The sequence below is a fragment of the Lethenteron reissneri genome, unplaced genomic scaffold, assembly GCF_015708825.2.
Source record: "Lethenteron reissneri isolate LAM-NWPU_2019-01 unplaced genomic scaffold, ASM1570882v1 scaffold_1845, whole genome shotgun sequence".
NCBI lineage: Eukaryota > Metazoa > Chordata > Hyperoartia > Petromyzontiformes > Petromyzontidae > Lethenteron > Lethenteron reissneri.
This window is the reverse complement of record NW_026891603.1, coordinates 39,028-111,116: the sequence shown is the minus strand read 5'-3', so window position 1 is coordinate 111,116 and position 72,089 is coordinate 39,028. Positions and strand designations below refer to the sequence as shown.

At 49.5% G+C, this 72,089-nt stretch overlaps 1 protein-coding gene across 2 annotated transcripts; it reads left to right on the top strand.

The window, feature by feature from the left end:
• The first annotated feature begins 20,885 nt into the window (after positions 1 to 20,885).
• On the top strand, positions 20,886 to 58,983 carry LOC133339334 (uncharacterized PE-PGRS family protein PE_PGRS54-like). 2 transcript variants are annotated; one of them, XM_061547454.1, is made up of 8 exons: positions 20,886 to 20,945; positions 21,588 to 21,622; positions 51,607 to 51,666; positions 52,356 to 52,419; positions 52,593 to 52,660; positions 52,785 to 53,006; positions 53,717 to 54,081; positions 55,987 to 58,983. In XM_061547454.1, exons 2-8 carry the CDS (start codon positions 21,602 to 21,604, stop codon positions 57,599 to 57,601), a joined length of 2,415 nt encoding a protein of 804 aa, XP_061403438.1. In that variant the 5' UTR covers positions 20,886 to 20,945; positions 21,588 to 21,601; the 3' UTR covers positions 57,602 to 58,983. The 2 variants fall into 2 exon arrangements, with proteins under 2 accessions (XP_061403438.1, XP_061403437.1); XM_061547453.1 differs by lacking the exon at positions 20,886 to 20,945 and having other exon boundaries at positions 20,981 to 21,622.
• The last annotated feature ends 13,106 nt before the right edge of the window (positions 58,984 to 72,089 follow it).

The following is a 72,089-nucleotide window of genomic DNA, read 5'->3' as shown; positions in this document are numbered from 1 at the left end:
GCCAACGGTGCCGATCCTCGCTCCCCCCGTGTTCGTGGCGATCTCGCCACACCCCGCTTCGCCCTTCGTGGCCTTCCTCTGTTCCTGGTTCCCCGTCACTCCCCTTGCTCTTCCGGTTCCCCTCCTTCTATACTCAACCCCTCTGCCCCCCACGTGACCTAACTCCTCCCCCCCTGACGGCGCCTCAGAAGGGCCGTTTACAACCGCATTACACATGTTATATATGTTGATCTGGTGATTGCTGCTCATTCTTAAAAGTTGTATGCGCTGCTCTTGAATCTGTGTTATGCTACTAAGAGGTCGGCGGGGCCTTACCATCAGCCTCACCAAAACTAAGCACCTGCCTGGATATTTTGTGCCATCAAATACTCCACAGACTCAACTCCCCATTGGTGATGGGGCAGTTTTGGAGAGAGTAGAGAAGTGTCTGTAAGTAGACAGCTTGATTATGACCAGCTGCGGTTTGGCAGCCAAGCTCAAGCGGCATTATCTTTTCGTCCTTCATCAGCTGTGTAACGTGTGGAAGCTACCTGGCCTGTCGCTCCATACAAAGCTCGGGGTCTTCTCGGCCACTATTATGCCCTCCCTTATCAATGCTTGCAGAAAGTGGAGCCCTCTAACTGAACATCTGCACCAGGCTAGCCTGCCTATGACATTTCCTGGGTTTAACGAGACTGGAAATTACGAGGGGTTCAGAGATCATTGAAAGATCTGGACACAGTCTCATTAGGGGCACCATAATTTGCAAGATGTTGACTACTGTGGCCTAAACCCCCTTCGCTCAAAAGATGGACAAAAGCTCCTGAAGGGTGATGAACAAATCAAATTCTGGTGGAAAGAACACTTGGAATAACTCAATTGAAGTACATCTCTTTGAGATGGAGTTTATAAACCAAATCCTTCAGTGACCCATAAACGAAGATGTGGAAGAACCACCCAGCATGCAGGAGGTACAAGATGTCAACTACCTTGTTTGGTATACAGAAGGTCGTGGGTTCAGTCCCGACCCCGATACCTCTATATTTGGCGTTTGCATGTGTCTCTCCCCGTGGTCGTGTGGATTTTTCTCCGGGTCCTCCAGTGTTCCCCTCCACATTTATAATTTTGCATTTAGAGTATTTGCCTGATATAAATGTCCACATGATGAGCCACTTCAGTGGACTATCATTTGTGGCTGAGTCACTTCTCAAAAAGAGCTATATAGTAGCTCAGTGGAGTCTTTCCTGGTAAAATATAAAATAGTAAACAAAAATCGGTGATCTACTCATTGCAAGCAAGTTTGCCTTGGCTGGGTCATGTAGCCCACATGCCCACCTACTGCATGTCCAAGCAGCTTCTGTTCGGCTGAGTGTACTGGTATTGGTAGGATGCAGATGGTTTAGATTTATTTGTATGTGCTTGGGTGATTTTGTTTACCTTGTACTTTTCACGACTACCATGTTTTTGTATTATTTATTGTTGTAACGTTCTTACGCGTCCCTACTGGACATCTGTGAAACATATATTTATAGCTCACCAGAATCCTCCATTCTAACTGAGGTTCCTGAGTGTATAATGCCTGTATATTGTCTGTAATGTGTATATATATCTGCTGGGTGTAAGTGTGTATATATTTATTGTGTGTAATGTGTACGCATATGTTCTGAGTGTACTGCGTGTGAATGTCTAATATGTATGTGTAATGTTTAGGTGTGTGTAATGTGTATGTATATTGTCTATTGTGTGCAGTGTGTATATGTATTTGCTGAGTATACTGTGTGTAAATGTATAACGTGTGTGTATAGTGTGTGTATTATGTGTATTGTGTAATGTGTGTGTATATTGTATGTATATTGTGTCACGTGACCAGTGTGTGTGTAATGTGTATGTATAGTGTATATTGTGTGTAGCGTGTGTAATGTGTGTATATTGTGTAATGTGTGTTGTGTGTAATGTGTGTATATTGTGTGTGATGTGTGTAATGGGTAGTTTGTGATGTGTGTAATGTGTGTATCTTGTGTGTAATGCATGTGTAGTGAGTCCATCCGAGTCACAGACGTTAACTTGGGAGCAACAATATTTATTGTACATCAACCCGTAACATTACACGGACTCCACTCGGGTCTCAAATGCTCATCTAACCACACTACGGCAGAACTAGACACGGTTCACTATCCCGGTCCGGACCACAAGCTGGGTCCCGGATCGCGTGACGTGGATCTTCCAACACCAACACGTGAGGAACCCCAAGCTCCTCACGAAGCCCTCGGTATATGCTCCCGGGCTGAGGCTGACTCTGCCCTTCACCCCGCCCACCTTTCAGACCTCTCGAGCTCCTTGAAGGTTCCCGAGAGTTCATTTGGACCTCGTGACCGCCCCATGGCCCCCATCCACCGGTGGCCCCCCTCAAGTATTGTCCAGTCACGTGACAGCAGGTCAACTAGAGTATCATGCCCCAGGGTAACCCTGGCTGGCTGGTGTCTCTTAACCTTCACCGGCGAATGTACACCGGTGAGAAACCCTTCAAGTGTGCCGTGTGCAGGAAGGTGTTCCCATGGTTGGACACCCGAATGAGGCACGAAAAAAATCGACGTGGTGGTGGAGATGACGGTGGAGGTGGTGGTTGAATCCAGAAGCAAAAGTCAAAGCATCACGCTGAGCCTGTCTCATGTGCAACGAGAACCAGAATATGACCCCAGCTTAGCGACGTGACCAGCAGTGGAGGTGGAATGTGAAGAAGTGAAGGTGGAATATGAAGAGGCGCAGGTGGAATATGAAGGACAGAAGGTGGAATGTGAAGAAGTGAAGATAAAGAATCAACTCCAGGACCTAACCTCCAGGTGGATGGAGGCAATGTGAAGCAGGAGGAGCATTGGGGCTCTGAGAGAGAGCAAGGCAACCCATAGTAGGAGTCTGTGCATGTGTAGGTGTGGGTGGATTTTTTTGGGGAGCGGTAGTAGTGTAGTAGCGGTTAACGCTACGCTGAGCTGCGCTATGAACCTGACAGAGACCCAAGTTCGATTCCCGGCTCATGGCCACCAACACCAGTGATAGCGATTATACAGTGAGGGAAAAAATTATTTGATCCCCTGCTGATTTTGTACGTTTGCCCACTGACAAAGAAATGATCAGTCTATAATTTTAATGGTAGGTTTCTTTGAACAATGAGAGACAGAATAACAATAACAAAATCCAGAAAAACGCATGTCAAAAATGTTATAAATTGATTAGCATTTTAATGAGGGAAGTAAGTATTTGACCCCTCTGCAAAACATGACATAGTACTTGGTGGCAAAACTCTTGTTGGCAATCACAGAGGTCAGACGTTTCTTGTAGTTGGCCACCAGATTTGCACACATCTCAGGAGTGATTTCGTCCCACTCCTCTTTGCAGATCTTCTCCAAGTCATTAAGGTTTCGAGGCTGACGGTTTGAACCTTCAGCTCCCTCCACATATTTTCTATGGGATTAAGGTCTGGAGACTGGCTAGGCCATTCCAGGACCTTAATGTGCTTCTTCTTGAGCTACTCCTTTGTTGCCTTGGCCATGTATTTTGGGTCATTGTAATGCTGCTGGAATACCCATCCACGACCCAGTTTCAATGCCCTGACTGAGGGAAGGAGGTTCTCGCCCAAGATTTGACGGTACATGGCCCCGTCTATCGTCCCTTTGATGCAGTGAAGTTGTCCTGTCTCCTTGGCAGAAACACACCCCCAAAGTATAATGTTTCCATCTCCATGTTTGAGGGTGGGGATGGTGTTCTTGGGGTCATAGGCAGCATTCCTCCTCCTCCAAACACGGCGAGTTGAGTTGATGCCAAAGAGCTCCATTTTGGTCTCATCTGACCACAACACTTTCACCCAGTTGTCCTCTGAATCATTCAGATGTTCATTGGCAAACTTCAGACGGGCATGTATATGTGCCTTCTTGAGCAGGGGACCTTGCTGGTGCTGCAGGATTTCAGTCCTTCACGGCGTAGTGTGTTACCAACTGTTTTCTTGGTGACTATGGTCCCAGCTGCCTTGAGATCATTGACAAGATCCTCCTGTGTAGTTCTGGGCTGATTCCTCACCGTTCTCATGATCATTGCAACTCCACGAGGTGAGATCTTGCATGGAGCCCCAGGCTGAGGGAGATTGACAGTTCTTTTGTGTTTCTTCCAGTTGCAAATAATCGCACCAACTGTTGTCACCTTCTCACCAAGCTGCTTGGCTATGGTCTTGTAACCCATTCCAGCATTGTGTAGGTCTACAATCTTGTCCGGGACATCCTTGGAGAGCTCTTTGGTCTTGGCAATGGTGGAGAGTTTGGAATCTGATTAATTGATTGCTTCTGTGAACAGGTGTCTTTTATACAGGTGTGATAATGTTCCAGGAGACTTTGACACCGGGGTTGGAGGCACACGTATTTATTCCGTGTCGGTACAGTACAGCACTGACATACAACACTGGAGGGGGTATCGGCCCCCTCACCCATCTAACTGGGGATACACTCTCTAGCTACACCTAGCCTACCTCTGGGTTCTCCACTAATGGGCTAGAGGAGGCTAGCTAGCCCGACACTGGTAAGTCGGGCACACGGTACCCGGAGTCCCAGACCAGCTCTGACAAGAGCACCGGCTCTGGCTCTCGGGACCACGCCGCTGGCTCGATCCTGTGCGGCCCTGATAAGGGCGGCGATCCAGGGGAGTCCAGGGCTCTATCTATGACGATCTTCCGTCTTCACTGGTTTAGCTTCACATCTCTCCCCGAGCCCTCCGGCTCATCCCCTTTTATACCAAAACCCCCGCTGAGGGGTGGGGCCCCGGGGGATCCCAGCTCCGAGTCAGCCCCCCAGGCTGCCCGATGCGGACGTCGCTGGGAGCACCTGCCCGTGCACCGACATAGCCACGCCCACTGTGTTTCTTTCCCATCTGATCCCATTGTATACAGCCCCTCCGTAACACCCCTACACAGGTAACAAGCTGAGATTAGGAGCACTCCCTTTAAGAATGTGCTCCTAATCTCAGCTCGTTACCTGTGTAATAAAAGACTCCGTCAGGCACTGCTGGTCTACGCTTGTCTTTTTTTCAGGTTCTTCTCCGCACCCCACTTGTCTCCTCCACGGACCAGCGTCGTCTCCCGCTCGCCCAACACACGCTCCCTCTCGCGTGCCACGCACGCTCTCCGTTAGCTCCTCTACTCCCACACTCCGCACACCGCTGGCCGACGGCATGTTGAGGTCCTTCGGCCACGTGGCCGATGGCGCGGATCTCTCTCTCACCACCCAACGTGGCTCAGACTTTTAACTTCCCCGACTGCCCCGATCTCTTCCGGGCTCCCACTTATATCCATTCCCCCCACGTGACCCTGACTCCCCGTTCTCGGATCGTCAGATCCGGCCTTCCCATACTACCCCGCTGGCTCCGCCCCCATTCACCTCGCCTCCCATTGAAGCCGAGGTGTACAGTGGCCCCTCCCACACGCCCCGCAGACCAGGCTCCGCCCCCCAATACCCCGGGCCGTGTGATTGGACCAAAGCCCAGCAACAACCCCATTTACGCTCGCATTACACCTGTATATAAGACACCTGGGAGCCAGAACTTTTTCTGATTGAGAGGGGGTGAAATACTTATTTCCCTCATTAAAATGCAATCAATTTATAACATTTTTGACATGCGTTTTTCTGGATTTTGTTGTTGTCACTTCAAATAAACCTACCATTAAAATTATAGACTGATCATTTCTTTGTCAGTGGGCAAACGTACAAAATCAGCAGGGGATAAAATACTTTTTTTCCCTCACTGTATGTGATGCGTCAATGGGTCTCTGCATGTTGATTTCCTGGAAGTGACATTGTTTGCCTAATACCTTAACTGTTTGATAGTGTAAATTAGTAAAGATTTGGATACGAGTTTTTACATTAATATTCGTGCAGATCAAAAAATACATATTTTTTTAATGTTGACTGATCGTCCATTATTTGTAAAAATGTTTTATAGCAAACACGTGTGGAGCTGAGCAAATTAAGCGTCTCCTTCACACAAGTTTGCCCTTAATTGACAACATCGTGACTGTCCCCTGATCACATCACGTCACACCCACGAGCTGTCGGACTAGGCTTTGTCCACTCAGAAGGGCTGTTTGCATTCAAAGGCAGCACCACGAATCGGGAGGCTCATCCCTGTCCATACATACATACACACCTACACACATGAGTGGACATATACACACGTATACATTGACAGACTCGAGTGTACACACACAGCACGTATAGACATACAGACATACACAGCAGTGTACATACACACAGGAGACCGTCTGTTACAGTCTGAAACTGATGGTAGCCTTGCTTGCGTTACGTTATTATTAACCACACATGAGTTATAACATTCAGATGATGATTCAAAGTTTATGACAGCAATTGTAATAATAGTAGTTGATCAAGTAGAACAAGTTACCATTGTAATTCTTCAGACTATTTTCACTGGTAAAGCCTGTAAACTGGCAGCAATGAGATGCGCATTTTATTCGAAAGGAAGCGTACAATTATGCAGTTAAATGTACATACATAATTAGGCTTAAGCACAATGGCCACACGAACGTGGGTATGTTGGTAGTTATGCAGATTGCAAATTCGGAAATTGAATGCAAAGTTCATGAAAGAAAAAGTAGAGAACAAAAGATGTGGATCCCAGATGGGAATCAACATATTAACCTTATGGTGGGACCCCGGAGTCCCGAATAAACGGAAGTCAAAATCGAAATAAATAAATACATTTATTTTTAGAGACTCCGTCCCACCGCGCACATAAACGCCGGGACCCACCTGGCGCGGATTATTCTGTTGTCGTGTTGTTCAAGCGCAGTGAGGACGAATGCGCAGAAGAACTGAACAAGCGAATGCACTCCATGCTCAGGTATAGGCAGGATCATAAGTCTTGTCCAAAGCTGCTCAAACAGCCTACACAACTTAAGTCCTTTATTTGTCACTAGCGGTTAGTACCCGGCGTTGCCCGGGCGAAAAAGGCAGACGCATGTAGTTACACACGCAAATCCATTGATACACACACATAGAGTTACACGCACAAATGGACTCACACATACATACATAGACTGAACAACAACAACCGCCATTCGCCACTAAGTGGCGGTGATGTCACAACAACGCTTGTGCCAGGCTATGTGCACCTTGAGGGCACGTGAAGTGTCGAACGCCCGCTGGAAAGAGGTCACGAGGCAAACCCAGATGGCACAGGTCGACTGACTGAGACGACTGGCTGATGCACCACCGGTGGCCCCTACTGTGGAAACTTTCTGTGCTTTAGCCACCCGGCGCTCCGCTCGTTGTTGTGAGCGTCGCTCCTCTGCCCTCCGTTGTTGTTGGAGGGTGACTGCCTCCAACTGGCCAGTAGCGTCCTTCAGGAGCCTCCTCCAAAGTGGCCGATCTTGACACGGCTGGTACCAGTCATCCGCAAGTGGACTCAGCTCCAAGTCCTCCTGTACCACATCACTCCATCTCTTCTCCAGTCCCCTGGATCCGGCCGAACAAAAGATGTCTAGGCATGCGGTGTCTGGCCATGCGGGCTACATGACTCAGGCAACGCAGCATTGCCTGGCGGAGGTCACCGATGGGACTTTGTCCACATCTTTCAAGTATTTGTGAGCTCCTCACACAATGCAGCCTGGTTAAATCCAGGATGGATCGTAGGCAGGCCATCCTAAATGTTTCTAACCGGCGAAGATGTTCCATTAGGGGGGCGCAAGCATAGAGAAGGGAGGGAATGACCGTGGCCGAGAAGACCTGAAGCTTCGTGCGGAGTGATAGACCAGGTAGCTTCCACACAGTTTTACACAACCAATGAAAATATAATGTGGCTCGACTGATTCGGAGTGAGACCTCTGCTATTAAACCGGAGCCAGTCATTAGCACGCTGGCAAGGGATGGGAAGCTCTCCACTGTCTCCACAGCTGCTCCATCACCAATTGGGAGTTGTGGGGGTGGACTGTCTGATGGTAGAAAATACCCAGGCAGGTGCTTAGTTTTGGTGGGGCTGATGGTAAGGCCCCACCTCTTGGTGGCAAACTCCAGGTTCAGCAGCAGCACTTCGAACTCCTCCAAGTGAGCAGCAATTAGCAGATCATCGGCATGCATAACGTGGTTGAGCAATAGGGAGCCATCCCTTGACCGCACCCGGGCATCGATCAGCCTCCCATTGTATCTGTACCATATGGTAATTCCTCTGGTACAGCCATTGAAGGCTTCAAGAACTACGTGGTCAAAAGATATGTTAAATAATGTGTGAGGCAGAGGATATCCCTGTCACACCCCAAGGTGTAGAGGGAATGGCTCTGACTGACAGCCACGTAGTTTGACGCGGGGCCGCTCACCATCATGAAGGTCCTTAAGGATCGTGAGCAAAGGGCGAGGGACTCAGAAAGTACGAAGAACAACCCAGAGCCCAGGTCTACTGATGGTATCATAGACCTTGAGCAGGTCAATAAAGCACACAGATGGACTAAGACGCACACATGGACCTACAGACACGCGAAAAAATTGACTTACACTGACTAACATGGAGGCATGCACACACAGCGACTAACACACACGCACATGGACTGAGACACACACACACATATCGACTCACAAACACATCGACTCACACACACATGGACTCACACACACAGACATCCACTTGAGATACGCACACATGGAGTTACACACACATGTCGACGTACACACATACAGCGACTCACACACATACATCGACTAACACACAGACATACGTGGACTTGCACACATTGACGTAAACACACATGTACTTACACACACATCGACTAAGACACACACACATGGACTTACACACACATACATAGACTGACCTACACATTGCCCTACACACACATACACATGGACTGTAACACACAGACATGTACTTTAGATACACATAGATTAACAGGCACATAGACTCACACACACGCATTGACTTACACACACACATCGAGTGACACACACACATGTATGGACTTACACACACATGTGGACTAACACACACACAGCGACTGATACGCACACAAATGGACTGACACACACATGGGGCATTGTCCGTTTGAAAAGACAGACATGTGATGCCGCCGCCACGAAGCCGTTCAGCAGGCGCCCCATCTACGACCTCGCCACCACCAAGCGACGGAGCCGACCCCGCGTCCCCCTCACCTCACCTCACATGAACACACCCGTACGCATTTCCCCTCCCCGCCCCCAATAGAGCTCCGAGGGGAGGCCACCTGACCGACCGGTTTTTATCCGAGAAGCCCTTATCGGGATTAACTGTCACGGTTTCCGGCGACCAGGGAATTGGACGACCTCCCCCGACGCTACTTTGCACCGCGGCGCTGCGACCGGCCTTAAGATGGTATGGTCGCGGCGAAGGGCATTCGGCCACCGCGGTTGAAACGCATCCCCCCACACACACCCCCACGGGTCGACGAGACAGGCAGAGGAGGGACGAGGCGGCATAGTTTAGCGTGCCAAAGCGGGCTCGAGTGCGTAGGTGCCATTGTTAGGGAAGTTAAAGGATAGGGCGGGAATTGCAACTAATCAGAGAGGCGACTCGGACGCATAGTGCGCAATTGATGGGGCAGGTGGTGGAGAAATGCGGAGGCTCCGCGCTTAACTTCCACAGCAGGCCATTGTGATAGACGCCGCTGCATAATGCGCAAGACCAAGGCGCCATGCATGAGAAAGGGATTAATTAGAATTAACGCCGCACACGCAGCGCATCCGATTAGCATATCAACAATGGGCGCACGCGCCCATTGTTAAAGAAAAACTGGAAGGGGAGCGACGACAGGCGGAGCAATATCCCTTTGATGTAGGGACGATAAAAAGGGGGCGAAAACGAGAGATCTCTCTCTTACTCCAGCACCAGGCGACAAGACGCTCTCCAGCCAGCGACCCGAACGTCCGTGAGACGCATCGAGGTATGCTGCGAGTACGGGATCAACGGACCGCCGTGGGCACCTAACAGTGAGTAAGGAGGTGAAGTAGGATCATAGCCGATATATAGGGAATAGGTCCAGGGGTAGTAGAATAGGCCAGCCTCGTCGATTCATACTGACTCAACAACCAGTTCCAGGTAGCAAACAATAAATCATTAATAGCTAATCGTGGCCTCGTGTGATCTCGCTGAGCAGTGTGAACGCGTGTAGTGCTGCGTATACAGCGGCTCGCCTCGGAGTGCTGCACAGAGCAGCGCGAGAGTGGGTATCGCTGCGCGGAGCTGCGCGTGTGGGTGCGCGTGTGTTCCCTACGTGTATGATACAGGTGCGCGATCATAACACGAGTATTCAGTGGTGAGTGAGTGCCGCGGGGAGCTGTGTGCGTGAGTGCGCATACGTTCGCTACGTGTCGGATACGGGTGCGCATTGGTAATGTGGTTATTCGACGTGGAGGCGAGTGCCGCACAGGGCTATAGACGGGCACACGCTCGCAGCGTGCGAGAGCTGTACGTAGCGGTGTAAAGAGGGGGAGTATGGCGTTTGATTGATGATGCTGTGCGCACATATGCTTGCAGCGTGGGAGCGCTGCGTGAGGCTGTATGGGTATGGGTAGGGGATTCTTCGGCCGTTGCCGATCATTGCTACAACTCGGTGGGCTCTCATGAAATTGTCTTTTCCGAGACCAAGGTTCTCTGCAAACCTCCTGGCTACCATCAAAGGTTTGTACACGAAGCCATACAAATATACAAACACAGACATAATTTCAACCGTGATGATGGTTACAAACTTAGTAATCATTGGAAAGATGTTATTAACCACGCAAAAAAGACTTAATTACACTTTTTCTGGACCATCTTATCTGACAGGCACTATTTTACTTTACTTTACCGAGTGTTAACATCCCCAGTGTTTAACAGTAATCTCTTCATTGTTCAGCCAGCATTGGTATAAACATGGGCATTTTCGTTATTTCCTATCATGTGTATCAGGCCTCCCCCCTCCCCCCTCCTTGTCCAAGACGTTGGCATGTGCAGCAGTTTGTCGCTTGCGCACAATCGCTTCCACGCCGTTGCCAACCCTTTTGGCCCAGCCCCCCCCCTCCCTCCCGATACGTTCCATTCATTGGCTACCTCATTCTGATGAGCTCCCCCCCCCTCTCCTCCCCCCTCAACTCGCTTTTAAGGGATTACATCTTGAATCATTGCCTCACTTGATGCAGCTAATCTGGCTGTGACGGTCCCACCTGATGACGGAGACTTGTGTTGCCTCCGAAACGTCGTGATCTTTATTTTATTTTTTATTAATTTTGATGTTCTACCTACGTGACTTTACCGAAAAACCTAAGAATATGAATCATTGCAGTCACGAAAGCTTCAAATCTAGAATGGGTAGGGGAGTCGCATTCGAAGGCCGGCGAAACCCTAGCGGGTATTAGGGTGGTGGAGTAACGTAAAATAAATAGGGGATGCAGGCGGGGGAGACCCCGGGGGCCAACGGCCCCCACAGACACACACATGGACTTACACACAGACATGTATCCACACACGTAGAAACCCATCGACTTACACGCACACAAACACATATGGACTCACACACACAGACATGGACTTTAGGGACACATGTAGTGTCTGCACACGAACATTATAATTGTAATATTTGTAAACTTATTTGTTTAATAATAGTAAACAATAAACCTCAGTTCTTAGCGAAAGATGCAATAAAATTGTACTTTACATTGGCATGGTGACGCCTCGTCCCGTGTAGAGCCCGCGGCCTCGCCTAGATTGGCAAGCCGGAGGAGGTGAGACGTTGCCAGGCTTCGAGCTGGGCCGCTACCCCCCCCCCCCCACCATCCCCCCGGCCGAGGCAAAATAATACTATGTAAGCGCTTTAAGAATATTAAGTTAATATCTAAGTTTATAGCAGTAACTGCACGCATTGGGGGGGTGGGAGAGAAATCGGCAGCGTGATGTGGATATTTATTCCATGTTAAACGCGTAAAAGGAAATGTCCTCCGTGAGGTGGAGCGAACGCGCTTCACTTGGCAGGGTCCGCTCCCCCCACGCAATTGGCGTCAGTTGGTACGGTCGTCAGCGTGCAATAAGTAAATAATTAATAATAGAAACGGCACAAATTTGTACACGAACACTACTTTAAAGTTTAGGGATGGGAAAACGAAATAGCCTATTCCCACCGCGGGGCTTAGGGCATGCCGCCTGGCAAATGTTTTTCTACATATAGCCCACCGTTCAAGAGCCAAATCACCCGCAAGCGCGACCACGCGGAGACTTATATATAAGAAAAAAAAATAAAGAATATAAAATAAATAAAAGAATAAAGATAACGGTATGCATAATACAATGAAACGGCTCTATTTTCTTCATTATTATTTGTGACTTACGAAGTGTCTGCAGCTCGGATCAATCGATGACAATCCTATTACCTGCAGATATTTAACAGATCAGATGCGTTGCACCGTGAATTCCTCCTGTTTGATAATTATCTTGTCTGTATGCATCTGTGCAGATAGATTTTTTCTTTGCGGTTAAGCCATTGTCCCCACATACCGCTCGTATCAATGTGGATAAGAGGAGCGGCGACTCACGACTCTATAGAGCAGCATTGGTATAAACGCTTGTTACAAAATGAACAGCGCATTGAAAACGCGTACTATTTTTACGTATTGTTTACAAAGTGTGTTCACAAATCCACACTGATGATTGACAGAGGGGTGTAAATTATTTTTTCGACAGTGTATTTAAATAGAGGTACTACAGGTAAGTAGTTTCAGTTTTAAAGGCATAGTTTAACAAGACAACACTTGCCACCATCCTTCAAACACATTGGTGAAAAAGAGCAAAGTTTTTGTTTACATTATAATATAGTGTTTATATTATAATATAATGTTTATATTATAATGTAATGTTTATGCGAGAGCCGGGGCTTATGGGACCCCGGGGTCCCGCCATAAGGTTCATATACCCGGCCAATGTCAAGTAGTCGTCGTTAACAGTTCCTTGGAGTTCGAGAATGATGTCCATCAGATTTGGTGGTGGTTCTTGAGGTAGCTGAGGAGCCCAATTCTGGATTCACAGATCTTTGGGCATTGGGGTACAGGGTCCCAGGTGGAAGTGGAATCCACAGTGTCTCTGGCAAGACCTTCTCAGCAACGAGATGCGGGCCAGGATCTTTCATGTAGATTCCACAGCACGACTCGGCACCCTCCTTGAAGATTGCTACTATGGTCATATTTTTAAGGCCGCCAGGGCAGTCTTTTTTTTACATGATTTGGAGGATCAGCTTGTGGAGCCTTGAAGTGAGCAGGTGGCTGCCAGCTTGGAAGACTTCAACTGGGATGCCATCCGAACCTGCTCTGTTGGAATTAATCTGCTTTATGGCACACCTCAGTTCATCGATGGATGGTGGCTCGCCGAGATGGGGTGTTGCAATTTGGCTTGGATGGTTTCATCCATCTCAGTAGATTTTCTGTTCAGGAGCTGTTCTAAATGCTCTTTCCAGTTTTGACGGACAATGGCGGAGTCAGGATTTTCAGGTAGGGGGAGCAATCCCTCCAGCAATGAAAAATGATTGGAGTTGTTAGTAAGGACTTGTCCTTTGCTTTTTATTCAATGCATGTGCGGCGATGGCGCAGCCATCGATCGAGGGTCGAATTCGAACCGTGTGTGATCGACATTGCGCTCGCTGGAGGTATGCCTTCAGGGAAGTCGTGTACTGTATACGCAACTGCGCACAATTCTGAGTCACTTATAACTGCTTTGCCGTTACTTTTTGCCAATTATTGACTCAGACTATTGTCCTATCATCTCATAGAGTCCCTGGCACGTAATAATATGCTACACAGTGGCAGTGAGGGTCATGTAACCTTATGGGGTTTTGTCCTGCAGACCGAGGTCAAAAGATGGTCATTGTTGTCTGGAAGACGTGCTGGTCGGCATATCCCTCTAACTCGCATGCCTTTTCCACCCACCAGCTGTTTTTCATAGCGTGGATCTGTCATTGAGTTCGGCCTTCAGTTGGTGGTACGCTGCGGTCCTGCGCTGTGTCCTCTGTGATGCCGCCGCCACGAAGCCGTTCAGCAGGCGCCCCATCTACGACCTCGCCACCACCAAGTGACGGAGCCGACCCCGCGTCCCCCTCACCTCACCTCACATGAACACACCCGCATGCATTTCCCCCCCCCCCTCATAGAGCTGGAAGGGGAGGTCACCTGATCGACCGGTTTTTATCCAAGAAGCCCTTATCGGGATTGACTTTCACGGTTTCCGGCGACCAGGGAATTGGACGACCTCCCCCGACGCTACGTTGCACCGCGGCGCTGCGACCGGCCTTAAGATGGTATGGTCGCGGCGAAGGGCATTCGGCCACCGCGGTTGAAACGCATCCCCCCACACACACTCCCACGGGTCGACGAGACAGGAAGAGGAGGGACAGGGCGGCATACTTTAGCAGGCCGTGGGGATGGACGCCGCTGCATGATGCGCAAGAGCACGGCGCCATGCATGAGAAAGGGATTAATTAGAATTAACGCCGCACTTGCATAACGCCGCACTTGCGGCACATCCGATTAGCACCCGGTACGTGGGAAGGGGGGAGGGGCCTGAGTCCGGGAATTAGGATAAAAGGGAGCATAGCAAGGTAGAGAGATCTGATCTCACTTCTCTTCAAGAAGCCCGCGTTCGGCTTCCAGCTCTGCCCTCCGGACGTCCGCGTGACGTGTCCAGACGAGCATAGAGGAAAAGCCACAGGACGCCGAATACTTCGAACTGTGTGTAGCAAGGTGAATTAGGATCATAAGCAGATAAATCGGGAATAGGCATAAAGGTATCAGCGTAGGCCAGCCTCGTCGATTCAGACTGATTTAACAACAAGTTCCAGGTAGCAGACAATAAATCATTAATAGCGAATCGTGGCCTCGTGTGATCTCGTGGAGAGGTGTGAACGTGTGTGGTGCTGTGTACACAGTGGTTCGCCACGTGAGTGAGCGCTGCGCGGAGCTGCGCGTGTGGGTACGCGTGTGTTCACTACGTGTATGATACAGGTGCGCATTGGTAACGTGGTTATTCGACGTGGAGGCGAGTGCCGCACCGGGCTGTAGACGGGCACACGCTCGCAGCGTGCAAGAACTGTATGTAGCGGTGTAAAGAGGGGGAGTATGGCGTTTGATTGATGATGCTGTGCGCACGTATGCTTGCAGCGTTGGAGCACTGCGTGAGGCCGTATGGGTAGGGGTGTCGCGTTCAAAGGCCGGCGAAACCCTAGCGGGTATTAGGGTGGTGGGGTAACATAAACGGAATAGGGGATGCAGGCGGGAGAGACCCCGCGGGCCAACGGCCCTCACACCTCTGTGGTTTTGGCAGGCAAGGAAGGCAGAGTGCTCGCACTCCAGAAGGTATCGGATCTAGGTGTCATTTGCATCAAACCAGTCCTCGTGTCTTCGGGGTTCGTAGCCGATGGTCTGGGCACATGAGTCTAGTATGGCGGTTTTGAGCTGGTCCCATTGTGCGTGGATGGTAGTGGCCTCTGGTTTTGGAAGGTTTCCTAACGCAGTATGGCATTGTGCTTGAAGCTCCTCCCTCTTTCCGGTGGCCTTTCGGGTTGAAAGATTTCGCTTTATCTTGCCGGCCTTCCTGGTCCTCCAATGTTCCCGCACCATCACGGAATGCACAAGATGGTGGTCAATCAAGCAGTCCTCGGAACCCTGCATGATCTTTGTAATAAGAATGTCTTTCAGATCACTGGCACGGACAATAAGATAGTCCAGAAGGTGCCAGTGCTTAGACCTGAGGTGCTTCCATGTGGTCTTTTGTTGGTCTTTCTGGAATAAGACGGTGTTTGTTATGATCAGACTGTGTTGGACACACGAACAGGAAGATGCCGTTGCCGTTGACTTTTCGCACCCCATTCTTGCCAATGGTTCTGCTTCAGATGCTGTGGTCACATTCAACCTGGACATGGAAGTCACCAAGGAGTATTACCTTGTCGCTCCTCTGAATGGGCAGTCAGGGCATCATCGATATGGGAGTAGAACTGCTCCTTGATGCTGTCATCTGTGTCGAGGATCGGGAGCATAGGCGCTAATGAGAGTTGCACGTTGGGTTTGGCTGAGGTAGAGGCAGAGGGGCATCAACCTTTTATTGATACCTGTGGGGAGTTCCAAGAGTGCATCAGCAATCTTATTTTTGACTATGAAGCAGACTGCGTGGATCCGAGGTTCACTGTCCAGCTCTCCTTTCCAGAAGGAGGTTTAATACCCTCCTCTCACTTCCCTTAGTTGGCGTTCTCCGGGAAGTTGTGTTTCACTGAGAACAGCTATATCAATGTTGTGCTTCACTAATTCTCTAGATGGCTGTTCTTCATCCAGGACAATAACTATTGATTTTGTCCATGAGTGTTCTTACATGTCAGGTGGCAAAATTTATATTTCTTTTTGTTTCTTTTCATCCATTATTTTTTTAGTTTTTCTTGACCGCAAGAATGGTGATCCCGATGGGTGCGGTTTTCCAGCCATAAAATGTGAGACAGCCTATGTTCAGGGCACATTTTCTTTGGTATCATAAGGACGACTCCTCAACCGGAGATGTTGCTGCTGATAGAGGACACCTCTATCCTGGTGCCGGTGTACAACGACTGTCACACATCTGCCGCCTGCATGCAAAGTCTTGACCGAGGGCTTCCATGCAGGTTCACAGCCCTTGCCCCCTTCATGAATCGTTCATCGCCGCAGGACTTTTCCCTAACTTGATGAAAGCCTGCACAGGTGGGATCCACATGATCTTGACGGGCTAGTGGCTGGGCCCAGTGACATGGGAAGCCGCGACGACTGGAGCAACTTTTCTCCGCCGCAGCCGTCGTCCACCTTCGTAGCCTTTGAGATCCACAGTCTCTGCCTGTTCTGCCACTTCTTGGATTGCTTTAAGTCTGGAACCTCCCCTTTGACCTTGCCGCCATGTGTGACCCTACCAGGAGCACGAGCCTCTAGAACAGACATGGGCAAACAACGGCCCGTTGGGCTTTTTAATCCTACCCGCCGAACTTGTCAAACCCGTATTGGTTGTGACTCGAACCTAATTTCCCCATTGGATTGTATGTAAATACCATTAATCCGTTCCAGACTCCTACGAACTGTATATAAATATTGTTTTTTTAAAGATTATTAAGCACAAAAATAGTTAATTACGCCATAGAATTCAGTGTAATAGTAAATTAAATGTAACAACATTGAATAACACTGAGATAACATTGAATAACAGAGAAAACTAACATTGCCGCATCAAGGTTTAGAATCGTTCAACAAGATGCTACATCAGTCGGTCGATTCTGAGAGAGAGAGAATATTCGTATGAGCAATTCATGTTTCTATTGAAAGTAAGTTAACAGTAATATTTGGGTACAGTATTGTTTTTGGAAGCATTCACCGTAATATCGTATCAACGTTTACTTCACCGCATCATCGTATGAATGATGCGAAAAGAGATTAACGGGTTCTTATGTTAGCGATTTACGTACTCGGCGCTTTTGCTCTCTAAATTACGGCTTGAATGAGGGGGAGGGGTATGACTACACTCACAATATTAATATCTTATTAGGAATTTCATATAACAAAAGTTATATACATAACTGTTACGCTTTGTGTAATTCAACAAAACAAACAACACTTAACTCCGAGTTCTCTCCAAATTTCATGAGTCCGTTCTAGACCCCACAGTTTTTTTTAAAGAGTTTAAAACAGAACACATAATAAAAGTTTAAAAAATCATTAATTATACAAACTTTTCAATAATTTCCTTCTTCACTTCGATTTTAATTTTCTTTAAAACCTTCTTCTCACCAACATTACCACTCATTACCACTTTCTCCGAAGGCAAGTTTGTAAAATAATGCATGGTACAGACAGCAGACATCTTGTGTCCGGAGATCAAAAGCAAAGTTGAAAAAGTCAGCTTATCACGCAGGACTGTGACTCGCCGTGTGGAACTGATTGATAAAAAATATATAGCCAGTCAATTAAACAAAAAGTCTGATTCCTTTGAATTATATTCACTAGCACTGGATGAAAGTACGGACGTAAAAGACACTGCTCAGCTCCTCATTTTTATCCGAGGCATTGACAGTTTTGCGATAACAGAGGAGGTTTTGACCATAGAGTCCCTGAAAGGACCAACGCGGGGAGAGGATTTGTATAACCAGGTATCTGCTGTCATCGAAAGAATGACGCTACCTCGGAGTAAACTTGTCAATGTCACAACAGATGGATCGACAAATTTAACTGGAAAAAAATGTTGGGCTGCTGAAAAGAATCCAGGATAAAGTGAAAAAGGAAAACCCTGTCCAGAATCTTATTTTCCTTCACTGCATCATCCAACAGGAATCCCTGTGTAAGTCTGTATTGCAGCTTAATCGTGTCGTGAATCCAGCCGTAAAACTTGTGAACTTTATACGAGCAAGGGGACTTCAGCACCGTCAGTTTATTACCTTCCTGGAGGAAACTGATGCGGATCATCAGGACTTGCTGTACCACTCTCGTGTCCGCTGGTTAAGTTTGGGGAAAGTGTTACAACAAGTGTGGGAGCTGAAAGAGGACATCATCGCTTTTTTGGAGTTGATGCGGAAATCTGACGAATTCCCTGAGCTAAGCGACAAGAACTGGCTTAATGACTTTGCGTTTGCTGTGGACATATTTTCACACATGAATGAGCTGAATGTGAAACTGCAGGGGAAAGATTAGTTTGTTCACGACATGTACAAACATGTGAAAGCCTTCAAATCCAGCTCACTTTGTTCTCCGGACAAATTGCGAACAAATCTTTAGCTCATTTCCCCACACTTGCCATGCAGGAAGAGGCACCGCGAAACGCAAAAAAAATACAGCAAATCGCTTGAGGACCTGCACGGATAATTCTTCCGTCGGTTCTCTGATTTCGAAAACATTGAACAGTCACTTCAGCTGGTGTCCTGTCCCCTGTCACAAGACCCTGAAACAGCACCACAGGAGCTGCAGTTGGAACTGATAGATCTTCAGTCTGACTCCGTCTTAAAAGAGAAGTTCAACTCTGTTAAACTGAATGACTTTTATGCTTCACTTAACAGTGCCACGTTTCCAAACCTCTGGAGGACTGCACAGAAGATACTGACTTTGTTTGGCTTGACTTATGTGTGTGAGCAGACATTCAGCGTCATGAACGCCAACAAAGCCCGTCACAGATCAAAGTTAACGGATCAGCACCTCAGATCTATCCTGAGAATTGCCACAACCAAAATAACTCCAGACTTGGATGCACTGGCAAAAATGGGAGATCAACAACACTGTTCCCACTGAAACTGATGATGTGTTGCTGCAGCGAGGTTGGAGCCAAATCTCCATCACACAGCCTGCGTGGCTGCTCTAACCTGTTAATATAGATAATAAAGAAGTTCAAGTGAGGTAATTGGTTTGGCGCAGGGCTCAGATGTTTTCATGATGTTTGATCAGTCACGTTACAACATGTTTTTGTACTGTTCATGTTCGTGCAATTTGTTAAATTGCCTTGCAAATAAATGCTTTGCTACCTGTTAAAGGCCAAATCCTTTCATGTAATGATTTTTACATGTCATTTATATTAATTCACACAAACACTCCATCCACCTGTTCCTGGCCCGGCCCCTCTGTCAAATGTTAGAACCCATTGTGGCCCGCGAGTCAAAAAGTTTGCCCACCCCTACTCTAGACGGCTTCGCTCTCAGGATCATTGGAACGCAGACACCTCTCCACCACGATAAGGTGGCGATGCACTGCTAAACTATACACTATAAACTACTATACACTAATATTGATTTGAAGCTTTCGTGACTGCAGGAATCCATACTCTTTGGTTCTTTTGGTAAAGTCACGTAGGTATAAAATAGATCACGTTTCGGGCGCAACACACGAACGCTTGTGTTGTGCCCGAAACGTCGTGATCTATTTTATTTTATACTATACACTACTCCACTAGACTACAATACTATACGCTACACATTTTAAACACTACACTACTGTACACCGCACGCCTATACACACTATTACTATACGCTATACACTGCACTGCACTATACTATACAAGTTCATTTATTAGGTATAGCCCTGTGAGCCATTCGGCTCTTGAATCGGGTGCAACCGCAACAAACAAAAAACACTTAATACACTACGTTATACTGTACTCTGCTATACAGAATACACTACTATACACTACACCACGATGCTAATTTGGAAACTAATTTATTTAGAATCGCTGCTCGTTGTTGCTGTTTAGTTTGTTGTTCTCCCCCGCACCTCCGACACACACACAAAGATCCCCAAAATCGCCTTCTCAGACTGTAGGGGCAAGTGCTGTTAGAAAGCAGCAGCTATGAAGGCCGGCACGGCACACGAGGGGGTGGGTGGCCAGCACCACGCCCGGCCGCCTTTGTCTCCCCAGTGCTAGCGATGTTCACTACACACCACAGCTACACCAGGGACTCATTTGAGGCTGAGTCGACCTAGGGGAGGCCCAGGACCGGTTCAGATATTCGTCACTGGTGCTGGCCGTGAGCGGGTGGTTTATCCAGACACAAAGTGCGCTAACCACTGCACCACCGCTCCCCACTCACACAGTGCGCGAACCACTGCACCACCGCTCCCCACTCACACACAGTGCGCTAACCACTGCACCACTGCTCCCCACTCACACACAGTGCGCTAACCACTGCACCACCGCTCCCCACTCACACACAGTGCGCTAACCACTGCACCACCGCTCTTCACCACCACATTACGATTCCAAGTAATCTATTGCACGCGATCTCTTATTTCGATTCCCTATGTTAATAAAACTATTTAATTCGATTCCGAAATATCGCTGACTTCGATTCTGTATCACCTTCCTTACAGCCAGTGGAGTCACGCACTGGGGAATCGAGGCGGGGTAAAATAATACCGATCCTTAAAATCGGAATCGAAGGAATGCCCGCGGTAAGACTTTCAGTCTCTGTGTCTGTCTGTGTCTTTGTGTGTCTCTCTGTGTCTGTCTGTGTCTCTGTGTCTCTGTGTGTGTCTCTGTGTGTCTTTCTCTGTGTCTGTCTGTGTCTCTGTGTCTGTCTGTGTCTTTGTGTGTGTCTCTCTCTGTGTCTGTTTGTGTCTCTGTGTGTGCGTCTGTGTGTGTCTGTGTGTCTCTCTCTCTGTGTGTCTCTCCCTGTGTGTGTCTTTGTATGTGTCTCTGTGTGTCTCTCTCTGTGTCTGTCTGTCTCTCTGTGTCTTTGTGTGTGTCTCTCTCTGTGTCTCTGTGTGTGTCTCTCACTCTGTGTGTCTCTCCCTGTGTGTGTCTTTGTATGTGTCTCTGTGTGTCTCTCTCTGTGTCTGTCTGTGTCTCTCTGTGTGTCTCTCTGTGTGTGTCTGTCTCTGTGTGTGTGTCTCTCTGTGTCTGTGTCTCTCTGTGTGTCTCTCTTTGTGTCTGTTTGTGTCTCTGTGTGTGTCTCTCTGTCGCTGTTTGTGTCTCTGTGTGTCTCTATGTGTGTGTGTGTCTCTGTCGCTGTCTGTGTCTCTGTGTGTGTCTCTCTCTGTCGCTGTTTGTGTTTCCATATGTTTGTAACGTTGTGTCTCTGTCCGTGTCTTCAGAGAGACAGAGAGACATGGAGGACAGGGGAGACTCGGTGAGACACTGAGACACACAGACAATGGGGAAACACAGAGACACGGAGACACACAGAGACACGATGACACAGACACGGTGACACACACAGAGACACGGTGCCACAGAGACACGGAGACACACACAGAGACACACAAAGACACGGTGACACACAGAGACACGGAGACACACAGAGACACACAAATACACGGTGACACACACAGAGACACAGTGACACACACAGAGACACGGAGACACACACACAGACACTGAGAAAAGACAGAGAGACACGGAGACACACAGACGGTGACACACAGAGACACGGTGACACACACAGAGACACAGTGACACACATAGACACGGAGACACACACAGAGACACGGTGACACAGAGACACGGAGACACGCACAGAGACACAGTGACACGCACAGAGACATGGTGACACGCACAGAGACATGGTGACACGCACAGAGACACAGGGACACACACAGAGACATGTTGACACGCACAGACGGTGACACACAGAGACACACACAGGGACACAGTGACACGCACAGAGACACAGTGACACACACAGAGACACGGTGAAACACAGAGACACGGTGACAGAGAGACACACACAGAGACACGGAGACACACAGAGACACGGAGACACACAGATACACGGTGACACACAGATACACGGTGACACTCACAGAGACACGGTGACACACAGAGACACGGTGACACAGAGACACGGTGACACACACGGAGACACACACAGATACACGGTGACACACACAGACAGAACCGGCCCTAGACCTTTCGGGGCCCTAAGCAAAATTTGGTTGGAGGCGCCTTTGATGTATGATTTTTTTCACCCACTAGCTCGCAGTGACTCTAGGGGGCCCTCTGCTGGCCACGGGGCCCTTTGCAATTGCAAGGGTCGCTTAGTGGTTGGGCCGGCTCTGCACACAGAGACACGGTGACACACACAGAGACAAGGTGACACAGACACGGAGACACAGTGACACACACAGAGACACGGTGACACACACAGAGACACGGTGACACACACAGAGACACGGTGACACACAGAGACACGGTGACACAGAGACACGGTGACACACACACGGAGACACACACAGATACACGGTGACACACACAGACAGAACCGGCCCTAGACCTTTGGGGGCCCTAAGCAAAATTTGGTTGGAGGCCCCTTTGATGTATGATTTTCTTCACCCACGAGCTAGCAGTGACTCTAGGGGGCCCTCTGCTGGCCACGGGGCCCTTTGCAATTGCAAGGGTCGCTTAGTGGCTGGGCCGGCTCTGCACACAGAGACACGGTGACACACACAGAGACAAGGTGACACAGACATGGAGACAAAGTGACACACACAGAGACACGGTGACACAGAGACACGGTGACACAGACACGGTGACACACACAGAGACACGGTGACACAGACACGGAGACACACACAGACACAAACACAGAGACACGGAGACACACACAGAGACATTGAGATTCACACGGAGACAGAGACACAGACACGGAGACATTAAATGTGTATAATGTATAGTAGTTTAGTGTATAGTAGTGCAGTGTATATAATATAGTGTAGAGTAGTGGACTATGTAGTGTAGTGCAGTCCACTAGATTATCCGCGATAATGACGGGGAGGACGGCCGCAGATAATTATTACAAATCACGGACAATCCAAAAATATCAATTTTTTAGGGATCTCTATGCCACAACCCAATATGTTTAAGTCGCACAGTTTTGTATATTAAAACTCAAAGGATAAATAATAAGATAAATCACTCAAAACAAAACGCAACCGACGATATTCAATGTTACTGTTTCGATTTAGAATGAATACTAACGTTGATCGATGTGCGTGCTCAGTGATGACACTTTCCTGCCCCTGAGCACAGGACACTCCGCCCACTCAGTGGATAGCAGAGTCACGCCAATAAAAATCAATCAAAATCCACCCACTGTTGTAAATATATGCAAATACTGTACTGTTTCAGGCGATCAAGTGGATATCAGATTATTCGGAGCAAATATTTGTTCGGTTTAAGCACATTAAACATAAAATTACTGTTTTTAGATGATTAATTTGGGCTTAAGGGTAAATGTATGAGTCGTTAATTTATGTCAAAATCTCAAGTGTGTGACTAATCTGCCAATTGGATAAACCACCTGCAGATTATCTACAGTATACTGTATACACTCTCTTTGGTTATTTTGGTGAAGTCACGTAGAAAGAAAACAAAAGAAATAATAGAATACGACGTTTCGATTGCAACACAAGCAGTCATCATCAGGTAGAACTACATTTTAGAGAGGGACAAAACTCAGACACGGAGACACACAGACAGACACACAAGCAGAGATAGACAACACAGAGACAACAACAACCGCCATTCGCCACTAAGTGGTGGTGACATCACCACAACGCTTGTGCCAGGCCATGTGCACCTTGAGGCCACGTGAAGTGTCCAACGCCCGCTGGCAGGAGGGCATGGGACAGACCCAGGTGCCACGGGTCGACTGACTGAGATGACCGAGATGACTGGCTGATGCACCACCTGTGCCCCCTACTGTGCCAACTTGCTGTGCTTTAGCCACCCGGCGCTCCGCTCGTTGTTGTGAGCGTCGCTCCTCCGCCCTCCGTTGTTGTTGGAGGGCGACTGCCTCCAACTGCCCAGTAGCGTCCTTCACGAGCCTCCTCTACAGAGGCCGATCTTGACACCGCTAGTACCAGTCATTGGCAAGTCCACTCAGCTCCACGTCCTCCTGTACCACATCACTCCATCTCTTCTCGAGCCCGTGCTGTGCCCGTTTAGCCCCCTCGATCCGGCTGAACAAAAGCTGTTTAGGCATGCGGTGGCTGGGCATGCGGGCTACATAACCAAGCCAACGCACCCTTGCCTGCCGGAGGAGCTCACCGATGGGACTTTGCCCAGATCTTTCAAGGATTTGTGAGCTCACACAATCCAGCCTTGTTAAACCCAGGATGGGTCGTAGGCAGGCCAGCCTAAATGTTTCTAACCAGCGAAGATGCTCCATTAGGGGGGTCCATGTTTCGCAAGTGTAGTGACATAAGGGAGGGGCTGCTGGGGGCTCTGGGATCCCAGGCGAGTCCAGACGCTTAAGCCTCTGGGCGCCAGGCGCTGGGTTCCCAGGGGGTCCAGACGCTTAAGCCTCTGGGCGCCAGGCGTTGAGTTCCCAGGGGGACCAGATGCTTAATCCCCTTGGCGCCGCCAAAGGGGGGGGCTGTGTGTGCTCTGGGATATCTGGGGGCGCACACGGCCCCACCCCTCGTTGGACCAGGCATAAAAGGAGAGCTCCCTGGACGATCAGGGCCCAGTTGTAACTCAAGACCCAAGACCCACGACCAGCCATCTGAAGACCCTGGGACGCTGTGAGAGCCAGCGCTGGGACTCTGGAACTCCCGACTCTACGACCTTGTGAGGGCGAGTTCCGGAGCGTAGCCAGAGTAGAGTATCTAGGCTGTGTAGCTAGGCTGTGTACCTAGGCTGTAACAGAGTATCAGGACTGTTGGAGAGTTGGAGGACTGTTGGAGTGTTGTATTGTAATAAAGAAGTTACCTCTACAAGTGTCTCCAGAACCCGTTACATTTGGCGTCAGAAGTGGCTATGGAGACAAGAAGTAAGCCACGTACCTTCAGTCCTGACGGCGATGAAGAGGAGCAGGCAGCGATGGGGCGGCCAACGCCGGCCGACAGCGACGCTGCACCGCCGGCCGACAACAACGCCGCATCGCCGGCTAAGCAGCTGTCTGCTCCGCCGACCGTCCCCTCTCCAGCGTCGGGAGCAGAGATGGAGGAGGCGCTGCTTTGCCTCGCAGAGCTGCTCTGCGCCACCGCCTCCCTCCTGGGCGACATGCGGTGCTCGCGGCCGATGGCGGGAGGGAGAGAGGAGGCGCGGCGCTCGCCCGAGCCCGCCGCCGCCGCCACAAACATGGTGGACGCCGCCGCCATTCCCGCCACCGGCGTCCCCCCCACGGATGTGAGGGATACTTCCGGGAATGACATCACTTCCACCGGAGGAGCAGTGACCGCTGGGAGCGACGTCACTTCCGGGCCCAGCGTGGGCCAACCCGGAGATGCTGCGTCATCAGCGCTGCGTCCCTCACCGCCGGGTGACAGCTGTTTGCAACCTAGCAACGCCGCGTCATCAGCGCTGCGACCTTCACTGCCGGACGACAGCTGGCTTCAACCTAGCATACCGCGTCATCAGCGCTGCGACCGGACAGTGAGGGCGCCATTCTTACTCTAACCAGCGCCAGGGCCGGCACATGGACCAACCCGCTGGTCGCCGCCTTTGCTGCTCTGGCCAAAGGTTGGAGGTCGGGAGACCAGGCCCCTGACACTTCGTACATTTTATGCCCTCCGGATTAATGATTTTTTTGTTGATATTTTCTTCATTGTCATCGGGGAGTCGTGACTGTTGTTGAGTAAACTGTGTGGAGCTTCGCTCGTGAGTGTTGTCAATGTGTGTGCGAAACTTTGCTTGTAATTGTTAACAATGTATGGTTTGTATTGAGCTTTGTTCGTGATTGTTAATGTATAGCTTGTGCTGTCATTGTTAACGATGTATATACTGTATGGGGCATTTATCTTGAGATGGTGACATGCTGCCAAGGATTTGGAATTGTCATGCTGGCTCTCAAATATCTTGGGGTGCAGATCCTGACCAGGATGGCCCAGCGGGTGTTGCGTGTCTAACACGAGAGTTGTGGTCCCGTCATGCTATGGCTGACGGCTTGACCTGACAGCCCGGAGATAGAGACACTCCGTGGCATGTCTAGCCTAGTGGGCTGTGTGCTCACATGGCTCGGAGAGTGTGGTCCCGTCATGTGATGGCTGACGGCTTGACCTGACAGCCCGGAGATTGAAACACTCCGTGGCATGTCTAGCCTAGTGGGTTGTGCGCTCACAGGGCTCGGAGAGTGTGGTCCCGTCATGGAATAGCGGACGGCTTGACCTGACGGCCCGGAGGTTGAGACCCTCCGTGGTACGTCTGGAGCAGTAGGCTCGCCCTGACGGCCCGGAGATTGAAGCACTCCGAGGCGCGTTGAAACAGTGGGCTGGAGATTCGTGGTGTTCAGGTGTAGTTGTCCCGTTACGTTGGGACTGTATCCCTCAGTTGTTAGGGTGCATGTTGTGCAGGGAGTGAACAATGGGTCGTCTCAGACCGGTCAGTACAGCTATATGCTGCGATGCGAGTCTTTGAGAGAGATTGGGTCTCAGCTCGGTCGGTACAGCTATATGCTGCGATGCGAGTCTTGGAGAGAGATTGGGTCTCAGATCGGTCGGTACAGCTATATGCTGCGATGCGAGTCTTGGAGAGAGATTGGGTCTCAGATCGGTCGGTACAGCTATATGCTGCGATGCGAGTCTTGGAGAGAGACTGGGTTGAAGTCCCCCCCGATATGGCCGACGTGCGCGGTTTTAGGATCGAGACGCCACGTTGGAAAGGCGGGGGGTGCAAACGGTTGACATGTAATGTCGGTGGTGGTCCTCATTGAGGGCTGCTGGGACACAAGCACGGGATGCCTTGGAGATGCGGTTCGCGCGTGCGGCCACCATTTATGGACAGGAGCAGGCAGATTTATTTTGGTTGTGTCATGTAAATTTTATATATATATTTAAAAATGTAGATACTGGAGCAGCCCTGAAGTGCGACTTCTTTGCCCAGTACATGGGTCGGCCCTGAAGTACGACTTCTCGACCCGGGATGTAGACAGACGTCCGGATAAGTGTGTGTAGAGGGATGCTCGACATGTTGGTCTTCGCCTTCTCTCCACCTGACGGATGGGAGGCTGGCAGAGTGGTGTGGATCCCTGCCATCCATGCGGTGGTTGTGTGATTTCGGTTCGATTACCGGTGTTGGTTGTGCATCCAACGCGTCGGAATCTGTATATTTGTTGTTGTTAATTCCCCGTTTTCTATGCGGATCCCGAGGAGGGCTAGGTGTGCCGCAGGTCGTTTGTTCACATGTCATTGCTTCACCTTTTTGTTGATTGATGCTTGTGAAGTACCGGTGAAGACACTTGACGCCGAGGTTGAGGCACACGGATATTTATTCAACACAGCTCGTATGTGACATACAGCACTGGAGGGGGTATCGGCCCCCTCACCCGACTAGCTAAGGATACACTTCCTAGCTAAGTCCTAGCCTGCCTCACGGTCCTCCACTACTGGGCTAGGGGAGGCTACTTGGCCCGACACTGGTAAGTCGGGCCGGTACCCGGAGTCCCAGACCAGCTCTTAGAAGAGCACCGGCTCTGGCTTTCGGGACCACGCCGCTGGCTCAGTCCTGTTCGGCCCTGATAAGGACATCGAACGAGGGGAGTCCAGGGCTCTATCTAAGACGTCTTCAGTCTTCTTAGTTAACTATAACATAACTGACTCGAGCCCATATAACGTCCCCTTTTATACCCAACCCTCCTTGAGGGGTGGGGCCCCGGGGGATCATAACGCCAAACCAGCCCCCCCCAGGGTGTCTGGCTCGGACGTCGCAGAGGGCATCTCCCTGTGCACACACGTAGCCCCGCCCACTGTGTTTGTTTCCCATAGACTGCCATACATAACGGCCCTCTCTCTAACACCCCTACATCACCCCCCCCCGCATAGCTTGCAGCCGTCCCGGCTGCCAACATACAGAATGACAATAAAAATGAATTTTTACCGTAACCGCGCGTGTGCCTCACTAATTTTCAACAATAACAAGAACGGCAACAAGAACACAAAAAAAAATGCAACAGCAAGAAGAGAAAACAACCCGACGCACCCCCCCTTGAATAAATACGAATTCCGTAAGAAACAAGCTATATACAATTTGCAGGGAAGCCACCATACACACAACAGCAGGTGAGCACAACGTATGTAAATTCAATGGGCAGGGAACACACCCCCCCACCCAACACACAATGAACACAACATATATACACATCTTGCGGTCTCACAACAGTCTGCGCATTTTTGCGCGTGTCCTTGCGGCGGGCCCCTCACACGGGGAAACCCCGGGTGGCGGACCGTCAGGTGGTAATCGTCCGTCCCGGAGTGAGACCTCCTCTGATGCCGCGTGACCGTTGGTATCCCCAGAAGGGGTGGTCGGGCGTGAGCCCGTCAGTCTCGATGCACCTGGAGGTGGCACGGCCGGCAAGGCATTAGGTGAGCGCGGCGGAGACGGACCTAGTGAGTCGGTCGACCCCCCACACGTCTGGCCACGCATGTGTGAAGTGGGTTTGTGTACCGCGACGAAGGGTTTCAACCGAGAGGGGTGCACGAACCATCGCCGCTTCCCCCATCGAATGCGCACGCACTGTGGTCGCAAGACCTCGACCACTTCCACAGGGCCCCGCCACGGCCGCGCCAGCTTAGGGGAGGTAGCCAGGGGCACTTGGGGACAGTGCAACCATGCCCTGTCCCCCGGCTTCCACTGTATCACATGCGCCCGACCCAGCCTGAGGCGCTCGTTCGCCTTTTGACGGAGGTCCGAGTTCAACCTCGCAGCATCCCGCGCCTCTGTTAATTTAGCCAGATTAAATTTGACGTGGTCAGCCAATTTAGTTTTTCCTTGCGGGTCGGGGATCTGCAGCTGGGCGCGAACAGGCGGGTCGGGTTCGCGACCGTACATAAGGTAAAAGGGGGAAAATCCCGTAGCTGCATGGGGTGCCATCCGGTACGCCGCCAAGACCCCCTGAATATGCAGGTCCCAATCAGTCTGTGAATCTGAGACCTGCTGTGCCATCATTGACGAAATGGTGCGATGCAGGCGCTCGACCATTCCGTCAGTCTGCGGGTGATACGGGGAGGTCCGAATTTTCTCTGTGCCTAAGAGGTCACAGACTTGTTTAAGTAATTTGCTGGAAAAATTTTTGCCCTGGTCGGTCAGCAGCCGTTCCGGAGCACCTTTGTCCAGGACGTATCCCTGAACAAAGGCGTCCACGATGGCTGCTGCCGACTGGTTGACAAGGGGCCAGGCCATGGGCCAGCGCGTAAAATACTCGACCCCTGTCAACAAATACCTATTGCCCCTGGGGGTGGCGGGAAATGGGCCCAAGATGTCCAGCGCGACAAGCTCATTTATTCTGGACACCTTGATTGATTGTAAAGGCTGGTTAGACTCCCGTGCCGGCGGTTTCCGTTGCGCACACCGTGGGCATGAACTCAATAGATCCCCAACATCCCTTGTCATACCAGGCCAAAAAAAATCTAGTTGTATCAGTGCAAGGGTCTTTAGAGTCCCCAGATGTAACAGGCGCTCATGCGCGGCCCACACCACCTTGCCTCGCAACTCAGAAGGGACGACCAGCCGATGTCGCTGTGATTTGCCGTCCCAATGCATGAGCAGACCCTGCACCATTTCCCATGCACCTGAATCACCTTTCACCCGCCCAGCACCCCCGACGCGACGACGCCACCCGAGGAGGGAGGTATCCTCCATTTGGAGGCGCCCCCACTCAGTGACGGGCAACCCCAACAGGGAATCTCTTCCCTGTTGTTCGATCGAATTATCAGGCAGTGGTTTGTCGTCGTCGGTGGCTGCCAGGATCGGAACCGATGCGTCCCCTGAAGGTCTGCAACATCCCGACCCCAGGAGGCATGCACATTCCGAGGTGGTTGGCATGCGTGACAGAGCGTCCGCGTTGGTATGGCGAACGCCCTTACGGTAGGTGGTCTCAAAATCAAAGTCCTGGAGAACCTCCAACCATCGAGACAACTGTCCCGATGGTTGTTGAACTCGCAGGGCATACTGTAGTGCCGCATGATCTGTGCAGACGGTGAAATGCCGACCGTACAGATATGGGCGATACTGTTGGATGAAAAAAACAATTGCCAACAGTTCTCTACGGGTGACACAATATCTTTTCTCCGCAGGAGACAACACCCGACTACCGTACGCGACCACCCGTTCAACGCCATCAACCACCTGGGAAAGCACACCCCCAATACCCGTGTTGCTCGCATCGGTGTCGAGCAAAAAGGGCTTCGAAAAATCAGGGTAAATCAAGGGAGGGGCTTTTACCAGGGCGTCCCGAAGGGAGCGGAACGCAGCCTCCTCCTCTTGACCCCAGTGGAACCGAACCCCTTTAGATGTTAAAGCGTGCAGGGGTTTAGCAATTGTCGCAAAATCAGCAACAAACCGTCGATAATACGACGCGAACCCAATGAAACTCCTGACCTCTCCCACCGAGGTGGGAGTCGGCCAGGAGCTGACACACTGCGTTTTGGCGGGATCGGTAGCAATACCTGAGCGTCCCACGATGTGCCCCAAATAACGCACCGAATCACGCAACAAATGGCATTTTTGGGGCTTGAATTTCAAATTAGCAGCCCGCATCTTTAGGAAAACCGCCCGCAACCTCTGGAGATGTTCATCAAAAGTTTTACCAAAGACGATAATGTCATCCAAATAAATGAGGCACGACTCCCATTGCAGTCCAGCCAAAACCAATTCCATTAAACGCTGGAAAGTTGCCGGCGCTGAGTGTAAATGATGTCTGTGGCCAACATGTCATCAACAGCCGATTTGACATGGTCCTTTTCGGCGGGACTCAACCGAAACGGATTTTGGCGAATTGGCGCGCTATCACCCGTGTCAATATGGTGACGCAGCAAGTGAGTACAACCCAAATCATATTTATTTCGACTAAAAACGTCGGAAAATTCTCGCAGTAGTGTTTTAAGTTGTTGACGCTCTGAATCGGACAGGTCCGTCGATCCCGCACAAAGCGCCTCGAGCCACCCTTCATCGCTGTCCGAATGCGGTCGCGATGCAGGGACAGTGTTGACGCGATTTACGGCGGGTTCCTCACACGGCACCGGCGTTGCGTGAGCAAGCACGGTCCCCTGTGGGACCACCACCGTCCGCGAGCCCACATTTAGGACCGCGATGAAGGGTTCACCATCCCCTCTCACTATGGTCTGGGCCGGAAGTAAGTCAGGTCCACTAACCCCGGCCCTAGACGGTCCCAACAGTACCCCTTGTGCCCCAGTACCCTTAACGAGGGGCCGCCGAAGTTTCAAGGGTACCAACATTTGCGTCCCCGGAGGGACGCGTACCGTTCTCTCCACGAACGCCGGCACCGTCGCGAACGCCGTCCGAGTCGCAACCGGTGATGGCAGAAACGCCATGCGTCTGCCCGACGGAAGCTCTATACAACCCTGGTCGATCAAAATTACAATCGGCATTTTGGCCAGGAAGTCCGTCCCCAGCAGGCACGGAACCGCCAGCGAGGAAGAAACAAAAATCGGCCCAGACAATTTTATTTCCCCGATACAAATTTGGGCACGAATTTGTCCGATGATGCCAAGTGAGCCCCCGTTAGCCGCATAGAATGGTATGTCAACAGGCATCAAGGGACGACTCCGGACAGGGAGAATATTATAAATCAATTCCGAAATAATAGTCGCCGATGCTCCCGTATCGACCAGGATGCGCACTTCAACCCCGTCGATATACCCCACAACGGCCGACGACCCCGACGATGCGGCTACCACACGATCGGCCAGCACGGACCACTGGCCGGGTTCGATATGGGTACCCGGAGTGGTGCGTGATGGTGCGATGGTGCGTGATACCGGCCCCCCTCTCGTTGCGGTGTTTGAGTGCGTGACGGGTGTGTGTGTGGGCCAAACGTGTGGGGTGCCGCGACTCGCCGGTTTTTGATGGTGGAGCTTGGGATGAGGCCCGTCGTCCCGGTGAGGTGTCGTCCCGCGCTGACGAGGAGAGCGGCACCCCGAGGCGACGTGGCCCCGGACGCCGCAGTTAAAACACCGTGGGAGCGGCATCGGAGGTGACGAATGGTCGGAACGGCCCGACCCGTCCTGGCCCGGCCGTGCACTCGTCGCCTGTTGCCGTCGGTGGTCGACGGCGTAGAGTTCCTCCGTCGGAAGGGTGGCTGCAGCCACCGCACGCCCCGCCGACGCCCTGCTGGCTTTTCGTCGGAGCGACAGGAGGTTGGCGTGGAGGAGCCTTGCCGCCTGGAGCGACGTCATCTCTGCATCCTCCTGCGCGACCACAGCGATGTCAAGGTCGTCAGCCAGGAGGAGTATTTTCTCCGTCACCATAGCGTCGATGCCGTCGTCATCCATACGGGGGAAGGCCGACTTGGCCATCGCCAGGAGGCTCGTTCGGTACGCCAGGGGCGACTCCTTTTCACCCCACTTGCGGTCGTAGAACTCCTGTCTGCATTCCGCCGATGGTCCGTAGACCCCTCCCAGCAGCTGCAGCGCCATCGGTAACGTCGCCCGCCTCTCTTTAGGTGCCGATGTGAGGGCTGCGAGCGCGTCGCTGTCGAGGAGCGCCGGCAGCGCGCAGAGAGCCTCCTCGTCTGTCCACCTCGCCATCTCTTGATGGGCGAGGAATCGCCTGCGGAACCCGGCCCAGTCCCCCTCCGCGCCGACGAACTCTTTCAGCGGGGGCAGCCTCTGATGGAGTGCAGCGGTCGTTGTTGATTCCCGCGGGCGGATGTCACCTCCACTCGGCTGTGCGTCGGTACGAGCGGCCGATGGGATCGCCTGTCGCGGTGGTGATGACGTCGCGGCTTCAGCGACGGCGATGCCGGAGTGGATGTGTAGGCTGGCCACGCCCCGAACAGCTGCAGCGTCGATGGCGGGAGATTCAAACTCGGGCTGCTCCGAAATGGCGGGAAGGCGCCCTGGTCGTTGGCCCGCCTCGCCCCGTGCTGAATCACCGGCCCCCAGCCGCGTGATGGTCTCCAGCGTGGCGGCAGCGGCATATAACAGCTCCGCCAGCCTCCCGTGAGCCAGCCGCAACGCGTCTGACTGTGATCCTTCTTCACTCAGATGCCCCGGTAAGGAGACATCAGGCCCCGGCTGCACCATGGCTTGTGTAGCCGTCCCGGGCTCGACGATCTCGGCAGTATCTTCCTCTTGCGGTACTTTGGCCCGCGCTGTCTTCCGCGTGTCCATGTTCGAGTTTTACTTCTGACACCAGTTGAAGTACCGGTGAAGACACTTGACGCCGAGGTTGAGGCACACGGATATTTATTCAACACAGCTCGTATGTGACATACAGCACTGGAGGGGGTATCGGCCCCCTCACCCGACTAGCTAAGGATACACTTCCTAGCTAAGTCCTAGCCTGCCTCACGGTCCTCCACTACTGGGCTAGGGGAGGCTACTTGGCCCGACACTGGTAAGTCGGGCCGGTACCCGGAGTCCCAGACCAGCTCTTAGAAGAGCACCGGCTCTGGCTTTCGGGACCACGCCGCTGGCTCAGTCCTGTTCGGCCCTGATAAGGACATCGAACGAGGGGAGTCCAGGGCTCTATCTAAGACGTCTTCAGTCTTCTTAGTTAACTATAACATAACTGACTCGAGCCCATATAACGTCCCCTTTTATACCCAACCCTCCTTGAGGGGTGGGGCCCCGGGGGATCATAACGCCAAACCAGCCCCCCCCAGGGTGTCTGGCTCGGACGTCGCAGAGGGCATCTCCCTGTGCACTGTTGTATACTAACCCTTCTTCCATAATTGAGATTAATAATATTTGATGATTTTTATATATTATCTTTTTACTTGTTTTTTTTAATGAGTGAAACACACCAAGCGCAGCAAACTGCAAAACACCAGGTGTTGTTAAGTAATGAACCGGAGGAGGGCTAGGATGGCAGAATTTACAACGTTGCTTCAAGGGAAGATAAGGCCTGATGAACGGGCACATGTCACCCGTGCAGGCGGCAGAGACAGTGGGAGTGTCAGCCAGACATAGTTAAGGCAAAAGCCCAATCATCCTGCATGGTTTTAAAGTAACGTCAAAATTCGAAATTCAACAACAGAGTAGGCTAAATTATCGATCCTCGCGCTCGCTCAAATTGGAGACCAGGCTGCGAGCTACATCAATGAACCATTGCCCATTTGCTAATCCAATACTGAATGTTAATATTACTGAAGTCAAAACGAATTCTATGACCTCAGCACATGGGCAAATAATAGGGCAGTGTCGACTCAAAGGCAATGGAAGAAACAGAGGCGCCTTTGTCTAAATCACAACCACAGAAAGCCAGGAATCATCACTGATTGTGTGTTCAGGAATTCCGAGCTAGTTAGAACACGTGCACAGGGGGGGAGCTGATGTAAACAACCCTGCGCGTCTGGATGTGAGGGGGCCTTGGACCTGGAATCAAGAATAAACACTCCCAGAGCAGAAGGTGGACAGGGGGAGAGGTGATTTAAAAGAGGGTTGTATATCTCTCAAGGCACAAGACCCAGCTGAACAACACGGCTGCGGGGGTCACCAGAAGTTCGCATTCGCCTAGTTAAGACAAAAAGCTCAATTATTCTGTATTGCTATTAAAGTAACGTTAAAGTCGGAATTTAACAACAGGGTAGGCTAAAGTTATCGATATTCACACCCACTCCAATTAAACCAGGCCACAAGTTACGCCTACTGAACCATCACCATTATTAAGTCAATATGAAATGTTATTTCCATACTTCAATACTTTCTATACAATTCGACCCGAAGCATATGACAATCAGAACCTTCCTAAGTCAAAATTGAATCGCACCCAGACAGGAGCGAATAGTCAATATAAGGTTGAAGAGGGAAGGAAATCAAGAGCACGGCGAACTGCAAACGTAAGCAAAAAGCCGGGAACAACACCAGCCCAGCAACAGCGAGTGGGGCTTCGACAGGCCATAAAGTAGAATAATAACTCCCGGGGTCAGGGGACACAAGAAGAAGCAGGCAGACAAAAACCAGAACTGACTCCAAGGTTCAACCGCCCTCACCTACTCAGGGGTGACGGAAATTAATGAGGCCTTGAATTAACGGCAGGCAACAACAACGGCGAGCAGAGATAGGGTGGGGCAAAGACTGCGGGCTATGGAATGCAACTTCGTGTCAGTAAAGCCCTGACAAACAAGTTAAGTTAAAGACATCACAATACATAATATCGCACATAACATCAATGTTAACGCTATTCACCGTAAACTATATTCCGCTTATATAACCATCCAGGCACCAAGGAATACGAATTCCTAGGATCAAGAAACTTACCCCTTAACCTAAGATATCGGGAATAAATTAATAGTAATAAGTATATGCATGAAAAGACAAAGTAAAACTTATGAAAAGCCAGGATAACGGGATGAATCACAACCAGGTCGAATATAATACATAATAAAAAAAAACGATGTTAAACCCAGGGTCGGAGAGAAAGGGAGATCCCGGCCGTCTTTGTATCCCCGCAGCGCGGGATAGGAGTGTGTATACGCTCGGGGAAACCTACACTTGAGTCAAGCACCACGATGGGAAACGACAGACCTTAGGTTACATACAGAATCATAACTGTGAAATAGTAAGGGACAAATGTTAACTTAAAACTTTTAACCATTTCTTTGTGCGCCGGGTCGGAGAGAGTGTTGCCCCCCTCCAGGTTGTGCAACACGAACAAAGACGCCTATGAGACGATTTGTAGCGTCTGTGTTTTGGGTTCATGAAGAAGGCCAGACAAGAGATAAATTGCACCCAGACAGAGAGACGACTTCGAGACAATTTGTAACATCTGGTTGTTTGCTCGTGGGTTTTATGGAGGGAGTTGACAACGGAATATACCGTCAGTGATGCACACAAGGACATACGGACACACACATGGACACACCTGCCTACGGACAGATCCTGACACAGCAAAAATCGGAAGCCCCGCCTTGTGGGCGGGATCCAGGGGGATTTTTCAGCATAAAGGAACGGATCCTGAACATTGGAAACCAGTGCGACGGGAGGGTCCACTCAGAAGCTCGACCGGGAGGGTCGACTCAGGAACGAGTGCGACGGGAGGGTCCACTCAGAAGCTCGACCGGGAGGGTCGACTCAGGAACGAGTGCGACGGGAGGGTCCACTCAGAAGCTCGACCGGGAGGGTCGACTCAGGAACGAGTGCGACCAGAGCGGGTCCACTCAGGAGTGCGACCAGAGAGTCGACTCAGGAGCGAGGGCGACCAGCGGGTCGACCCAGGAGCGAGCTCGACCGGGAGGGTCGACTCAGGAGCGAGCTGCGACCAGCGGGTCGGCTCGACTCATCTTCAGCTCGTCAATCTCTGCTGCCGCCGGAGATCTCCGCTGCCGCCGGTGGTGAGCGTCGCGACTTGGCGACGATCCAGCGCTGCACGCTACGAGCGAGTTGTGGGCGCCACCTACCGACCGGGTTCCGAACTGCGACAGCGTATCAACAGCCATCCGACAGGGGAGCGATGGATACGTATGACGCGCACCGCCCCCTCACCACACGACCACCAGGCGTCTGTTTGACCTAAAGAATCGACTCCGAACACTGACTATTCAAGACAACTCTTACCACTCAAACACACTCGAACCCATAAGCCATCCGTGGCTGGAAAGCATCACAACGAGACCGAGTGGTGGCCATCCGTCGTTTATAAGAGTATTCTTAATTTTATCTTTAATATTTAGTGGGCTGTACTCTTAATCGCATAAATTCCCAACAGATCCATCAATACGAACTGATTCTTGGCACCTCCTTCCGCCGAGCCACGCTCACGTGGGGAGTGGTGGCCCACCGGATCCTTATCAGGTGATCTGGTCCCCAATTAGTAAACTTGGTATAAGATAACGATCTTCGGAAAAGGAGCACCGTCGCAGGCCCTTACTCCGAGCCGTTCTGAGATAACCTGCCGATGTATCTGTTGAGATTGGTGCCTTTAAGAATAATAACTGTTTTGATTGTGTTTTTTTTATCGCCGTATAATCTTTCAAGTATCTTTCAGTCATAATCGCCGCACGTACTCGCATCCTCTACAGAATATTCAACTGTCCCGTGACCCAAGGTGTTAACAACGTGATAAGGGTTGCGTATGATCAATAAGGAGTGCGGTACTGCGTGAACAATATTGAGTATAATCATTCATTAACGTTAAGGTTTTCTTAGCATAGTATTTGCATGTTTTAACGACTCTCTCTCTCACTAACAACCATCGCGTTATGCGGGATCCATGTGCAGTTGTCAAAGTGAAATCAGACAATCGTTGATGATACTGTATTGATGCCGTATTGACGTTCCGGGATTGAGAGTTCGCATACTATATCATAGTTAAGGTTGAATTAGTAATAAATTGATCAATACAGAAGTGGTTGTGTGATTCTTTCCTGAAATCTATGCATAAGATCTGCTTCTGCGTTGAGATTTGAACTTGGTGACCTTAATAAACACACTAATACATACTCAGTAAATGTTAAAGCGATAACGGGGTGAACCGGGGTCTGGTTATCATAACGACTTGCGTTATCATAATTACACCCACTCGCATAATTAATACGATTACCTCTCGAATTGGCATAATTAAAATGTGCGTAATTACATAATTAACATATTTCCGGATAATTACACATTTGGCCAAATTTCATTAATTATTATTATTTCCACTGAATATTCATAACCCACACATACAACATAATAATTCACCCACGCACGCATACAACATAACAAATTTTCATACCCAACATATACAACATAATGGGGGCTCGTCTTCCGGGATCTCTCGCAGACAGTTTATGCATGAATTCAGGAACGAATCACTGATGTGTTAATCAAAGTGTTGTGAACTAACGTTGCCTTGTGATTGTAAACGGGGGTATACAAACAAAACGCGCTCTGAAAGGAAATACCAGAGTAGCAGAGTATAACAAGACAGCTGGGCTGAGATTATTTGCTCGAGTTGAACTGACGCATCCTGTGATACAATTGTTTATATGTGCTCTGAAGGGAATTCTAGAGTAACTCACGACGCACATGAGATGTTAGAATTAAGATACACTCTTAAGTCTATTAACCACACTACATAATAGAGATGGCACAGGATCCACAACATTCTGAGTTTGACACACCAACGCATAACACTGATACAGAGTGGACCTCTGAGGAGGAGATGGAATCTATGGAAAAACAATATCGGGAATTTGTATTAAAACGTACTGGACGGACTGCTAGCCAGCAGACGGAGCAGAGAGATATATGGGAGGGGAGCCATACAGAAGATGTTAAGGCCCATAGAAGGAAACTACTTAAGGACGTGATGAAATGTGGCAAAGCCAAACGTGACGTAAAAATTGCAGAAATAGCGAGGGTAGACTCGTATCTCATCGCACAGACAGACAGAGAAAGATTATGGAATGAGGAAAAATTTGAAAGGGAGAGACAAGAGAAACTGTCCTTAATGGTGCAGGTAGAGCGTCTGCACGCCCTCGTGAGAGAGAAAGAATCCGCACTAAATGCACCAGTGAAACACCCAGACGTTGATACACAGAACACATACGGGAGTAACAATTTACCACACTCCGAGCCACGGGGACGTAGCCCAGGGCCAGATCCCACAATGAGTGTGGCTACTATGCAAAGCAATTTTGATAAAGTAACACCCTCGCAAATCGAGGAGAGAGAAGAGGAAATAATAATACAAACGGGAAAACATGAGGCCGACCACCCCAACGTTAGAGAGAGACAAATAATTAACCCTAAGTCATCAGGATACACTGTAATGATAGAGCGGGAAAGGGCGGAGCTGGTGCAAGACGGGAAACATGACATAAACAGAACACCAGGCAGACGCACGCTACGCAAGTATGACCGACATGATGCAGATGACAGAGACAGCTCACCAGAGAAACGCACCTCGCACAAACACGACCAACACGACACACGTAACAAGAGCTCACCAGAGAGACGCACATCACACAAGCAGGAGCCATGGGATAAGCAGAAATCACCGAGCCAAATTGACCCACGTAACAGGTGCAAAAGGCACTACAAAAGTGATGTTAAGCAGAGCCATCGTGATGGTGACGGCTCATCTGACACTGACTTCTCTGACAATGACCAACACGACACGGATAACAGGAGCTCACCAGAGAGACGCACATCACACAAGCATGAGCCATGGGATAAGCAGAAATCACCGAGCCAAGTTGACCCACGTAACAGGTGCAAAAGGCACTACAAAAGTTATGTTAAGCAGAGCCACCGTGATGGTGACGGCTCATCTAACACTGACTCCTCTGACAATGACCAACACGACATGGGTACCAGAGAGAGCTCACCAGAGGGACGCATGACATGTAAAAATCACCCACGCAAAACCACCCGCACCAAAAATCCCAGAGACAGGAATCCCGATAACCATGAAGCACGAGACAAACATAAATTCAACACCTCACCTAGCAGGCACCACACACGTAGTAGGCAGCATGAAGGTCGAGGACAAAAACACTCACCACATAGACACCGCTCAAGGAGATCACGCACACCAACCCACAAGCACGAATCACAAGACCCACATAAGGAAAACAAGAGACACAAGCAACGGGACAGATACGAATCCTCGGACAGAGGGAGATCACGACACAGACACGGGACACATGACAACAGTGATAGTGGAGACAAGGGTAGCTCAAGGGAGCACTCCTCAGGAACCGACACCACTGATGACGAACAACACACTTTTAACAGTAAGACACTAAAACTAATGGACAAAGCACTCGTGAGAATTCCCTATTTCGATCCACATAACAAAAACAGGGATATCCACACTCACATAACTACAGTAGAACAGGAGGCTAAGATCCGGGGTCTGGGTAAATCAGCAGAAAAGGCATGTTTATTATCAAGGAGCCTACATGAACCCGCCAGACCATGGGTAGCCTCCCTGCCAAATAGGGTGAAGAGTGACTTTAAACAATTGAGCCGAGCAGTAGTTAAGAGATTTGGGGAATACTCCACACTATCCGAAGGATTGAACGCGGCAAAGTTGATGACCCAGCGTGTAGACGAAGACCCACGAGATTATCTCCTACGCCTTAAGAAAGCATATTACGCAGGGGACGTGGACAATGCCCAGGGAGATAAGACAGTCTTAAAAGTGATGTTCTTCCAATCATTGAGACCTGAAATAGTGAGAATAGTAGGAATGATGTTGGACCCCGAGACTGCCTCCCTACGCCAGATTGAAAGCAAGGCCCACACGGCCTGGGTGAACGGACGGAAAACCACTGGCATAGCCAAAACCCACATCGTCACCAGAGATAAAGAATGCCTCGATCTGGAGGGAAGCGAATCTCCAAGGAATAATATTAGCGCCACACGGGGTGGACATGAATTCCCCCAGGAGAGGGCGCCTAACCCAATAGAATCGACACCCGTCCACAACACGCTGAATAACGTTCCACGTGGGGGGAGGAACGAGGCCAGAGGAACTTGGCACCCACAGCCGCCACCACCATGGAATTCAGAAGAGGGCGGAGGCTGGAATTATGGACGAGGAAGAGAGAGTGACGGGCCACACCTACCCCGCGGAGGCCGACGCCCACCAAACCAGTTACCATATCGTCCCCCACTGCCGCCTCCACTAGCAATGGAGCATAGACCACCGTTAGCTAACAGGAATCGATATGCTCACCACATTAGGATGGAAAAAGAGCTCCTAGGGAGTATGAAGACTCCCATGCAAGTAGCGAAGGGAAGAATACCAACTATACCCACACAAGAGGAGGACACACCCAGAGCAAAGGTAGCCCAAGTGAACGTAGGGAAGACAAGAAGCCTCGAAGCAATCACCGAAGTGGTACCAGAGGGAAAAGGGTACCATCTGGGGGAATTGATTCCCGTAGGACCAGTCGGACGAGTCCACGTGGAAGTAATACTGCAAGACACCCTGACCAGCCAGGGCCTTTGTGATACTGGAGCAGAAATATCCATGATATCCAGAGAATTATTTGACGAACTCCAGACTGCCCTCCAGAGGAAGAATGAAACACTACAAATGATGCCAAGTAAACTTACCTACTCAGGATGTGAAGGGACCCACATGCGACCATTGGGCAAAGTTATGACGAAGTTGACGTTCAACAAAATCAACATGAACCATCCACTATATGTCGTACAATACCCAGGTAAAGAACTGATTTTTGGGATCGAACTACTGAATCGCCTGAAACCCATTGTGAACCTTGAATCCCGACAAATTTGGGCACAGTCAATGCCGGAGAAACAAAGGGACTCAGAAGATGAAGACGTTATGAGAGACTCCACGGGAATCCAAGTGATAACACAAGAGCTCGACGACCTATCAACGACAATCAGGAACGAAGACAAGCTCCCCGCAGGAATTCGAATCACTCAGCTAATGACTAACAGACTGAGAGAAGTCCGAAAGGAAGCCGACTTAGAGTCAGTATCACCGAAAGACCGTCCCCTCATGGAGTATATACCGCCCCCTGGAGGCCAAACCGACGAACTGCAAACTGATGAAGGAGAACCCAAGGGCAAGAGCGTATTACCCTCGGATGAAGCCAAGGCAACTCAACCGATAGTAACGCAAAAGGAACTTTCAATTGAGCCGCCCGAAACCACGAAGGCCCTAGATCCAAACCAAGAGGGAAGAGTCCTTACAATAGAAGAACAAATAGAACAACAAATTGAAGCAGCAGACGCCCTCGAGAGGGAGGAGAAGTCAAAGCTCGCGACACCAGCGAAACTCACAGACGTTGAGCCACAAAATAAATATGGAAGTAACATCAAATCACTCTCTTGGGTACGTGGACAGAGTCCAGGGATTGATCGCACAAAAGTTAAAGTAAAATCGCCAGGACATGGTACACTAAGGGCAGAGGCAAAAACTGAAGGGAAATGGCAACACGAGCGACACGGCCCTGGGCGCGCACACAGAAAATGCACACCACTTAAACACAAGAGACACAGCACAGACCAAAGTGACAGATTGCCTGATGATAACTTGTTTGATGATGACGCTGTCAGCAATCAACTTTCGGAATACCTGTTCACCAGTAAAACCCTTAAGTTGATGGACAAGGCTCTAGTCAGAATTCCCGATTTTGACCCCCACAATAAGACTATGGATATCCACACACATATCGCGACAGTGGAAGAGGAGGCAATGATTAGAGGGCTGAGGAGACGGGATGAAAAAGCGAGTTTGTTGAAACGGACCTTACATAAAGAATCTATTCCATGGGTAAAGTCACTACCACACAAGGTTAGAAATGATTTTAAACAATTGAGCCTGGCAGTGATTCGGAAGTTTGGAGAATATTCGACACTCACTGAGGGGTTTTATGCTGTAAAATCGATGACCCAGGGCATGGACCAAGATCCACGTGACTACCTCGTCCAATTTAAAAGAGCGTATTACGCAGGCGATGTGAATCAATACCACGAAGGGGATAAAATGTTCAAAATAATGTTTTTTGAATCCTTGAGCCCAGAGATTACAGAAAGGGTGAGAATGGTTTTGAATCCAGAAACCGCATCCTTACGCCGCATAGAGAGCAAGGCGTACATGGCATGGTTATACAGAGCTAAGAATCATAATTCGGATCCAGAACACAGGGAGAGGGATGAGGAACCCAGCCTCTCAGAGAGGAATAAAAATCACCGAGCAGTCCCACCATGCAGAGAGCAGCAGAAACGCACGCACACATGGCAAAATAACCCAGAGAGAGGTTGGCACGAGAATGAGAGCGGCACAAAGCCGAACATTCAGGAGAATCGCAGGAGGGGGAGGTTCAGAATAGAACCATACCAACACCCCATGCCCCGACATGCGCAAGGTCAAGATTACCCACAGGGATGGCGAAGTAACAATCCAGGAAAAATTTGGCACCCAAATGGGAAAAACACTGGGCCAAGGGTGCAGGAGAATCGTAGGAGGGGGAGGTTCAGAACAGAACCATATCAACACCCCATCCCACGACACACGCAAGGTTCAAATTACGCACAGAGATGGGAAGATAACCACCTAGCGGGAAGGTGTTACACATACCGCGGAGGTATGGATGCGAACATTCACGAGAATCGCAGGATGGGAGGTCAAACACAATCGATACAATTCCGACCAATTCCTCCACCGGCTATACCAGGAGGGAATAGAGGAATAACACAGAATACGGTCCAAATACGTGATGAACCATCCACAGTGATTGAGAGCGGGCAGCCCATACGCGCCACACCCGCCGAGGTGTTAAACCCGGCGCTCAATGTGAAATACAGGCAGGCTGCAAGTGACAGGGCGGGCAAAAACGTGGACAGTGCTCCCGTAAATGACGCGCGGATCGAATACAAGGACAGGGTTGCATTGAAGCGTGATCGGACAGTACAAAAACAGACAGCAGGGACACGCCCTGAGGAGCGCAGGCATGAGCCTTTGAATGGAAAATATCCAAGGGAAACCAAAAATTATGTGGATCGGAGTGCTAAAATGGAGACGAATGTCCATGACGTATCGGGAATGGTGTTGAAATCCAACACACTAGTAAAAACAAAGAGGGCAACATTACGAGGGACAGAATTAAATCGACACACGGACTCGGCAAATGTGCATGTAATCGCAGAGAGAGCGAATGCCTCGAACCAAGGGTCAAAGTGGGTCGGGTGCGCGAATTCTGGTTATGTGCAGCACAATTTTTCACCACACACTCCCACGACACAGAGAGTGAGAGAAGAAACTACAAAAACGAACCCCGAAAACCGTGATCGAATTATCGAAGTGATAAGTGGTGAACGAGGCAACATGAGGAAAGTAACGCATAAATGCGTTCGAAACCGCTACCTAGCGTTTCCCAGGATTTAACAAAAACAAAAATGAATATTCGTCGGAGTCATGATGTATCAGAACCGATGTAACGCAATATCGATGTTTAACGCTTGTTTAATTTTCTTTGCTCAATTCAAAATAACCATGTTAAGTTGTGACACGTACGCGCGCGTTGTAAGGAATAGCAGCAAAACTTGAGGACAATCGATGGTTCATGATGGAAGAAGGGTATACATTTTTTTTAAAAATAACCCGTGGCCATTTGACCACTGGTCATTTTTAAAAGGGCGGAATGTTGTATACTAACCCTTCTTCCATAATTGAGATTAATAATATTTGATGATTTTTATATATTATCTTTTTACTTGTTTTTTTTAATGAGTGAAACACACCAAGCGCAGCAAACTGCAAAACACCAGGTGTTGTTAAGTAATGAACCGGAGGAGGGCTAGGATGGCAGAATTTACAACGTTGCTTCAAGGGAAGATAAGGCCTGATGAACGGGCACATGTCACCCGTGCAGGCGGCAGAGACAGTGGGAGTGTCAGCCAGACATAGTTAAGGCAAAAGCCCAATCATCCTGCATGGTTTTAAAGTAACGTCAAAATTCGAAATTCAACAACAGAGTAGGCTAAATTATCGATCCTCGCGCTCGCTCAAATTGGAGACCAGGCTGCGAGCTACATCAATGAACCATTGCCCATTTGCTAATCCAATACTGAATGTTAATATTACTGAAGTCAAAACGAATTCTATGACCTCAGCACATGGGCAAATAATAGGGCAGTGTCGACTCAAAGGCAATGGAAGAAACAGAGGCGCCTTTGTCTAAATCACAACCACAGAAAGCCAGGAATCATCACTGATTGTGTGTTCAGGAATTCCGAGCTAGTTAGAACACGTGCACAGGGGGGGAGCTGATGTAAACAACCCTGCGCGTCTGGATGTGAGGGGGCCTTGGACCTGGAATCAAGAATAAACACTCCCAGAGCAGAAGGTGGACAGGGGGAGAGGTGATTTAAAAGAGGGTTGTATATCTCTCAAGGCACAAGACCCAGCTGAACAACACGGCTGCGGGGGTCACCAGAAGTTCGCATTCGCCTAGTTAAGACAAAAAGCTCAATTATTCTGTATTGCTATTAAAGTAACGTTAAAGTCGGAATTTAACAACAGGGTAGGCTAAAGTTATCGATATTCACACCCACTCCAATTAAACCAGGCCACAAGTTACGCCTACTGAACCATCACCATTATTAAGTCAATATGAAATGTTATTTCCATACTTCAATACTTTCTATACAATTCGACCCGAAGCATATGACAATCAGAACCTTCCTAAGTCAAAATTGAATCGCACCCAGACAGGAGCGAATAGTCAATATAAGGTTGAAGAGGGAAGGAAATCAAGAGCACGGCGAACTGCAAACGTAAGCAAAAAGCCGGGAACAACACCAGCCCAGCAACAGCGAGTGGGGCTTCGACAGGCCATAAAGTAGAATAATAACTCCCGGGGTCAGGGGACACAAGAAGAAGCAGGCAGACAAAAACCAGAACTGACTCCAAGGTTCAACCGCCCTCACCTACTCAGGGGTGACGGAAATTAATGAGGCCTTGAATTAACGGCAGGCAACAACAACGGCGAGCAGAGATAGGGTGGGGCAAAGACTGCGGGCTATGGAATGCAACTTCGTGTCAGTAAAGCCCTGACAAACAAGTTAAGTTAAAGACATCACAATACATAATATCGCACATAACATCAATGTTAACGCTATTCACCGTAAACTATATTCCGCTTATATAACCATCCAGGCACCAAGGAATACGAATTCCTAGGATCAAGAAACTTACCCCTTAACCTAAGATATCGGGAATAAATTAATAGTAATAAGTATATGCATGAAAAGACAAAGTAAAACTTATGAAAAGCCAGGATAACGGGATGAATCACAACCAGGTCGAATATAATACATAATAAAAAAAAACGATGTTAAACCCAGGGTCGGAGAGAAAGGGAGATCCCGGCCGTCTTTGTATCCCCGCAGCGCGGGATAGGAGTGTGTATACGCTCGGGGAAACCTACACTTGAGTCAAGCACCACGATGGGAAACGACAGACCTTAGGTTACATACAGAATCATAACTGTGAAATAGTAAGGGACAAATGTTAACTTAAAACTTTTAACCATTTCTTTGTGCGCCGGGTCGGAGAGAGTGTTGCCCCCCTCCAGGTTGTGCAACACGAACAAAGACGCCTATGAGACGATTTGTAACGTCTGTGTTTTGGGTTCATGAAGAAGGCCAGACAAGAGATAAATTGCACCCAGACAGAGAGACGACTTCGAGACAATTTGTAACATCTGGTTGTTTGCTCGTGGGTTTTATGGAGGGAGTTGACAACGGAATATACCGTCAGTGATGCACACAAGGACATACGGACACACACATGGACACACCTGCCTACGGACAGATCCTGACACAGCAAAAATCGGAAGCCCCGCCTTGTGGGCGGGATCCAGGGGGATTTTTCAGCATAAAGGAACGGATCCTGAACATTGGAAACCAGTGCGACGGGAGGGTCCACTCAGAAGCTCGACCGGGAGGGTCGACTCAGGAACGAGTGCGACGGGAGGGTCCACTCAGAAGCTCGACCGGGAGGGTCGACTCAGGAACGAGTGCGACGGGAGGGTCCACTCAGAAGCTCGACCGGGAGGGTCGACTCAGGAACGAGTGCGACCAGAGCGGGTCCACTCAGGAGTGCGACCAGAGAGTCGACTCAGGAGCGAGGGCGACCAGCGGGTCGACCCAGGAGCGAGCTCGACCGGGAGGGTCGACTCAGGAGCGAGCTGCGACCAGCGGGTCGGCTCGACTCATCTTCAGCTCGTCAATCTCTGCTGCCGCCGGAGATCTCCGCTGCCGCCGGTGGTGAGCGTCGCGACTTGGCGACGATCCAGCGCTGCACGCTACGAGCGAGTTGTGGGCGCCACCTACCGACCGGGTTCCGAACTGCGACAGCGTATCAACAGCCATCCGACAGGGGAGCGATGGATACGTATGACGCGCACCGCCCCCTCACCACACGACCACCAGGCGTCTGTTTGACCTAAAGAATCGACTCCGAACACTGACTATTCAAGACAACTCTTACCACTCAAACACACTCGAACCCATAAGCCATCCGTGGCTGGAAAGCATCACAACGAGACCGAGTGGTGGCCATCCGTCGTTTATAAGAGTATTCTTAATTTTATCTTTAATATTTAGTGGGCTGTACTCTTAATCGCATAAATTCCCAACAGATCCATCAATACGAACTGATTCTTGGCACCTCCTTCCGCCGAGCCACGCTCACGTGGGGAGTGGTGGCCCACCGGATCCTTATCAGGTGATCTGGTCCCCAATTAGTAAACTTGGTATAAGATAACGATCTTCGGAAAAGGAGCACCGTCGCAGGCCCTTACTCCGAGCCGTTCTGAGATAACCTGCCGATGTATCTGTTGAGATTGGTGCCTTTAAGAATAATAACTGTTTTGATTGTGTTTTTTTTTATCGCCGTATAATCTTTCAAGTATCTTTCAGTCATAATCGCCGCACGTACTCGCATCCTCTACAGAATATTCAACTGTTCCGTGACCCAAGGTGTTAACAACGTGATAAGGGTTGCGTATGATCAATAAGGAGTGCGGTACTGCGTGAACAATATTGAGTATAATCATTCATTAACGTTAAGGTTTTCTTAGCATAGTATTTGCATGTTTTAACGACTCTCTCTCTCACTAACAACCATCGCGTTATGCGGGATCCATGTGCAGTTGTCAAAGTGAAATCAGACAATCGTTGATGATACTGTATTGATGCCGTATTGACGTTCCGGGATTGAGAGTTCGCATACTATATCATAGTTAAGGTTGAATTAGTAATAAATTGATCAATACAGAAGTGGTTGTGTGATTCTTTCCTGAAATCTATGCATAAGATCTGCTTCTGCGTTGAGATTTGAACTTGGTGACCTTAATAAACACACTAATACATACTCAGTAAATGTTAAAGCGATAACGGGGTGAACCGGGGTCTGGTTATCATAACGACTTGCGTTATCATAATTACACCCACTCGCATAATAATACGATTACCTCTCGAATTGGCATAATTAAAATGTGCGTAATTGCATAATTAACATATTTCCGGATAATTACACATTTGGCCAAATTTCATTAATTATTATTATTTCCACTGAATATTCATAACCCACACGTACAACATAATAATTCACCCACGCACGCATACAACATAACAAATTTTCATAACCAACATATACAACAGCACACACGTAGCCCCGCCCACTGTGTTTGTTTCCCATAGACTGCCATACATAACGGCCCTCTCTCTAACACCCCTACACTTGTATATAGTGTAAAGTTGTACAGGTTGGTTATGGTATTTATGGTTGCTTTCTTGTTCTCTTTTCTTTTCCTGTTGAGGCTCGCATATTTTTTTCTCTCTCTCTCCCTTTCGTTAATTTAAACTTTCTAATTATTGACAGCCGGGACGGCTAGAGGCTACGTAGAGGGGGGTGATGTAGTGACATAAGAAGGGAGGGGCTGCTGGGGGCTCTGGGATCCCAGGCGAGTCCAGACGCTTAAGCCTCTGGGCGCCAGGCGCTGGGTTCCAAGGGGGTCCAGACGCTTAAGCCTCTGGGCGCCAGGCGTTGAGTTCCCAGCGGGACCAGACGCTTAATCCCCTTGGCGCCGCCAAAGGGGGGGGCTGTGTGTGCTCTGTGGGATATCTGGGGGCGCACACGGCCCCACCCCTCGTTGGACCAGGCATAAAAGGAGAGCTCCCTGGACGATCGGGGCCCAGTTGTAACTCAAGACCCACGACCAGCCATCTGAAGACCCTGGGATACTGTGAGAGCCAGCGCTGGGACTCTGGAACTCCCGACTCTACGACCTTGTGAGGGCGAGTTCCGGAGCGTAGCCAGAGTAGAGTATCTAGGTTGTGTAGCTAGGCTGTGTACCTAGGCTGTAACAGAGTATCAGGACTGACTGTTGGAGAGTTTGAGGACTGTTGGAGTGTTGTATTGTAATAAAGAAGTTACCTCTACAAGTGTCTCCAGAACCCGTTACACAAGCGTAGAGAAGGGAGGGAATGACTGTGGCCGAGAAGACCTGAAGCTTCGTGCGGAGCGACAGACCAGGTAGCTTCCACACAGCGTTACGCAACCGATAAAAAGATATTGCCGCTCGACTGATTCGGAGTGAGACCTCTGCTGTTAAACTGGAGCCGGTCATAAGCACACTGCCCAAGTATGGGAAACTCCCCACTCTCTCCACAACTGCTCTATCACCGATTGGGAGTTGTGTGGGTGGAGTGTCCCATGGTGCAAAATACCCAGGCAGGTGCTTAGTTTTGGTAGGGCTGATGGTAAGGCCCTACCTCTTAGTGGCACACTCCAGTCTCAGCAGCAGCGTCTCCAACTCCTCCTCTGAATGAGCAGCTATTACCAAATCATTGGCATACATAACGTTGTTGACCAATAGGGAGCCATCCCTTGATCGCACCCCGGCATCGATCAGCCTCCCATTATGTCTGTACCAAATGGAAATTCCCCCGGTACAGCTATTGAAGTCTTCACAAACCACGTGGTCAAAATAGATGTTAAATAATGTGGGAGCCAGAGGACATCCCTGTCGCACCCCAAGGTATACAGGGAATGGCTCTGACTCCCGGCCGCGTAGTTTTACCCGGGTCCTCTCACCATCATGAAGGTCCTTAATGATTGTGAGCAGAGGGTCAGGGATTCCGAAAGCACGAATAACAACCCAGAGCCTAGGCCTACTGATGGTATCATAGGCCTTGACCAGGTCAATAAAGCAGAGATGTATGTCTTGTTGGAATTCCCTACACCTCTGCTGTAGCAGACGGACAGAAAATATGGCATCTGTGCAGGACCGCCCTTTCCTGAAACCGCATTGGGGCTCTGCAAGCCTCTCCTCAGTGTGACTAGCAAGGCGATGCTAAATAATCCTTGCCAGGACCTTTCCCGGCAATCTTCGAAGAATGTAATCAACCAGGTGGGGTGTTGACTGTTTTGTTGGCCGACTCTCTGTGTTGTATTGCATTATATTTCCAAGTTTACTATGTTTGTTTTCTCATTAATTTGTACCTGATGATGGTTGCTTGTGTTGCAATCGAAACGTCGTATTCTATTATTATTTGATTTAATTTCTTTCTACGTGACTTTACCGAAAAAACCAACGAGTAATACTGAAGTCCTTCCTAGAGATGGAATGACTGCTGTGTCACCATTGCCCAAATTTGCTGGGCTGGACACATACTCAGAATGGGAGAAAATGGACTCCCAAAACAATTTCTCTATTGTCAATCGCATCAGAGAAAAAGAAGTAGAGGAGGCCAGCGCTTATCCTTTAAGGACGTACTTCACACAAATTTGAGAAGATGTGGGATTTATGTAGATTCATAGGGAAATGTCGCGAAAAACACAGCAATGGCGCATAGCCTTGGCTGAAGCTACTCAGTTGCTTGGGAAACAGCTTCATGAAGACACGGAGAAACAACAAGCCAGGAGACATGGGTTAGAAGTGGTTACGGTGTCGACCAGTGCATGTGAATCTCAGGAGTTACCCTCAGCCCACTGTGCATATGATCTATGCGGAAAGGTGTGTCCTTCAAACGCTGGGCTTGCTAGTTACAAGCGAACTCACAGGAATTAAACACAACAACCATGTAAGATGATGAAGGATTACTGACTTCCGATGCAAGAGAGGTCATCGTCCTTGGGAATAGACCACAAAAATAAGTGTATCGTAGTGTAGTACATAGTTGTGTAGTGTATCGTAGTGTTTAGTAGTGCAGTGTAGGGTAGTGCAATGTATCGTAGTTTAGTGTATAGTAGTGTAGGATATAGGACAGTATATGGTCTAATATATAGTAGTATATAGTGTAGTATATATTGTAGTGTATAGAGTAGAGTGTATAGTGTCGTATATAGTATAGTATATAGTAGTGTTGTGTAAAGTAGTGTAGTGTATGGTAGTGGAGTGTATAGTGTAGTGTATTGTAGTTTTGTTTGTATTATGTTGAACTTCTATGGCACTGTATGTAGCCAACCGTGCTAATCAGAGGTGCAGGAGAATGACAACAAACTAAACACAGCAGCAGCACGCAGTGTGTGTGTCAGTCACATTCTGACCGGAATGTAACACAGAACCACTCTATCGAATTTTACCTCCATGTCTCACTGTCTCCCCATATCCCCGTGTCTCTCTGTCTCCGTGTCTTAATGTTCCTGTATCCCCGTGTCTTCGTGTGTCCGTGTGTCCGTGTATCTGTGTGTCCGTGTCCATGTCCCCGTGTCTCCTTGTCTCTGTGTGTCCAGGAGACAACTCATGAAGACATGATATCTGTAGAAGATGGAATTTGGAGCGATCGCGTGAAGGTGGGTTTCACAATGGCCGTGTCACTGGGGTTCACAATGGCTAGGTCGCTGGGTGGGGTTCACCATGGCCGTGTCGGTGGGGTTAACAATGGCCATGTCGCTGGGTTTACAATGGTCGTGTTGGTGGGGTTCACATTGGGTGCATCGGTGGGGTTCACAATGGCCATGTCACTGGGTTCACAATGGTCGTGTTGGTGGGGTTCACAATGGCCGTGTCGGTGGGGTTCACAATGGCCAGGTCGCTGGGTGGGGTTCACCATGGCCGTGTCGGTGGGGTTAACAATGGCCATGTCGCTGGGTTCACAATGGTCGTGTCGGTGGGGTTCACATTGGGTGCATCGGTGGGGTTCACAATGGCCATGTCGCTGGGTTCACAATGGCCGTGTCGGTGGGGTTCACAATGACCGTATCGCTCGGAAAGGTTGAAAATGGCGGTGTTGCTAGGTTCACAATAGCCATGTTTGTGAGGTTCACAATGGCCGTGTTGGTGGGGTTCACAATGGCCATGTCGCTGGGTTCACAATGGCTGTGTCGGTGGGGTTCACAATGACCGTATCGCTCGGAGAGGTTCAAAATGGCGGTGTTGCTAGGTTCGCAATGGCCATGTTTGTGAGGTTCACAATGGCCGTGTTGGTGGGGTTCACAATGGCCATGTCTCTTGGTTCACAATGACCGTGTCTCTTTCTCAGGCTGGTTTCCATGATGATCTGGCTACCCACAATGCAACACGTCTCTACCCGCGCCTCCTGCGATGTGAGTGGTTGCCGTGGTTATGCTGTGTGTGCTTGGTTGCCATGGTAATGCTGTGTGTGTGGTTGCTATTTTGACGCTGTGTATGTGTGGTTGCTATGGTGACGATGTGTATGTGTGCTTGCTTTGGTGAAACTGTGTGGTTGCCTTGGTAACGCTGTGTGTGTGTGTGTCAGCGAGCCGACTGTCCGAGTGCGACGCGTGGGACGGCAAGCTCCGAGTGTCAACACACGACTGGAAAAAGGTGACGCACACAGCACAGACAGAGTTCCCCCAGGTGTTGTGAGTAGCAAGTAGCACACACAGACACACACACTCACCCACCCACTCACCCATCCACCCACCCCCATGCCCCCCATGTCCCGCAGGATGTCCGAGTGGGACCGGACTACCAAGCCAAGGTCTCAACACTGCTGATGCCGTTGCCGTCCGCAAACAGCGAGCACTGTCTCAGCGCCATCCCAGCGGGAGCGGACCTCTGCTGGGAGCCATCTCGTCTGTCTGAGAGACAAGTGGAGGACTTCCTACTGAAGGCATCTGGCCTATCTGAGACGGCATCTCCCCGCAGACAGATCCGGGACAATGAGAGTGTGAGACAAACATGCTCAACTCACCCACATATTCGATTTTCTTGCTCTAAACCATTGTCTCTCCTCCGGCCACTGTGGTCCGGAATTCCACGCTGGTCCCCTCGTTTGTCCTCCGCAGTCCTCTCTCTACCCCGACCCTCCCCCCCTCTCTCTATTTAAGGCCTCGGCAAAGAGTCGTTGTCCTTCTGTTTGTCTTGGTGTGTGTCTCTGTGTGTGTCTCTCTCTGCATGTGTGTCTGCCTATGTTGTTGGCGTGTCTGTGTTTTATCTTTGTGTATGTCTCTCTCTGCATGTTGTTTCCGTGTCTGTGTTTCCTTGGTGTGTGTCACGCTCGGTGTGTCTTTGTGTATGTCTCTCTCTGCATATGTGTCTGCCTGTGTTGTTTCCGTGTCTGTGTTTTATCATTCATTCTTACCTGATGATGGTTGCTTGTGTTTCAACTGAAACGTCGTATTCTATTATTATTTTATTTTCTACGTGACTTTATCGAAAGAACCAAAGAGTAATTCCTGCAGTCACGAAAGCTTCGAATCTAGTTTGAACCTACAAATAAACTCTAACTGACTCACCCACTCACTCGTCCACCCACTCACCCATGCATTCACCCACTCACACACCCACTAACCCACTTACCCACCCACTAAGGAACTCTCCCCCCATCTCTCTCCCCATCTCTCTCCCCATTTCTCTCCCCAATTCTCTCCCTCCCAGTTCCTCTCCGCTCTCGCCCACTGTCAGTACAACACAGCCACCGCCCTCCTCCTCATCTCCTCCTCATCCACCGCCATCGTCCCAGCATGTGGCCACACGACGGGCTGCTCATCGCCGTGGTCCCAGCTGGAGTGCGCCCAGTTTGAGCGGGCTCTCTTCCGCATAGGCAAGGTCTTCCACGCCATGGGCCGACCCTCTACTTCTGGCACCACCACTGCTGGCACAACCACTGCGGTTGGCGGCTGTTTGGTTGGTGGTGGTGTTGGCAGCTGTGCGGTCCCCACGCGATCGCCATCCGAGTGCGTTGCCTTCTACTACCTCTGGAAGAAGAGCGAGCGCTGTGACGCCTTCCTGACGCTTCGCAGGTACTTGCCTACGTGTATAGCATATAGTAGTGTATAGTCGTGTATAGTGTAGTGTACAGTATGCTAGTGTACTGTATAGTGGATAGGAATGTATAGTGTCGTGTATAATGTCTCATAGTGTATAGTGTAGTTTATAGTAGTGCAGGGTATGGTATAGTGTAGAGTAGTGTAGTGTAGTTTATAGTAGTGTAGGTACAGTGAGGGAAAAAAGTATTTGATCCCCTGCTGATTTTGTATGTTTGCCCACTGACAAAGAAATGATCAGTCTATAATTTTAATGGTAGGTTTATTTGAACAGTGAGAGACAAAATAACAACAAAAAATCCAGAAAAACGCATGTCAAAAATGTTATAAATTAATTTGCATTTTAATGAGGGAAATAAGTATTTCACCCCCTCTCAATCATAAAGATTTCTGGCTCCCAGATGTCTTTTATACAGGTAATGAGCTGAGATTAGGAGCACACTCTTAAAGGGAGTGCTCCTAATATCAGCTTGTTACCTGTATAAAAGACACCTGTTCACAGAAGCAATCAATCAATCAGATTCCAAACTCTCCACCATGGCCAAGATCAAAGAGCTCTCCAAGGATATCCGGGACAAGATTGTAGACCTACACAAGGCTGGAATGGGCTACAAGATCATCGCCAAGCAGTTTGGTGAGAAGGTGACAACAGTTGGTGCGATTATTAGCAAATGGAAGAAACACAAAAGAACTGTCAATCTCCCTCGGCCTGGGGCTCCATGCAAGATCTCACCTCGTGGAGTTGCAATGATCATGAGAACGGTGAGGAATCAGCCCAGAACTACACAGGAGGATCTTGTCAATGATCTGAAGGCAGCTGGGACCATAGTCACCAAGAAAACAGTTGGTAACACACTACGCCGTGAAGGACTGGAATCCTGCAGCACCCGCAAGGTCCCCCTGCTCAAGAAAGCACATATACATGCCCGTCTGAAGTTTGCCAATGAACATCTGAATGATTCAGAGGACAACTGGGTGAAAGTGTTGTGGTCAGATGAGACAAAAATGGAGCTCTTTGGCATCAACTCAACTCGCCGTGTTTGGAGGAGGAAGAATGCTGCCTATGACCCCAAGAACACCATCCCCACCGTCAAACATGGAGGTGGAAACATTATGCTTTGGGGGTGTTTTTCTGCTAAGGGGACAGGACAACTTCACCACATCAAAGGGACGATGGACGGGGCCATGTACCGTTAAATCTTGGGTGAGAACCTCCTTCCCTCAGCCAGGGCATTGAAAATGGGTCGTGGATGGGTATTCCAGCATGACAATGACCCAAAACACACGGCCAAGGCAACAAAGGAGTGGCTCAAGAAGAAGCACATTAAGGTCCTGGAGTGGCCTAGCCAGTCTCCAGACCTTAATCCCATAGCAAATCTGTGGAGGGAGCTGAAGGTTCGAGTTGCCAAACGTCAGCCTCGAAACCTTAATGACTTGGAGAAGATCTGCAAAGAGGAGTGGGACAAAATCTCTCCTGAGATGTGTGCAAACCTGGTGGCCAACTACAAGAAACGTCTGACCTCTGTGATTTCCAACAAGGGTTTTGCCACCAAGTACTAAGTCATGTTTTGCAGAGGGGTCAAATACTTATTTCCCTCAGTAAATTGCAAATCAATTTATAACATTTTTGACATGCGTTTTTCTGGATTTTGTTATTGTTATTCTGTCTCTCACTGTTCAAATAACCCTACCATTAAAATTATAGACTGATCATTTCTTTGTCAGTGGGCAAACGTACAAAATCAGCAGGGGATCAAATCATTTTTTCCCTCACTGTATAGTGTAGTGGATAGTCGTTTCGTGTATAATGTATTGTAATGTATAGTATTGTGGTGTATAGAAGAAGATCGAGTGCTGTGACGCCTTCTTGATATTGCGCAGGGCGCGCCTGGGCAAGCTTCGGAGGTACAACGCAGTGGGGGGGGGGACGTCCATGGGGGGGACAGCAGCAGTGGCTTCGTCTGCGTCTTCATCGGCTTTATCAGTAGGGATGTTGGGGGAGACCGCAGCAGCGTCAGCTTTGTTGTCTTCATCGCACGGCCAGCAGGCCAACAAGCTGCGGAGGTACAACACAGCGGGGGGGACATCCACGGATGGGAGAGCAGCAGATTCAGCTTTGTCGTTGCCGCACATCCACCAGGCCACCAAGCTGCGGAAGTACAACGTGACAGGGACGTCGACAGCTTCAGTAGGGACGTCCGTGGGGACGGCAGCAGCTTCGTCTTTGTCGTTACCGCATAGCGAGCAGGTGGCCACCAAACTGCGTAGGCACAACACAGGGGGGACGTCCGTGGGGACTGCAGCAGCTTCAGCTTTGTTATCATCTTCTCACGGCCAGCAGGCTCCACCAGGGGCCTTCCATTCGTCGACGTCATTATCCATGACGTCGTCGTCGTACTACCATCCGGCTGCCACCGATCTCATGGAGAGGATTCTGGACGAGATGTCGGCCAATGCCATGGCCACCACCACCACTGGTAGTGGCAGCAGCACTGTTGCCGCTGCCACTACTGATTTTGACGATGATGACGATGATGACGATGATGATGGTGATGATGATGATGTTCGTGATGGTGGTGGTGATGATGAGCATGATGATGGTGATGATGTTGGTAGTGGTGATGGTAGTGGTGGTGATGATGATGATCATTGTGGAGGTAGTGGTGCTGGTGGTGGTGGTGATGGTGCTGGTGGTAATGGTGCAGGTGCTGGTGGAGATTGTGGTGATAGCGATGTTAGTGTTGACGGTGCTGGTGGTGGTGGTGTGAAAATCGCCACTGCTGCCACCGATGTTTGTAACGATTATGATGTTAAGGATGGTGGTACTGGTGGTAGTGGAGATATTGATAGTGCTGGAGGAGATTGTGGTGATGGTTGTGTAAAAATTGCCACCACTGCAACCAATGTTAAAAACGATGTTTATAAGACTGATGGTGGTGGTTATGTAAATGATGATGTAAAACTAGCTACTACTTCCACCAGTATTGAACACGATTGTGATGATTACGTGGGTGGTGGTGATGGTGCTGTTGATGTGGATGGTGGTGTTGGTAGTGTTGGTAGTGTTGGTAATGGTGGTGATGATGCTGTTGATGTTGATGCACATGTTGGTGATGATGATGTGAAAATTGCTACAGCTGACATCAATGTTGAAGGTTATGATGATTGTGATGGTGATCATGTTGATGATAGTGATGATGATATGGATGGTGGTGGTGGTGGTGATGGTCGTGACGGTACTGGTGATTATGGTAATGATATGGATGGTGGTGGTGACAATTGCAGTAATAGTGATGGTGCTGTTGATGATAATGATAATGGTGTTTCTGGTGGTTATATTGGCGATGGTAATGATAACGATGGTAGTATTGATGTGAGATTTGCAGCTGATGGTGGTGGTGATGATAATTGCGTATGTGGTGGTGGTGTTGGTGGTGGTAATATTAGCAGTGGTAGTGATGGTGGTGATGTAATTGGTGCGGCACTGAGAGGATGAGTGGTAGACGCAGGTTACTGATGAAATGGAGTCTGCCTCAGTAGCTCGTGATCAATAATCTCTCTTTAATTCTATCAAAAAAGTAACATGTAGCAGCACACCTATCCTTTAGGGAAAGAACAACGATCCTATCTCTGACTTCTAGGAACATGTTTAGAGGTTTTTCAGAGAATATCTATAATGTCTTGGGGGAGGGGAAATCCCCCAGCCCCGATAACATCATGGGGCAAGGTGGGGGGACGACCCTGCTTGGGCTGCGGTGCCTCAAATATTGGAAGAAGTAGCCACCCCTTGTGAGTTTTTGAATGATGTGCCATCTATTGAGGAAGTACGAAGAGTGATCCAGAGTCTGCGACTAGCAAAAACGATGGGGAGAGATGATCTCCCAAGAAAACTTCTGACGGTAGGTAGTGTTTTTGTGCAGACTGGCAAAAGGTCTTGACAAGAATTATTTAACATCACCTTGCCAGGCATATTGAGGAGAGGCTTGCGGAGCCCCAATGTGGTTTCAGGCCGGGGTGGTCCTGCACAGACGCCAAATTATCTGTCCGTCTGCTACAGCAGAGGCATAGGGAATTCCAACAGGACCTACAGCTCTGCTTTATTGACCTGGTCAAGGCCTATGATACCTTAATTTTTAAAAATCCAGATTAAAATGTATTTCGTTTACAACTGCTATATGTATCTTGATTCTTTCAATCTTGCAAGGCATCCTTCCAATCCTGCGGAACCCATCCTGTAGTCCAGACAGTTGATGTCATGTAGGGCAGTCTGCATATATGTGCCACCTTCCTTCAGTAGTTGGATTGGGAGATCATCTCTGCCTATCGCTTTTCCTGGTCTCAGACACTGGAACGCCATTCAGGTGTGACTAAGTCTGACAATATTTTAGGCACTATAGCCCCAGCAGGGTCGTCCTCACCTTGCCTCATGATGTCTGGGCTGAAACAATTCCCCTTCCCCAATACCTCGTAGAAATATTATGCAAACCTGAATACCAGTTCCTGGAGTTCAGAGATTGGATCACTGTTTTTTTCTTAATGAATGGCGATAGGTGAGGCTCTGCAAGTTACTTTTTTGTGATTGTGGGCTACTGAGGCAGATTCCATCTCCTTAGCAACCCACAACTCATCCTTGCAGCGCTCCATGGCTCTCCGAACCTCTGAGTGAAGGCTGCGGTAAGCCGTTTTTTGTGCACATGTACCCATACGAGTGTACATGCACAGCAATGCACATGTACACACCAGTTTTACATCCAGCACTGTGCATACACACAAGTGTACTTACACGTGGACATCCACACGTACATACACACGAGTGTGCATGCACATCAGTTTTAACGTTAATATTTTAGCAGATTAATAAAAACAGTTTTTTTTTAAGTTGACTGATGTCCGTTTTTTGTACATTGCTTATAGCAAACACGTGTACACACACAAGGGTACACAAACACAAATGTATATACACAGCAGTGTTCCGTTATAAACCACGCTTACAAGCTATATCATTCAGATTATTAAAAGTTTGACGGCAATTATAATAATTTTGGTGGATCAAATATAACAATTCACTTTCGTTGTCTAGATGCACGCGCATTGACACCGGTGTCCTTAAATATATTTATTTACTTATTTATCAAACGTCAACACGCTATTAAACATGCACCTCTTAGACAAAGTCAAACTCGAGATCACCAGCGCAATGCTTCAGACTATTTCGGTGGTAAGGCCTATAAACTGGCAGCAGTTTACAGGACATTACAGGGTGGAAATATGGAACCTAATAAGATGCACGTAATTATGTCTTTATTCAAAAGGAAGCGTACAATTTTGCAGTGGGATGCACATACATAGGCAGGCTTAAGCACAGTGGCCACATGATGGTTAGTGTTGTGTCTATGCCCTGTTTTCCGTTATTAATATTAAGAATAATTAAGAAAAAAAATATTTTTTTATTATATTTATATATTTTTCTAAATTAAATAATGAAAACAACCCACTACAAGCACACCATGAATCTGTGAAACGGCCATTAAACTGGTAAGAAGTCGGTCACAGAGAGGTCAGAGACATCCAGATGGACAAAGATCGATGGCCTGACCTTCCAAGACATCTTGAGATGCACGGAGGGGGTGCAGAGCAGAGTAAATGATAACGGTTGCCACTCGCGTTTTCTTAACGTTTTCCTTACCGAAAAGTAGAAACTTAACAAAGAGAATTAACCAACAAACAATACGTTTTTTTTATTATTAGTAATTCTCTTATATTACTTGTATTCACCGCATACATATTATTTAGAATTATATGTTTCCTATCTACATGACCTTCCTAAAAACTAAAGAGTACGAATTCCAACAGTTAAGGAAGCGTAAGTGGAAACTTAGTTGCACTTAACCTCAGGACATTAAAATATAACTCAAGAATAAATGTAACACACAGGACCACATAAATGTATTGCAAAAATCTCCTCAGCCACCTTTGTCTCCAACGGTCCGGCAAGCAAGAAGGGAGCAAAAAGGTCACAGGGGGGAGTCGGTGCCTGACATTCGAAAACATCTGTATTTTTTCTGTTTGTTTTCTCTCGCAAGAGACGCGGAGAGAGGAGAGGGTGCTCGCGTTTTGGAGTTAAGCACGGCCGTCTTTGTCTCCCCGCAGCACAAACAGATGGCCCATGAATGCTTGGAGGGTTAGGAAAGGTCGCGAGGAGGGGTCGCGGGGGTGTCTGCTTCTTCTCGCTCTGTTTTTGTTTTGTTGCCCGCTCGCAAGGAATGCGCAGAGAGGGGAGTCACGTTTTAAGTTAGGCACAGGCACACAGCGAACAAGCAGTCTGGGTTGAGTCGTGCTCAGTCTCACAACTCGGCTTGCGACGCGGTGTTGCGACGGGGCTCGCAAGAGAGCGGAGGCGCGTCGTGCCTTGAGGAGAGATGGGACGACGAGGGGTCGTTATGGTGACAGTCTGAGGGCAGTCTGTCCGAGTCGCGCTCAGTCTCGCAACTCGGCTTGCGACACGGTGTTGCGACAGGGCTCGCAAGAGAGCGGAGGCGCGTCGTGCCTCGAGAGATGGGACGATGAGGGATCGTTATGGTGACAGTCTGAGGGCAGTCTGGTCGAGTCGTGCTCAGTCTCGCAACTCGGCTTGCGACGCAGCGTTGTGACAGGGCTCGCAAGAGAGCTGGGGCAAATCGTGCCTCGAGGAGAGATGGGACGACGAGACATCGTTAAGGTGACAGCCTGAATGAGCAGTCTGTCCGAGTCGCGCTCAGTGTTGCGACGGGGCTCGCAAGAGAGCGGGGGCAGATCGTGCCTCGAGGAGAGATGGAACGAGGAGGGGTCGTTCGAGTCACAGAAGTCTGAGTTCAACCTGGGTCGGGGCTGGGTTTCAGCCGTGCTCCGGCTGGCGGAGCGTCGTGAGGAAACGAAACACCGATGCCGATAGCCGGTGTCGCTTCTCGCAGAACGAAGTTAAGTGCGAGTGAACCTGGCAGCTGCACGAACAAGGGAAGCACGGAGCAGAGAGAGTGACGAGTGACGACAAGCAATCAACCTGTAAAAGGGTGGAGATCGCCAAGCGTCGACCAAGCGTGCAAAGCAGAGAGCGCGAAGCAGTGGAGAAAGCCTGGTCAAACGGCTGTGAGGAAGAGGACAGCGCCATCGAATGCGCCGTGTGTTTGAGGGCACACCTACCAACGACCAGAGTAAACAGACAAGACGTCCAGAGCGACTGCGAGCATCGTGCCGACTCAACAATCAATCGAGCAGTGGAGAAGCCGGGGGCTGCCACCATGAGAGAGAAAGTGCCATCGAATGCGCAGTGTGTTTGATACTCAGACCGACCACCACCCAGTGAGCACAGCCGCGTCGTCCAGAGCCACAAGCCAACACAGCCTGAAGCAAGGGCGAGTGTCCGTGTGAAGTTGGCAACGATCAAGGAGAGAGCGCAAGAGCAGCACGACTCGGACGTCACCGGGCGTCACCGAGCGTCGTGCCAACTCGTCATCCAGCAGTGGAGAGAGAGAGAGCGCAAGAGCAGCACGACTCGGACGTCACTGGGCATCACCGAGCGTCGTGCCAACTCGTCGTCCAGCAGTGGAGAGAGAGAGAGCGCACAAGCAGAGGCGTCCGAGCGAGGGAGCAGCAGGGGCTCGCTGCGGCCACGCCCAACCCAGAGAGGAACTTCGCTGGCGGCGGGTTGTATCCTCCCACACCACGCAAGCTAACCCCACAACTCCCGGCTCTAAGAAATTTAATTAATATTACGAGGGGACAACGCACACACAGCACGCACACGAATAAGACTTTCAAAAAGTGATCTTTGCGTTTCAAAAAGGGTTGCCATTTCAAGGTGGTGCGTTCAATATCAACTGATCGTGCAAAGCAGTTGCTGCCGTCGAGTTACATGAATAAGAAATGTTTTAGTCATTCATTTTCGTTAATTGCATAATCTTGCCCATGAATTTATTGACGTATACTCGCTTTCGCATAAGAGAGTGTCATGTGCTTGTTTAGAATTAAAATTGCTTAACACCAACTGTTCGAGTGCTTCTTTCCAAGTCCATGCAAAACTATCTTATTCTTGATAACTGTATCCTGTGATGAGATCTGAAACTGGAGACCTAAAATAACATAAACACACTAAGATAATCGGTAAACATTTAATCGATGATGATTGTTTTATCCTGATTGATATAACCCTGGATAAACGAAGCTAAGCCTAATTATCACAACTGCTCACATTAACATAATCGCAAGCATCCGCATACATTACTACGATTATCTCCGCGATCATCGTAATTATGCATATAATTACACACATTATCATAATTTATGCATGCTAATACACACATTAACATAATTGATGCGATTTGCGCATTTTTCGGAAAATTATTAATTTTTATTATTTTATCAAAATTTCATAATCCAACACATACAACATTAGGATTAGGTTGGCATGAGGTTAGGATTATATTAGGGGTAGTTTAGGGTTAGGTGAGGTTGGGTTGAGGTTTGTTTAGGTTACGGTTAAGATTAGGTTCAGGTTAGGGTTTGGGTTAAGTTAGGGTTAGGTTAGGTGAGGGTTAGTTTAGGGTTTGAGTTAGGTGTCGGATAGTGCTACGTTAGGGTTAAGATTAGGTTAAGGTTAGAATAGGGTTAGACTAGGGTTAAGTTAGGGTTAGGTTTATGGTTAGGTTAGGGTTGGGTTAGGGTTAGTGATAGGTTAGCGTTATGTTAGGGTTCGGGTTAGGTTAGGGTAAGGTTAGAGTTTTGTTGAGTAGGTTTAGGTTCGGATTAGGTTAGGGTTAGTTTAGGGTTAGGTTAGAGAGGTTAGGTTAGGGTTAGGTTAGGGTATGGTTAGAGTTAATTTATGGAACACTTATGGTAAGGTTAGGTTAGGGTTAGGTTATGGTTGGATTAGGGTTAGGTTAGGGTTATTGGTTAGGGTTTGGGTTAGAGGGTTAGAGTTAGGTTCGGGGTGAGTGTGTAATAAATCACTTAGACGACGATCTGACTTGTGTCTTATTTATTTATTTAACGGCTGGACAGCTTCACGTTCCCTCCAAGTAGATCACTGCACATTCTTCGTTGCGTGGCGTGAGTTGATGTCCCGCTCACGCTCCCCGCTCCTGTGCTCCGCTGGCTCATGGCGTGCAAAGAAACAGCCTCCGGACCGCGAAGTGGCCGCTGGCGTTCCGGAGGTGCGAGATCTGGTCCCGCTTCGAGACTTCCCACACTGACCCCGAACCTCTTCCTGCTTTCCCTTATAACCCCTCTACGTGGAGCCAAGCCCCGCCTTTAGCCACGCCCCTTCTAGAACCTTCCCGATGGTTCCCTGTGAGCACACTTGAGCTCCGCCCTTGAACTCTGGCCCAGACACCCCCACTCCACCTGATTGGCTAATGGCTAATACAGCGGAGCCCATCCAGCCGATCGGCGACCGGCGGTGTACTCTATTATTACATCACCCCCCCCCCCCCTGGTGTAAAAGACTAGCCGTCCCGGCTAGTAATGAGGTACGAGCCAATGAAAAAAGACACCGCAAATCGAGAACAGAACAACAATAATAAAATGCACAATGACGCAACAAGCATAATGGTAAGCAGCTGATAACACTTCAACGGAATGGAAGGGATTTTGAACGAGTGCGCGATGCCGGCCTATCTCCCGCATCGGCCCGAGGCCGCGCTGGCTGCAATACAGCAGGAGGCAGAAGCGCAGAGGAATCGGCGTCCCTCGCCGCGGGTGAAAGTCCGGCCGGTACAGGGTCATCAGCAACCGGAGTACTCAGGGACTGTGTGTCTGTGGGAGGCAAAACAGGCCCCTTCGGGGATTCAACCAGCAACCAGAATGGCACGTCGGACGCATCAGACACCGGCAAGGTATTCATTGGGGATGACGGATCGACGGCCTGTGCAGCTTTGGAGAGGTGCCCACCAGCACCTGGGGGCAATGAAGCCATGCCCGGTCACCCACAGCCCACGGCATGTCGCGGTGCGACTGACGAGCACACCGCTTGTTATGAGCCTGGGTCTTGGCCGTACCGATTCGTGCCGCCTCCCTGGCTTCTGTGACACACGCGGACAGAGTCACGGACGTGTTCAGGAAGGGTCTGCGCAGGCCCTTTAGGAAGCGTTCCAAGTTGCACGCCAATCGGCACGTTCTCCCGACCGTACATGAGGAAGAACGGCCAGTACACGGTGGAAGCATGTGGGGCCATACGGTAGGCCGAGAGAACGCTAGGAAAATGTAGATCCCAATCGGCCTGCTTCTTACTTACAGCATGGCAGAGCATGGCAAAGCATGGCAGACAGAGTGCGGTTCAAGCGCTCGACCATCCCATCCGTTTGCGGATGGTAGGGCGAAGTTCGTATTTTCTTAGTGCCCAAGGCATCACACACATCCCGTAACAACTTAGACGAAAAATTATGGCCCTGGTCAGTAAGCAGTTGTTCTGGCGTGCCTTTGTCCATTACATAACCGTTCAAAAATGCATTCGTGATGGAATACGCTGATTGATCGAGCAAGGGCCAAGCCATCGGCCATCGTGAGAAATATTCCACCCCCACCAACAATAATTTATTGCCTCTGGCTGTAGGAGGAAAAGGTCAGAGGATATCGAGAGCCACCAGTTTGTTAATGCGTGTACCTGAATAGATTTCAGGAGTGGAATATACTTCTGGCGCAGTGGTTTCCGCCGAGCGCATTCGGGACAGGCCTGGATAGCCTTAGCGACATCGGCCGTCATGGCAGGCCAAAAAAAATCTTGCTGTAGCATGAGCAAGGTCTTCTGCACGCCCAGGTGTAACAGTTTATCAGCGTGCACCACCCAAATCAACTCGTGCCGAAGCGCGACGAGAACTACCAGGTGCCAACGAGCCAAAAGATCGTCTCTCCACATCAACAGACCATCCTGGAAGGCCGCCTGCGGTGTGTCGTCCTTGGATCGGGAAACGTGCGAGCCGTCAACCCGGCACTGCAATGAAACCAACGAATCGTCCAACAGCTGCTCACGTACGCAAACCGAGCGCGGCAGGCGCAACGCACTCTCGGCTGGCCCCGGGCTGGCACGCTCCACGGAATCCGCCACGCGGACATGACAGACCGAGGGAGCTGAGAGGGACGTGTGCACCGATTAGTGCCTGATGCACACGCGCAAGGAGCCCCTTGCGGCAACCTGGAGAGTGCATCCACATTACTATGCCGCAAACCCTTTCAGTAATGTACATCAAAGGAGAATTCCTGCAGCGTCTCGAGCCATCGAGACAACTGGCCAGATGGTTGCTCGATTTTGCAGGAATACTGTAGGGCAGCATGGTCAGTGCGTACAACGAATTTCCTGCCATACAGGTAAGGACAATATTGGCGAACGAAATGGATGATCGCCAATAGTTCCATCCGCGTAGTGCAGTAGTGACTCAGCCGGAGAAAGGACACGGCTACAATACACAACAACCCTCTCCACGCCATTTTTGGACTGGGACAAAACGGCGCCAATGCCCGTGTCGCTGGCATCAGTGTCCAGGATAAATGGCAAGGAGAAGTCAGGATAATCAAGCATCGGTGCGGTCGCCAACCGATCCCGAAGTGTCCTGAAAGCCTGCTCCTCCTCCGTTCCCCATTTAAACCTCTGATTCTTCGCCATGAGGACGTGTAGAGGCTTTGCAATGGTAGCGAAATTTGGAACGAACCGACGATAGTAGGATGCGAACCTGATAAAACTGCACACATCCCCCACCGAAGTTGGGGTCGGCCAGTCGCGAACACAAGAAGTTTTGTCCGGGTCCGTGGCAACACCGTCGGAACTAACAATGTGGCCTAAGTAATGCACGGAGCGTTGCAAAAGATGACATTTCCTAAGTTTGAATTTGAGATTAGCGGAATGCATTGGGTTGAAAACAGCCTTCAATCACTGGAAGTGTTCCTCGAACAAACGACTAAACACAATAACGTCATCCAAGCATATGAAACATGCGTCCCATTGCAACCCGGCCAAAACTAGCTCCATCAAGCGTTGGAACATGGCGGGAGTGGAATTCAGGCCCATGGTAAGACAGTTAAATTGAAAAAGTCCCTGAGGCATACGGAACATAGTTTTTGGCTTCTAAGAATCGTCGAGGGTTAAATTTCGATTTAAATCTTTCGTGACTGCAGGGATTCATCTTCTTGGTTTTTTCTGTAAAGTCACATAGAAGGAAAATAATAAAATAATAAAAATAAAACATAATAAAATAATTCTCACGACGTTTCGGCCACAACGCAAGCAGCCGTCCTCAGGTGAAGAATGAAACACCATCAAGCTTGGAGCATATATTTAAGCTGGGTTGGTGGGAGAAGAGCGCCTTGACAAAGGCATTTGCATATCAAGCGGAATTTAGCATATTTATGGGAAATGCAGATATGGGATTAGTCACTACTTGTGAAATGCGTAGGAGGTGGGCGGGGGGTTTCAAAGTTATATTATGTCCGTGCATTATGCAGGATTAGCAGTATGTAGCTGCAGTTGCTAAACCACCACGTAAAAAACTAAAGTATAAACTGCATAGTATCATTAGTATACTAAATATACTCTCCAATAAGCTGAGCTACTAACAGTAAGTAATACATTACACTTCTATGTCACAAAAAAAGTATAATATGCTTCCAGCTAAACTTTTTTCTCTTACAACACACGTGTGTACCCCGTACAATATACTCCCATAGACAAACCCAAAATTAAATTATATACTGGATTACTATACACCACTCAATATCTTCGACTATAATATTACACTAAGTATTATTCTACAGTAGGGTGGGTAGAATAATAACCACAGGTGCCTCCAGGGGCTTTTAGATGCAGAGATGATGTCGGCGGCCAGCATCTCATCCACCGCGCAGTGCACATGGTCCCTGGTCCCTCTCCGAGGGACTCAATCGGTGTGGATTCAGTCATACAGGGCTCGCCTCTCCCGTATCAATGTGGTGGGACAAGAGTGAAGTGCGAGCCAAGTCAAAGTCATCCTTGCTAAAAACGTCGGCGTAGTCGGATAGCAGCGCCCATATCGCGCCCCGTTGATCAGTGGCCAATGCCGAATTCTCCTGGCACAATTCCGCGATCCAACGATCGTTGGACTTCGCCCTGGGATGAATTCCCCCAGCCAATCTCCCAGGTCGGGTCTCATCGTGGTCAGTGAAAGCGGAAGTGGCATGAGCCAAAACCGTACCAGCCGGAACCACAACATCCTCCGAACCCCCGTGAAGAACTTGCATAAACGGGGCCTGGCCGGCACGAACAATCGTCTGGGCTCCCACAAGAGCAAGGCTCTTAGTGGCCGTGTTCGACGGGGACAACAGCACGCTAGCCGCCGCCTCCGCTTCATCAAATCGTTTGCAATATCGTAATGGAACAAGCATTTGGGAGCCTGTAGGAATGTGGACAGTGACTTCTGGAAGTGCTTGCACTGCCACGCATGGCGTGGGATGACTGAATGGAGACGGCAAAAAAAACATATTACGACCCGCTGACAACTCCAAACAACCCTGATCGACAGGGATTTTCTCCGGCATCTTACGCAGAAAGTCAGTGCCCAACAAGCAGGGCACCACCAAGGACCGGGAAATCAAAACCGTCGCTGACACGGCAGCATTCTCAATGGCAACGTGGGCCTACACTTGCCCGACAATGCCCATACTACCCCCACAGCAGAAATACATGCATCAAAAGCCGGCTGCACCCGCGAGGCGGGAATAGAAAGGAGGTGGAAAATTACGTCAGAGATAATAGTGGCCGACACCCCAGTGTCCACCAATATCCGAACGTCCACCCGCTGTATAGAACCTGGCACTGGGGAGGATCCCATCGTTGCCGCCACAACACGTCATGCAAATTTGCGCCATTATGTTATCGACCGCGCCGAATCCAGAACGACATCGCCTGAAACGCGAACCGGTGTACTACAACGCACACCGGAAGATGCATGATATGTCAATGGATGCCGGGTGTCTGATGCGCACCGTCACTTCTGACACCAGTTGTAATAAATCACTTCGACGACAATCTTTGACTCGTGCCTTCTTTATTTATTTATTTAACGGCTGGACAGCTTCACGTTTCCTACAAGTAGATCACTGCACATTCTTCGTTGCGCGGCATGAGTTGATGTTGTCCCGCGCACGGCTCACTCACGCTGCCCGCTCCTGCGCACCGCTGGCTGACGGCACGCAAGGAGACAACCTCCGGACCGCCACGTGGCTGCTGGCGTTCCAGAGGCGCGAGACGTGGTCCCACTTCGAGGCTTCCCACACTGACCCCGAACCTCTTCCTGCTTTCCCTTATAACCTCTCCACGCGGAGCCAAACCCCGCCTTTAGCCATGCCCCTTCTAGAACCTTCCTAATGGTTCCCTGAGAGCACCCTTGAGCTTTGCCCTTGGCAAATGACTAATACAGCGGAGCCCATTCAGCCGATCGGCGACCGGCGGTATACTCTTTTATTACATTTGGATAGGGTTGGTTTAGGGTTAGGTTCGAGTTATGGTTAGGTTAGGGTTAGGTTAGGGTTAATTTGGGTTATGGTTAGCTTAGGCTTAGGTTAGGGTTGGGTTAGGGTTGGGTTAGGGTAGGGTTAGGTTAGGGTTAGGTTAGGGTTTAGGGTTGGGTTATGGTTAGGTTAGGGTTACGTTATGGTTAGGTTAGGATTAGGTTAGGTTATGGTTAGAGGGTTAGGGTTAGGGGTTAGGTTTAGGGTTATAGGGTTAGGGGTTAGGGTACGGTTGTAGTTAGCGTTAGGGTTGGTTTAGGGTTAGGTTAGGGTTATGTCGGGGTTATGTTAGGTTATGGTTAGGTTTGGGTTAGGTTAGGGTAGGGTTATGTTATTGTTAGAGGGTTAGGGGTTTGGGTTAGGGGTTAGGGTTAGGATAGAGTTATGGTTAGGTTCGTTTAGGGTTGGGTTATGGTTTGTATGCATATTAGGGTTAGATTAGGGTTAGGTTATGGTGAGGTTAGGGTTAGGAACGAATGTTGGGACTGGCTAGAGACATGGGGATGGTCTGTGTGTGACGAAGACATCCAAACGTCCCGGTGAGCCTCCAGGTGTCTTCAGACCCACGAAAATCTACAGCGTTGGTCTCAGATGGCGGCGTCGACGGAGGACCCAGCTGAGAGGGATGGTCGCCGAGCAAAGTGGTGGTGGTTCCGGCCGGCGATGCTTCTTCGGAGGTGGACGTTGCTGCTGCGGTTCTACCATGTATAATCGGAGACATGGCGACATTGCACACCGTCGATAGAGCTGGAGACCGCCTCAACGGGAGGACCGGGTGGCGCAGAGGCCGCCTTTGGCCTGTTTTCCGCTGTGGCCAGCTGTGGCACTTCGCGAGGGGATGCCAGAATCGCCCTCCAACACCAACTGCTGCTCCGGCATCCGCTGCCCCTCCGACGGCTCAACCTCAATCCCAACAGGCGAGTCGGTACACATCAGACACCCTGCCTTTTTTGCAATCTCAGACATCTGATAATTCGGGGTTCACTCGTTCTCAGCATATCACACACGTTGGCACCGGGCAACAGGGTTTGGTTGCGCATGGGTGGCCTTGCTCGATGACTTAGTGAAGGAAATTGGCACGTCGCGTGGTCGCGGCGGCTGCGGGTTCCTTGGTGGTGCCGGGTTGGGTGCAAGGTGTGGAAGTGTGTGTCTTGGTGGACACGGAAGGCTCGGCTACCATTATTTCGGACGTTATTTTTCAATTGTTGTCGATCCCGGCTCGTCAAATACGACCTGTTGTTCATGCTTGAGTAGCGGCAAATGGTGAGAGCATGGGCATCATTGGTCAAGTGGATGCCCACATCGTAATTGGTGAAGTAGCTGTACTTGGGCCTGTCCTGATTTCGAGGTCGCTAGCTGTTCCCTGCCTTTTGGGTACTGATTTCCTTAAGAGGATGCCTATAAAAATCCTCGTTGATCAGGATTGTTTGGAAATGCCGTCGGGTCGCAAATTGTTTTTTTTTGCCGTCGTCGCAACCACGTTTATGTGTCCAGTACAAGCCCTTGTTGATGTTGCGGTGGAGATCCTGCCGGGATCTCAGATGCTTGTACCGCTGCCCTATCGTAAAGAAATTAAAAGTGTTGATTCGATGGCTGGGATCCTAGTGACCACGTCGAATATGTCGACTCGTTGACTGGTGCTAGTTGGTGCACAGACGGTCCTTCGCTCTGACCAGGCCCTGTTCTTGCAAGTGCTTAACGTGGGCCTGGATGCGGTGGTGGTTCAAGCGGGTACGGTGTTGGCTCACGCCACCACCGCATTTTGTGAACATGATGCCATTATGCCGCAGACTGTTGTGGGTACTATTGACCGCATTGGGGTCGCGGATAAGATGTGGGCTGAAGCACTGTGTTGGGAGAATTCACAGTTGTTTCCTGAGCAACGGAATGACTTGCAGTTGCTTTTGTGCGAATTCTCTGGCGTTTTTAGTAAGAGTGAATTTGATATCGATCAGACCTCCCTGTTGCATCACCATATCGACACAGGGGAGGCCGGCCCTATTTGTCAGAACTCGTACCAGTTTTGGCAACTTCCCCTTGACAATTCGTCAAAGCCTAAAACTGCGTTACGCACGCCCCAGGGACTCTTTTAGTTTACTTGCCTTCCGATGGGCTTGAATTCAGCCCCTGCCACTTTTCAGCGACTCATGGAACTCGTCTTGACTGGCCTGCAGTGGGACTTTTGTCTCATTTATTTGGACGATGTTATTGTGTTGAGCTGCACTTTTGACGAACATCTCCGACGTCTGCGTTCCATTGTCGCTAGTATGGACTCAGCCAATCTGAAATTTAAGCCGGCGAAATGTCTACATACACTTGCATAACTTCATACAATTACACCTTCATTTCATTATCGCGATGGGAAATACCCCTAGACAACGTAGCAGAACCTAATTAGCATAAATGCATAATTTACATAATTACACAAAACAATTATTTAGTCAAAAAATTTTTTTTTTTATTTAATTTTCATTATTTTTATTATTTTCAAGACCTGCTATATACAACAGTCCGCAGACTCGGAAACCCTGGCATCTTGTCCTCTCCACTCTTTTAGATCCCCAACTTTGGAAGGTTCCCCTCGGAATGTAGATGGCCAAGCACCCTTCTTCAGGATCGTTACGTCCTTTCACGAAGAACCACCCATACTCAAAACCGTACACTCGGAATTGAAATGAAAAAAAAGTGGCGTCCAATGACTCGGAAACCCTGCCAGCTTGTCCTCTCCACTTTTTAAGATTGCCCGGTAGGTAGATGCTCAAGCACCCTTTGTCGATGTTATCGCAGGAAAAATCTGTCTCTCAAAATGCAACGGGGGCCGATGAGAAAACCCCAGGGATATCCTTTCACGAGGATTCACGCGCGTCATTCAAATTTTGTTTTGGTTTTGTTTGGAACAGTGGGGCGAGCCTCGCACAAGGGCAAAAGCCAGTTATCTGGGTGGACTTTGTCGGTGCGTTCAAGGAACCCCCCCCCCCTGCTGCTCGCTTTGTCGGTGCGTTCAATGAACCTCCCCCCCCCCCCCACCGCTGCTTGACTGAAATCATTTCACGTGGGAATTTTCCGAATGCCTGACCGCCGGTTAGCTGGTTGGGCTTTGTCGGTGCGTTCAAGGAACCCCCTTCCCGCTGCTCGACCGAAATCATTTGATGCGGGAATCTGCCGAGTGCCTGACCGCCGGTCTTTTTGAAGCGACACTGTGTACGGTTGGCTGGGTGGGCCTTTGTCGGTGCTTCCCATTAAACTCGGCAGATTCCAGCGTGAAATTATTTCGGTCGAGCAGTGGGGGTTCCTTGAACGCACTGACAAAGCCCACTCAGTCAACTGGCGGTCAGGCACTCGGTAGATTCCGACGTCAAATGATTTCAGTTGAGCAGGAGGATTCCTTGAACACTCCAAGCAAAGCCCACCCAGCTAACCGTACGGAGCATCGTTTCAAAAGAACCGGCTGTCGGGCACCTCCGAAGATTCCCGCA

Excerpts from the sequence above, each read along its gene's own strand:
- LOC133339334 (XM_061547453.1), top strand. The coding sequence starts at position 21,182 with ATGTGTCTCTGTGTGTCTCTCTCTGTGTCTGTCTGTCTCTCTGTGTCT. Across the intron at positions 52,420-52,592 it reads CTACCCGCGCCTCCTGCGAT|CGAGCCGACTGTCCGAGTGC; the intron begins GTGAGTGGTTGC and ends TGTGTGTGTCAG. Across the intron at positions 52,661-52,784 it reads CAACACACGACTGGAAAAAG|GATGTCCGAGTGGGACCGGA; the intron begins GTGACGCACACA and ends CATGTCCCGCAG.